We start from the raw sequence: 72,089 nt of genomic DNA on the forward strand, positions 1-72,089 counted from the left end.
GTAAAATAGAATGAGTCCACATAATAAAGAATAATTTTATCCAACATACATTTTTCTTCTTTTATATTCAATATATCTCATCACTATAATGAAATATAACTTCTTATGAGATATATCATAAAATAAACATAGAAATCATATATATAACAAAATTATTTACTTGTGAAATACTTCATCAATGTATGAAAACTTGTCTCATATATAGTTGATTCTTAAATTTAACATTCAATCTAACATACTCACTATAATAGCATTAACTATCCCACTATCAACATGTATAGTGTAAACAAAATTACGTCTAACTATAATTATATGTTTTTGGAATATTCAAGAACAAAGCACATTCATCCATGGGCTCTTCGATAGATGGTGATTGTGTTCCTTGTTAAAGGCACTCCTTGATGTGAAGTCACCAATTCAATTCCCCGACTTGATTGGGGTGATATATTGGAGATGATGAAATAACAAAGCACATTCCCACCAATCTTACAAAAAAAATAACAAAGAACATTCCACCCAACCATGATTTGTCTCCAACTGTTCCCCTCGAGCTCAGACCTTCTTCCCTTTAGGAATCAACATCATTCTTGGGTTCCTCAGTGGTTTTCTTATATATTCTTCCCAATAACTTTTTCCTTAGTAGCACCTTGCTTTAAGGGTCTACATCCCTTAGTTACCTATGCCTTTTGTTTTAAATTTAAGAAAAAAATATTTTATTTTTCTTTAAAGCACACCTTTCTCTTATGATGTGCTTTATTATGCTTTTCACCCAACTTAGTGTTTCTCTCTAGCTAAGTAATTAACATAATATTTATCTCCCATTATGTTAACATATTTAACATATTTCTCCTAGGGATTTTTAGGAGACTTTTTGGGAAGGTCCACCATGTGGACTTTAACCACTAACAACTTTTTATAAATTGGCAAGAAGTATCTAATACTCAAGTTCTCTTTCCTAAATATTTCCAAACAACTCATTTATTAATTTAATAAAATAAAAATTTATTATGTCATCAAGTAGTTTCAACCCTACCTTCCATATCCATTAATTCCAAAAATAATTTAAAAGATTAAAAATAGCCATGTATGAGAAATCAAAACATAGGGGTGTCACATCTGCCCCCTCTTTAATTAAACATTGTCCTTGGTGTTTCCTTTCAGTTCCCTTTCTCTTGTAACAATGTTGGAAATGCCTCATGATTTTTTTCCTCCATCTCCTAGGTAGCCTCCTCCTCTAGGGTAAAATTCTTCCATTGCACCTTAACTCGGGTGATGGCTTAATTATAGAGCATGGTTTCTCTCTGATCTAATATTTGTAGTGGTACTACGAGGAAATGTCCTTCCAATTCCACCTATACCGCATTTCAATCAATCACGTGAGAATTGTCATCACTAGTAGAAAATGATGAAATTAGTGACTAGGTGACTAAAAAAGTTAGTCACTACAACTATTTCAAGTGAATTACTAATAAATTTGAGAAATTTTAAGTGATCGAGCTAAAAATCACTGACTTAAATGACTAATTTAGTTTAGGGATAAATATAAGACTAGATAATAAGTGACCAAACTAAAAGCGGCTAATTAAAATGACTAATTTAGTCTAGGGCTAAAATATATGACTAGATAATAAGTGACAAAATTAATAATGATTAATGTAAATGATTACCATAGTCCAAGAATAAAAACATGACCAAATAATAAGTACAACAAGTATATGAATTAGTCATTTATGTTAGTAATTTTTAATTATGTCACTCCGGAAATGGAAAATTACAATTTTGATACTAAAGTGTTTCATTTCACTACAGAGGTCTATGAATCCATCCGCACTGTTAAAATTGTAAATACCCTTTTGTCTTTAAATTATAGGATTGCAAATGGATTCAAATATTCTCAACATCAATTTGACCTAATTCCTTCACCGTCAGGGCCAGCCTCTCCTTCACCAGTTCATCCAAGGAGGGCAAGGCCAATGGCACTTGAGATGATGGACAAGCAAAAAAAAATGGAGAAAGTCGTAACTTCTGAAACTTCTAAAAACCATAAGAAAGCCATAGTACATTGCATGTCTTTCTCTGATATCTAGGATGAAAGGGAAACCAAACTCAATGCTAGAAAACTCTAAGAAACGTTTTGCATCCCCTCACAAATGGCCTCAAGCCCTGGGCTGGTTGAAACTAGAGGACCTAAACAATGCACAATTGGAGTAGGGGTTAGGGCCTCTGAATCGCTAGATGAATGACCTATCAAATTATTAATTTTTCTTTCTAAAGACCTAACAGGCCTGAAATCCGAGGCATGGTGACCTTTCAATCTAACTACCAAATGTGAATGGCTAAAATCCTTGCATTAGGCCAAATTTGGTGAAAACCCCCTCCTCCAATGCATAATCCACCAACTCCTCCTCCTTCATCTAGGTCAGATAATGACAAACCAACATCTCATGAGTAGTTGTGTGTCTTCAAAGGGTTTATCACAACAATGATCTTTGTACTTAAAAAATATATATCATGTAAATAAAAATCTCATGGTTATCATCTAACCTTATTTTTCATTTTGACAAGGATATCAGAGCCTGACATTGTCCAAAGCCCATACACTCTTCATCAAAACTATGCCTCGCTCTAGTGAGAAACCACTCACCCCTTTCTTCACCTGCAATTTTTCCATCGGTCTATATGGTTTCTCCATAATTATTGAATTCCTCTCCCATGGTAGAGATGTTGTGATGTCCTCTTTAACATTTTGACTCTGTAAAAAATAAAATAAAAAATTATAATATAACTATAATTAATAATTAAACTGATCTAGACCCATCTTAACTTTGAATCTACCAAACACTAAGACAAAGGAATCAAACATTTCATAAGGTGAAAACATGAAAAAATAAAAATATAAAAAAAAAAACTTGTAAATTCAACTATTTCTTTTAGAAAATTATTAAAATGAAAATTTTGGATTTTAGAGATCTGTGGTTTGTCTTTAGAATTAGTGATCGGAGTATCCACAGTTTGAACATCTTTATACCAACGTTTCAAATCCCAAGTAGGATCCATCATCAGGGCTGAAGAATGATGATACAAGAAGAGCAACAAACATAAATAAATACTAATGAGGAGGAAGAATAAGGAAGAGCAAAGAGTCGGCTTGAATTTTATTTTATTTTATTTTATTTTATTTTTATTTTTATTTTTTTTCAGAAAGTCAACACACACAGAAAGTTACCTCCATGCGGATTCCCACCATCACCCGGCCCAAAAGTTTGGTGTTCTAAACACCCTTGCCATCAGAGCCCTTCGAATTTCCGACTCAGAACACCTGAATGAAGAAAAGAATCATTTGGTTTCAGCTTTTAAGAGGATAGGCTACAAAGAGCATGAGATTAAAAAAGCCTTTGAGAGAGCTGAAAGAAAGTTGTCATCCCATGAGCATAAGACGCAAGACCAACCTCAGGGTAAGATTTTTCTACCTTATATCCATGGTGTTACTGACAAGATCGCTAAAATCCTAAGAAAGAAAAACATTATCACTCATTTCTCAGCCCCCGGTACCATCAGACATAGTTTGAAGTCTGTTAAAGATGATATTGACAATCTTCAGCTTAAAGGAGTCTATAAAATAGACTGTTCTTGTGGAAAAAGCTACATAGGTGAAACTGGTCGCTCCCTCTAGACAAGGCTCAAAGAACATGGCACTGATATCAAAAATGGAAGATCTCGTACCTCAGCATTGGCGGAACACTCCTTGAAGACTAAACACCATATTTTCCTAGAAAGCGCATCCATTATCGCAAGAGAGGAGCATCATCAAAGACGAAAGATCAGAGAAGCTCTTGAGATTATTAAGCACCCTCAGAATCTGAACAGAGACAATGGTATGGAAATTAGCGGAAGCTGGCTCCCCGTGATAAAAGAAATTAGAAGTCGCCAACCCATCCCCAGGTAATGCAGGTATGTTGTCCCCCTCTCTCTCCCCCCCTTTTTTTCCTTTTTTCATCATTAGTCTTCTTTAATAATTTAATTAATATATTTTTATTATATTAACTATAAATATTAACTATTTATAATACAATTTAAATATATTAATTAAAAATTTAATTTATTTAATAAATTTAATTTATTTAATAATTATTATATTAATTAATATATTAACTATTATATTAATTAATTATTATAATATTTATTTAATTATCATTTTATACTTATTATTAATTAATTATTAATAATTATTATATAACAATTGATTAGTCTTATATTAATATTACATTAATTTATTAGCTATTATATTAATTAATATTTGAATATTAGTTAGCTATAAATATTAATTATTAAATATTAAATATTAAATATTAAATATTAATTTGTATTAATATATTAATTAATTAATATAAAAAAAATATTATTTAGTTAATTATCATTATAGATACTAATCTCCTATAAATTAATTTATTTAATAATTATAATTATAATTAATACATTAATTAATATATTAATTAATTAATTAATTAATTAATTATTATAATATTTTAATCATCATTATATAAGAATAATTAATTAATAACAATTGATCATTTTTTTTTTCCAAGGAAAAAAGCGAACTTTTTTATAAGAAGTAAAAAAGTTACAAGCAGATGAGTTAACATTCTGAAATGGTCTGCCTAACAAAAGGCCAGCCTCCTCTAATGAGGATCATCAGCACCCCTATACCGTGCTGCTAAAAAAAGAGCACATGCTCTCGGCCTAGACAGCCGTACCCAGAAGGAAAAACATGATCAGAAGTCCGAAATCCAGCTGGGCCTCCTTTCAAGAGGAAAACGACCCAGCTGATCCCATACCGATATTAATATCCACAGTCCGCTCTAAAAAACCAGAGCATCAAAGTATATGAAAAGTGAACAGTAAAACCATAGTAAAAACATATGCCACCAGATATCCTATGAAAGACAGATCATCTAGTGCATATAGCAAAAGAAAGTAAAACACTATGCATATGGAGGGTGATCCGACACACGGATCTGATCCTGGATCTGCTCTGTTATTCTCCACGAGCCCATAGTTTGTTGAAGACCTGCTTTAGAAAGCCCATCTGCAACCTCGTTGAATTCCCTGTATATATGTTCAATGGAAAAAACATTAAACTGCTGCTTTAAGGATTGAATTTCTTCTAAAAGAGGCATCAACATATAGTTCTGGCATCTGAATTTCCCAATAACCCAGTTTACAACATTCATAGAGTCTCCATAAATCTGAATAGTGAGGATATTTTTTTGGATGAGCCAACAGAGCAGTAGTTTTAAAGCAGAGAGCTCAGCGAAGTTATTTGTGCCCATTCCAATTCCTACTGAAGCCTTGAGAGAGTGTGAGTTACTAATGTGAATGCATATCCCAGCACCCGTGTTATTGTTTTGTGCGGCACCGTCAAAGAAAGCCCATGGAATCCCATCCCGAATATTGGGTTCTTTCCTCTGGTTATGATTGACATGTTCCTCATCCAAAGGAATGCTGTCGAGAATGGCGGTACTTTGAATGGCCACTGCTGCCACCGGAGTCAACTTTTCTCTGAAAATACTGCGATTTCTTGCAAGCCAAACACCCCAGCAGATGATGGGGGGCAAATTTCTCAAATTCCTCCCCTGAAAATGGTTCCACCAGAATTCCCAAGCTGCATTCATACTGACCCCTTCCCATCTTAATTTTACATTTAGGAGCCTTTCTGCTTCTAGCCAAACCTGTTTTGTGAACGGACATAAAAGAAAAAGATGAGCAATGGTTTCTTCATCCGCAAAACACAAAGGGCATCTTCCAGGGCCCTGTTTAAAACGAGCTTGTAGAACTTCCCAGGTAGGAATCTTATGGTTTAAGGCACACCAGAAAAAAATTCTAGATTTTTTAGGGCATTTTAATTTAAACAATGGTTTTGACCACCAAACAGGAGGATTCCATCCTTTATTCTTCATCAAGAAGTTATATCCGGCCTTTGGAGAATAATGCCCTGTTTCAGCATGTGCCCAAACTAGAGAATCTGGCCTATCCTTTATTCTGACATTTGATCTTCTCAACTCCTGAATAAAACGCTGCCAATCATTTCTCCAGATGAAATTTAATCCTATCTCATCTTCAGTCTTCCAAACCTGACCCCAAATAGATGACTGCTCCGTACTTGCAATCTGACTTAAACTCCTTATACCTATGTCCTCCAGATGAGTGAGCAGTCCTGGGGAGAGGGCAAAATCCTCGCTGCATCCAACCCACGGGTCTCTGCCAATCCTCAAGCTTTCTCCATTTCCAACCCGCCATGCCAGCCCTTGTTCAATTACCTTAAAAGCCTCCGAAGTGGCTTTCCATATGACTGAACAGTTCCTCCCTTTCTTATTTGGCCTTCTAATCCAGTCCTCAAGCGGAATGGGGTCAATGTATTTCCTTTTTACCACCTTAGTCCAAAGATTCTCCATAGTAATGATTCGCCATCCTGATTTAGCTGCTAGAGCCTGACTAAAATCGACAAGATTTTTCAGCCCCCATCCTCCCCAGTCTTTTGGCCTTGCGATCTTATCCCACGCCACCCAAGGGAGTACAGACTCCTCCTTGGACCCTGACCATAGAAATCTGCTGCATAGCTGTTTTATTTTGTGGAGGATTCCTTTGGGTATCCATGTCAAGGCTGCCCAGAAAACTGGAATAGCCTGCAGCACTGAATTCACCAAAGTTAGCCTTCCTGCCCTAGACAGCCACTTGAAGCTCCAATGGGAAATCTTTTGTTCAATCTTTGCTACTAACCAGTTCCAGTCCTGCTTCCTGTAAGAGGATGGCTTGAGCCAAAACCCCAGATATTTAAAGGGCTGCTCCATATTACATGTTCCAAAGGGCAGATGGGCAACAATTGAAATCTCCTCTTGCCTACTAAAGCCCTCAAAAATTAGTTGAGACTTTCTGTCATTTATTTTAAGCCCTGTAGCTTTCAAGAACTGATCAAGAATAGCCTTTATTTCTAATATTTCAGATATATTCCCATTTGAAAACAACAGAATGTCATCAACAAAAAGCAGATGGGTAATGAACAGGTTAACAGCAACTTCCAAACCTTTGATCAAACCTGAACTTTTTGCCTTTGAGATAAGTCTGCTTAAACCTTCTGCAGCAAGAAGGAAGAGCAGGGGGGAGAGCGGACACCCTTGGCGAAGTCCTCTTTGACTCTTGAAAAATTGAGAAGCAGCTCCATTTATCAGGACAGCAAAATTTACATTTGTGATGCAACCCATAATCCATCTTATGAAGCCCACTTGGAAACCAAGGTGAGTCAAGAGCATCTTGAGATATGTCCAGCTGACCCTATCATAAGCTTTTGATAGGTCTATTTTGAGCACTGCCCCTTTCTTGTTTGCCTGCCTGAGACTGTGTATGGTTTCTTGAGCTACCCCGATGGCTTCATGAATCTGCCGCCCATTCAGGAACCCAAATTGTTCCTTTGAAATATAGCAGGATAAAGTGGGCTTCAAGCGAACCGCAATGATCTTTGCTATAATCTTGTAAATGGTATTGCACAGAGAAATAGGCCTGAAGTCTTCGAAGGAGTCAGGATCTTCTTTTTTTGGAATAAGGGCAATGAAAGTTGCATTAAACGGTCCAAAAATTTCACCTTTAATTCTAGACTCCTCCACCACTTCAGTAAGTTCTGACCCAATGGACTCAAAAAAGTGAGTGTAGAGTTCTACGGTCCATCCATTAGGTCCAGGGCTTTTGTCTTTTGCCATGGACTTTATAACACTCTCAACCTCCTCTTTTGTCACTTCTCTAAAGAGATCTTCAGCCTCCTCCTCCTCCACAAACCGAGGAAAAGCCTGTGCAGTTCTGATGATTTCAGGTAAATTAATACCCCCAGGATCAGAAAAAAGGGCCTGAAAGTGATCTTTCCCCATAATAGACAGATCTTCAAACTTGGAGGCCTCCCTACCTTCCGAATCCCTCAACTTCCAAATAGTATTTGCATTCCTCCTCCCTTTTGCATAATTATGAAAAAAATTTGTATTTTCATCCCCTGCCTTCAACCAGATAGCTCTGCTTTTCAATCTCCACTCTTCTTCTTTATCCAATAAAATCTTCGCCCTTTTCTTTTCCAACTCCAGGATTTTCTCTTTTGAATCCAACGATGCATAGGCATCAGATTCAGGGTCTTCAAGAACCTTCAGAGAGTCATCAATGCTTACTAAGTCTTCAGTTTGTTTTTTCCTTCTATCTGAGGCCCATTCAATGGTTGCTTTCTTGAGTCTTTTTAAGTTTTCCATGAAACGCCCAGCTTTGCTCCCCACATACCCAGGCCCCGGATGTCTCCAGGTTTCATTGAAAAGTTTTATGAAAGAGTCTTCCTGAAGCCAATGAGCATTGAATTTGAAAGGCGCTGCCGGCTTAGGGGGAGGCTTTGAGAAGTCAAGGAGAATGGGAAAATGATCTGAATTCCCACCTTCCCCAACCCACTGCCGGAACAACGGAACCAGTGACGCCAATCTTTCGCTGATGAGAAACCTATCCAACCTTTTAGCAATTCTATGCTCCCCAGTCCTTCTGTTCCTCCAGGTTGGTTTGGCTTTTATAATGTTTACATCAATCAGCTGATGAGACAAAAGGGCATTTGAGAAGAAATCAGTCAGGGGATCCTCCCTTGCAAGCGGTCCCCAGGCTTCAGATGTCCCCATAGAAAAATTAAGATCTCCTCCTATGATGAGATTCTTGTCATTTACCAAACTTTTTGAGAGGAACTCATTCCAGAAAATAGCCCTTCCCTGACACGGCCCGTAGACATTTACAATTGTCAAAGGGATATCAAAATCAGGTGACACAACCTCCATTCCCAACACATTCGGAAGTCCCCATGAGGTTAACACTTTCAGCTTTCCTTTTTTAAAACCTGTAGCAATACCTCCCGAGTGTCCTGAGGCATCCACAGCCATGAAATCCCATCCCGGGAAAAGGGAACAGAGAGATGCTTCAATTTCCATACTTTTGCCTAAAGTCTCCTGAAGGAAAACTATGTCTGGGTTACAACGAGAAATGAGTTCTTTAATAACAATTGATCATTATTATGTTAATATTATCTAATTTATTTATTATCTATTACATCATTTAATATTTGAATTATTATATTAGTTAGCTATAAAATTAATTATTAATTATTAAATAATAATTTTTAATTATTAATTTGATTATTATATTAATTAGTTAATATGACTTAAACATATTAATTAGTTAATTATTATTTTAGTCACCCTTAATCCTAATAATTCAAATCATAATTATATAATAATTATATTAATATATTAATTAATTAATTAATTATTATTATTATATTTAATTATTAATATTCAATAATAATTAATTATTTATTATACAATATTAATTAATTATTTGTATAATAATTGATTTCTATTGTTTTAGTTTCATATTAATTTATTTTTATTAATTAATATATTAATTATAAATATCATTTAATAATTAGTAATTAATATGAATAACAAGAAAATATGATTATTATTAATTATTTATTATAATAATTAATTTATTGTAAATATTAATTATTTATAATAATTAATATGTATTACAATTATATTATTAATACTAATTAATTAATTATTTATAATAATTATCTTATTATAAAAATTAATTATTTATAATAATTAATATGAATAAAATAAAAATAAAAACAAAATATATAAAATAAAAAAAATAAAAATAAAAATAAAAAAAATTAAGAATTCAAGCCGACTCTTTGCTCTTCCTTATTCTTCCTCCTCATTAGTATTTATTTAGGTTTTTTGCTCTTCTTGTATCATCATTCTTCAGCCCTGATGATGGATCCCACTTGGGATTTGAAACGTTGGTATAAAGATGTTCAAACTGTGGATACTCCGATCACTAATTCTAAAATGAAAATTATTAAAATATTTATAGCATTGGATAACCTTTTAAAAAATTAAAATAATTATTATATTTAGATAATATTTTTTTATATTATGGTAAGATTTTGGGGCCTTTCTATTGGAATATCATTTTCCCACTCATCAAATTTAAGATCTAAGAGTGTATGGCTAAGCAGCATTGGTCGGGAAATTTAAGAACCTATGGCCAAGGAGGATTGGCAGGATATTGCCAAGGAAGATTGACTGGAAAGCAGGCGAAAAACATTATGTTACCAATGAAATAGAGGGTAATAGAGGGTATGTCAAGGAGGATTGGCAGGCAAACATGCAAACAACATTCTATTAACAACATAATAAAGAGCACATCTACAAGAGAAGCCTTAACACAACCAAAGCACGAACCATTTTATACCCACAAGTCTGAAAGTTTGAAGCTTTTGATCATTCGATCCTTTTTGAGACAGGTGAGCCTTGGCTTGATTTTTCATGTTGGCAGTACCTACGATTTTGGAAGCACGACCAAGAAGACACAAAGTAGGAAGAGCCGGGAGAAGACTATTTGGAGAGGGTTCCACTTATAGATGGTTAATCGATTGATACCAAAAGATAAAAATTGTATATTTTGGTAATGGACTACCCTTTTATCTACCGTGAATAGTCTAGGTACTCTACAAAATGTTTCCTTTTATATTTATGGAATGTTAGAGGCCAGTTGAAGAAAATTGTTTTATAACACATAAGAAAATTCTCTTATTCAGTCCTATTTATAAGTGTCTCATGGATTTTCTTGTGTGCATCCCTAGATAGAGAGTGAAACACCAACCTGCTACAATACGCCCAACCTAGAAACTTAATTATTCAACCTCTTATATGCTTTTGTAGGATAAAACAATCTTCAATTGCTTCCAGTTCTTCCACACAACCTTCAGTTCCTACAAACGTTACCATATAATGTTCAATTCCTCTTAAACCTTATAATAATCCTTGAAATTTAAAAATGAGATTACCTAATTCATTTTTTTCATTGTTGGGCATGGATGCAGCTCTTATTCTTGACGTATGCATTAGAATTATCTATAGAAATCATAATGCATTACATGGGATTCAAATCTAGACAACTTGTTGCTCTGAGTGTTTATTTCATGCTACAATATATCTTCCATCCCTCCCTTGCCTCTTTCTCTATGCATACAGTTTAGTGGACAAGAAGAAAAAGCATCATGGTTCCCATTATTCATTTGTATTATCATACATGTTGACATTACAGTCTCCTTGGCAGGGCTCGACCATAAGCCCCCCCACCCAATAAGTAAATTGAAACTTTAGTTGCTCGACCTTAAGGACCTTTAAGTGCTCGACCATAGGACCTTTAGGTGCTCGACTGTTAAGGAGAGGGAGAGGATGCGTAAGCAGGCTCAACTGTTAAGAAGAGGACCTTTAGGGTGCGTTAGCACACTAGACTATCAAGCAGGCTCGACTATTAAGGATGTGTAAGCAGGCTTGACCAACCCCCCCCCCCCCCCCCCCCCCCCCAACCCAATAAGTAAATTGAACCTTTAGGGACGGAGTCACTCACTATTCATATGGTGAGGGTTTTAATGCAAATGCACCCTTATTGGACCATCTTTATTCTTATCATGCTGCGAGGTTTATTTTTTCAATTATTCTGCTAACCCATTATTTATTAATCATATATATGAAGACTGTTTGACAAAATCTATCAATGGATTACACACACCCAACTGCTAAATTCTCTTATATTTCCATGTCTGGTAAAAACCCTCTTTGGATCATCACTACCTACCAAAATCTTTATAGTTTTTAAATTTTCAAGTAATTTTAATTTTTTTCCTCCATCGAATAACTTAACTTCCTTTTTGGTGACTATTTTCATTCTTCACATATTTTGTGATTTATTTAACTTTTTTAGCTACCTTAAAAAATATTTCTTTGCATTCAATAATTAGTTTGAAAGAAATTTGAAGGTGGACAGTTTGAATGAGTTGTTTGAGGAAGCAGGGCTTTACAAAACTGTGAAATTATCGATCAAGATTAATGGCAAGATGGATTTTAATAATAGAGAGAAACTTGAAAACAAGATTTTTTTTTTTGTCTGGAGCTCTAGGTCCCTTAGACTACTTGGTCTCGTGAACTTCATTAAAATTCCTTCAATTCAATTGATACTCTCTAGATAGTGAATTGGATAGTTGATAAAACTGAATATGAGATCAAAGAAAGGCATATTGATAGTGTTTACACAAATAAATTTCCTTTGAAGATTGCCAAAGTAGTGGGTTTCCACTGATACATCGACTTTGAAACACGAATATGAAGAGCTTAAAAGGGATATGGAAGATATCATATTGAGAAAAAATGAAGCAGAGGCTTTGCAAATGGAACAAATCATTGTATTTCTTCGTTTTTTAGATGTAGCATATTCTGCCAAACAAAGGGATAAGATATATTATGAGAAAATTCTCTTTTTGGGAAGCCATTCATTTCCTGCCTTACAATCCTTTTACTATCCAATTTTTCAAGAGGTAATGGAAGATCTTGTTGAGATTTCTTCTTGTCAAACATTTGATAGAAGTTATATTGAAATATGTTTTGTAGAGGGGCACACAACTTGTCCCATGACTAATCAGGTGCTAATCAACAAAGAGCTCAAACCGAATATTTTTCTCCGAAGGTCTATATAAAAGTGGAAGCATAGAAATGCAATGGTCACAATAGCTTCATTGAAACTCAATCTGGATTCTGATGAGGAGCATATTGTGTTGTATGCTCTTAATGAATTACTAAGGTTAAGCGAAGAGAAAGAAAAGCACATACAATGGATAGGAGTAGAAGGTTACATTTGTATTTTAGCTGGCCTTTTATGATGGAATTAGGAACAAAATGCTAGCTTTACTTTGTAGCCTAAAAAAGGACATTAATCATAATAAGGTGAAAATAGCTGATCTGGATCATGTTATTGATTTTATTGTTTGTTCACTTGCACATGACATTGGAAAGGGTATGAAAGCCATGGAATTGCTTTTAGAGCTTTCAAAGGATATGGTTGTGTGTGAACATATTTGAAAGTCACAAGGTTGTATCCTCCTCCTCATTACAATGTCAAATAGATAGTTCGAATTAGGAAAAGATGATGAAACAATGAGATTTGGTTGGGTTAAATGAACAAGAGAGGTGATGTGAGAATCTCAAGAAGACCTGAGCCAGTCCTTCTAAGAGTGTTGTCAAGGCACGATCTATATGCATCCTCAAACATAAAATGGCAATGGAGTTGCCAAGAAGGGAACATACAATGCCCAGGGTGAAGAAGGAAGAACATTGTTACCATTCCAATTAAAATGCCTCTAGTAATACCAATAAATGTCTATGATGTGCGGATATTACTCCTCATTACAACAGTCATGTTCATCATCATCCAGGTTTTTATAGTTACCCATTACTTAAATATCTATCCTACAAATGTTTGACACATTTCGAATTTACAGATCACAAAAACATTAGATCTAATGATCTCATAAAATGTTTATTTTAGATTGAATTTTGGCCATATTGTTTTTAAATATCAGACTTAAAGCAATTTTCTGATTCACAAACTATGGTTTCTTTTTTTCATGACTTCACAAAATAAGGTTGAAGCCTATTTCTCAATATTTAAGTAATTCCTCCATGTCATTTGTATACCTCTGTATATATGTAGACCTGATATCAGTTATACGAGCATCAGTTAATCTACTAAAATAACTCAATGCCTTTCAAAGTCCAATTCTGGTAGCATCTAGGTTGAGCTAAGTTTTGAAAATTTGGACTCACATGAAGTACATTTTCCAAGGGTTTTATGTTTGTTATTGAAACAGTGGATCAATTTTTGTCCAGATTGTGATGAAAGGCACCGAATTTGGAGTTGGAGGAAAGAGTATTCCCATTCCTAACAACATCAACCTTGCTAATGAAGGATACACATACCCCAAGCCTTCTGTTACAAAGGGCTTTATGGAGGTTTTCTACAAAAAGGATCCTAAGTTTGTAACTATTGTCAATGAAACAAAATTTATGCCTTGATAGGAAGGAGATCTCACCATTAGTTATGATGTCACACATGCCTTTGAAAGCAACTATTGGGCACAAGTAACAATTTACAATGAGAATCTTATTGGTCGTTTAGACTACTAGAAATTATATTGGAAATGGAAGATGGGAGAATTTATTCAAGCCATGAAGGGTGCAGAGCCACTAGAACAAAGTCAGAGTGACTACATCAATGGAGTTGCAGGCACTTTCTACCAAGACATGGATTTCTCAACTATGATGAGTTTTGAGAAGGTCCCAACAATTGTGGACCTTCTTCAATACATGGATAATAATACAACTATCGGAAAGATAAAATATTATTGTAGAAATGGAAATATTCTTCCACCCATCATAGATCCAAGCAAGTCCAAATCTTCTTTCCAACTTCATGTTTACAAACTCACTCCAGATTTGAATCGAACCACCTTATTTTTGTTGAAGAATCTAGGGCATCAGGGTTATAGTGAGATTCTTCTCACAATGATAAGTATTTGTGAGGTACTTTTACTTTTTCTTTTAGCACAATATTCACTTATTATTATTAGTGTGTGTTCTCTTACCTCATCAAATAGTTACCAAGTCAATAAAGAAAAGAACACAAGATGTTGGCTCTCAGCCAGGGAAAATCCTCTCTGTCCTAGAGAGGAAAACCCTTATGCAAATTCCTCTTATTGAAGCTTCAATTGGAAAATGCCAAACCCTAGACCCTTGACTAGTAGATCCTCCAAGCACAAGACACAGTCTCTCTTTTGTATCTTCCCTTATGATTTTCAATCAAAGTCTTCTTCTTTACTACACCTTGATTTCTTTCTTCTCACTTCTTCCGAAAAATGACGGAACTTTCCTTCGCTCCTTTTCTAGCAATTGCAGAAATCCTAGGTCTCTTTAGAGACCTCTTCTTTGGTGTCTTCCTTGTATTCTCTACTTCACTTGGAAATCTTTCTTTTCCTTTATACTTAGGCTAGAGAATGAGACCTTCCTTTGAGGAATATCTTCAATGTATAGGTTGATCCTCTTGACCCTATTACATCTCAAATTCCTTTGCTTGTGTGGTTGATCTAGGGCTTGAAATAAGCCCTTTCACTTGTTCCTTTCCTTCACTATAGATGGGGCCTACTTTGCTTGGTATGGATGCCTATTGGGAGCCTCTTTTTAGCCCAATCGAACCTTCTTGGAGAGATACAATTTATGACTCATTGCAGCGGCAGAATGTCCTCTCTTACCTTCAAACATGTGACAGAAAGAGCCCAAAAATAGTCCCAAAACTTTGGATTTCTTCATTCTCTCTTTTTCTGCCCTAGAAGCACCTTAATGCTCCTTTTTGTACCTCTTCTTCGTCCTCTTTTCTTCACTAAAATTCAGAGGAGTGATTATTCTTTAGTGAGGTTGAGTTTCCCCATATATAGGAGTTTGTTGCTCCTTTTATGCCGACTTGACATTTTTGCACCAAAAATTCATTTTTGAGTCGTCTTGAATAGGAGGCTTGTTTTTGATTTGGAGGATCATCCTTGAAATATTTATTTGGCTCTATTACATATATTTACATGGTGTAACATGTGTAGAAAATTTGTCAGAGGTTAACCAAATAATGCAATATAAATCAAATATAAATACTATAACCTACTTCTACCATCAATTTACAGATGCTTAAAGATAGAGCTGAACAATATAACCAGAAGAAGAAGAATCAATCGCACAATACACATGAAAATACTTTGGGGAAATCCTCAGCTAAAAGCCCCTCTATCTGTATTATCATACAAGGTGGAAATACATAGGAATTATACAAAGCCTTAGCTCTCACAGCTAGCCAGCTCTCAGTACTATCCCCACAGATGCTCATAGGAAATATTGGCTTCTCTCAAGCCTTCCTCTCTTCCCTCCAAGCTCCTATTTCCTTGTGATGTTCCTCTGGGATGATTCATCTTCAACCAAGTGGAACACTATCTCACACACTGTCAGAACTGCGCAATCCTCAAGGAATTATTCCTTCTACATGCATGAGTTTTCTTTATAAGAAAACACATGCAACTGATAGTACATTGTCCTTGTCTTTAATCTCAACTGGGTCTTTCTCAGAATAGACATGCATGAGTTTCTGATGAGGGAATCTTCAGTTAACTAGAGTACACTAGTTGAGTGCATGCATGCATCAACTGACTGTTAACTCTCTATTAGTTCCTCAAACAGTTTGGAACTAATTTAACTGGACTTAACTCAGTAAACTAAGTTAACTAATTACAAATCAAATATAACTCAATCTTATCTCCTTAATTTAAGGGATAACTCTTTCATGACTTCAGAAAGACTTCTAACTTGAATTTCTCCAACTAATTAAGTCAAAATAACTTAATTAATTATTTCCAAGTAGCTGTTAAGACTAAATTCGATTTTAATTCACAATTTAATTCAAGGACAAATTAAATTGGAATATTCTTGTTGCCACATTTCAACAACATGCCCATAGGGTTCTTCAACAATTACATTGACTCTTTGACTTTCCTATAGCACTTTAACATGTGCTAGACCTATGCAATGAGCAAGAGACTCATTGTTACAATTGAAAAAATAATTATTCTTTTTTTTTACAAGTACAAAGATCAAAATTACATTTATGAAGACCGAACCTTGTTACACTTTCTTCAACACTCCCTCTTAACTAGGGAGGTATTCATAAACCACTTACAAGTTGTTTAGACACTTTCGATCTGAATAATTCACATAAGAGAAATCAAATTGGCAATGCATTTGTTATAGAATCATAGTAACCAATATTATTTCCAAAGCAGGGCCTTGAATGACAGCTCTATCTCTCATTAGATCAAAGCACAATGTTGGTGAGACCAATGCCTATAGACAACTTCATCAGTGTCTCTCAAGGTACATACCCACCCAAGTGTTCATTTAGTATGACCTTCTAGTACTATTCTTATCTTGGGTTCCCAGCCCTCAAAGAATAGCAGTCCTCTTGCCTACTCTTATCTTGGATGCCCTACACATCCTCAAAGAGCATCGAATGCCAGATGATTACCCAATCCTTCCATTTTTTCTTCCAAAGTGAAGACAAGAATGTAGTGCCTATCTCTCCCTCTCAATTAGGAAAGATAATACCATTCATGTTAAGGAATGTACCTAATCTCCCTCTGACTAGGAACTTGCCCAAGCTCCCTCATAATCAGGGACTCATCAGAGCTCACTCTCAACTATGGAATTTCCTTTTCATCAATAACTTCTTCTTGTGGGTCTTTCAATTGTTTGATCCTTTCTTTCCTTGATGTCATGGAATTCATTCGAGCTTCTTTCTTGTAGGGCGTCAACCATCGATCACTTTCCTTCTTAGTTCGTCATGTCATTCCTTTCTTCATGGAAATTGGCCTTCTTGATACATATCCAGAACCTTCGTTACATGGCTATTTCTTTCTCATCATGCTTCTTACAGGAATTTTCATCCACCACATGAGTTCTAGTTGTACTTGTACTTACAACCCTTGTTCCAGTAGCCCTGCATGAACTCATCTAGATATTATTGTTGAAATCAAAAATATAACACAATCAAATAGTACCTTATGAGATGGCTTCTCATCATAACATCTTGATGGCTTGAGTCATCAACATCCTCTATGTTCATATCTCCAAGGCCTTTCCACGTGTCAAGGGTCCTTTGATCTTTTTATTCCTTAGTCAATTTCTTGTGTCTTCTTTCGGGGGATGTCTTCAACATATCGTTAGATGTTGATTCCTAGTGTCCATGGTGTCCTTTTATTCCTGGTCTCTTTTACCATATGCTTCTTTATAGTTTCTCTTGTCAACCACCTCATACTTCATATGAGGATATTTCTCATGTTGACCTTTCTAAATGTGTGAACCATGCTTTCATGTATATCTTAATGAAAGAGAACTTATCTTTTTATTGACCATGCTTCCAGAGAAATTCCCCATGCTCATTAATAAAAACGATGACATGACTTAACTGAAAAACATAGATGCATACGTACATCATCTTAGTTCTTTACTTGATCATTTCAGCTTCCTTTGATAGCTTGATTGAAATTACCTTCAATCTTCTTTTCTTTGCTACATATTTCTTTGCCTACTTATCATCTTTTCTTGAATCCCCATAAGTGGAATTCCTATCGAGACATTGGCTTTTCCTAAAATTCATGAACCCTCTATTGAATATTTCACCAGAGGATCCTTGTAGTCCTCATCTTGCAAGTTCTTCTTCCTATGGATGATAGTGGCTTTCTAATATGATTCTTCTCGGTCATGATCATTCCTTATTGATGAGGCCATTCAATGGCTACATCTTTCCTACATGAATATCTTTATATGAGCCATCTCTACATAATTCTCCTATATTCCTGAAGATGCCATTCTCATGCATTCTATTTCTACTTATACATTTTCCTATGATACCCAGAACTTTAAATAAGACTTATGTGAAGAGATTGATCTTAGTCATAGTAGAGATCCAGAGGAGCTTCCTTCTTCAACTTCTTATCCTCTTCTTTCACTTCTTGGGTAATGTGGTCTTCCCGTTTCCTCTTATTGTTGTTATTCTTGAATTTAGGACAATCCCTCTTATAGTGTCCATACTCTTGATAGCCAAAGCGTTGGACTTTGCATATATCTCTTTTCCCCTTCTTTATGGACCAAACTTGCCAAATTTTCCTTTTCTCTTGGCCATAGCAGAAAATGCATGCTCCTTTTCTTTTATCTTGGTCATAGCAACAAATGCTTTCAATTTTTCGTTTCTATTTGCCATAGCAGCAAATTCTTGCAGTCAGTGATTTCCTTCACAAAGAAGCTTACACCTAGTATACACATTGTAGCTGGTGATGGCTATCCTACCAAACTATTTTATAATGGCGAGGAATGCTCTCTTCCTGACTTTTCCCTTCTGGAATAGTGCATGTAGTTTCTAGAAACTTTCCTGTGCTTTTGCTAGCATCAACAATGATACAATTGTGTTACAGGTGCACCTCCAAATTCCCATGGGTCCAATGCTTATAAAGATTCCAATAAGTTGAACAAAGGCACCATATGGAAAAATTCACTACTAACTAACAACATATAGGATAGAGTCCCAAGAAAACTAGAGGCACTCTACAGATCGTGGTGCAAAAATCGGTATGGGAAAGTGGGGAGACCTATGCACTAGAAAAATTTGAGGCTAATGTCAAGTTTTTTGCAAAGTCTAGACTAAAATCCTCTAGGGACATTGCTCCTATGGTGGTGGGAACGTTGTTCTAGAGGGAAGCTACTGATAAACCTATTACTATAGAGTATGTCAATGATATCCCTGGAACTACCTTTGGGGAACCCAATGAGAAATTTTTATCACTGTCATCTATGCCATAGGAGAGAAAAATATAGTACTGAAGGAAACACAAGGAAAAGAGGGCTCTCAGAATTTCACTTTCTTTTTTGGAGTCGCACAACTCAATTTGTTTTTTGTTTGTATACTCATTTGACATTTCAAGAATATCTGAAGCTTGTACAAAATCCCCCATTCTAATTGTAACAAAATATTCATCTCTAAAGTCTACACTCTTTTTCTTGTTGAGGTGGTCCTGAAAATGCTTCTATTACTCCATTAATCATGTCCTTATAAAAAAAAACACACCCATAATTTTCAGACAATTCAGGGTCTTCAGGGAAGCTATACCTCTAATCCTGAATTTCCAACCTTTGCATGTGTTTTAACAACCATTTTGATTCTTTAGTTACCCTTTCCAATCCAACTTCAACAATTAGTTCCTCATCACTTTAACTAGCCAATGAGATCTGTTACAAAGGTAAAGCAACATCTTTTCTTGAATATTTCTATAAATCTTCACCTTGATGTCCAATTGGTCTACCTTTAGTTTCAGTAAAAGAATTATCTAATGTCTTGGATTTCAAACTGCATCTCTCCCCAATAACATCAGCAAATGAATGAACACTATCATCAACAGAATATTCACTAAGAACTTGAGCTTTATGCATGTTTCTATCTTCTCCAAGAGTCAAGGCCAAAAAAAATCTAAGTTCACTTTACTGGTTGATGTCTCTATATCCACTCTTTTAATGTTTGTTTGGATTAAGAACTAGCTTATGAATTGGAAGAGTTTGCATTATTAATCACTCAACATGGAGTATTTTCATCATGTCTTATGTCATTCTTCAAACCATTCCAAGATCCTTCAAGACAATAATCATTACCAGGTAAATAATTGGATTTGAAAGCCTCTGTTTGCAAGTCTTGCCAACTATCATTTTTTTTTCTACTAGACAACTTGAATGAATCAAGGGACCTGGAAGACAATTCAGACTTACAATCAAGAAAATATTTGCTTTAGATATCACATACATTCTTAGTGCCCATAGTATGAGAGGAAGTAGCTTCTTCATCACCAGTAGGATGGTTACCTTGAGAGTCATTGTTGAATTTTAATGTACCTTATTTTTGGTGAAGATCTCCATAGATAGCTCTTTTTGAAAAGGTGTCACTAGTTGAAGTGTGATCATAGTCCATCGAAGACAATTTCTATCTTTGAGGATAAAAAATAGTAATATGCCTTCTAAGGCATCATATAACTGGTAACCATGCTCAAGATGCCTAATGTGACCATGTTGAAAATTGTCAGACTCGTTGCTGCTTATATTACTAGCAAAACTTTCCACATGAAATACCTAGTAACCATGCTCAGGATGCCTAATGTGACCATGTTGAAAATTGTCAGACTCACTGCTGCTTATATTACTAGCCAAACTTTCTACATTCCTATTCATTGACAGCTTAACATTTGTCCAGTCATTTTCATCTTTCATATTATTTTCACCAAGAAAGTTGTTATAATTATCATAACTAGCAAGTTGTTATAATTATCATACTAGTGTCACTCTCATTTAGCTTGCCATAACTGGTTGCAAATTCAATATGAAAATTTCATCTACAACTAGGATAACAACAAACAAACGAATATTGATTTTTCACTCTAGTCTAGGTTTTTTACATGATTCTTATATTCTGAATTCTTGTTTTATTTAACATTTCCTCTTTGTGGCAGTTGCATTTGGAATGTTGGCTGAAGACAACAATTATGTCACTAGATGTATTGATGGGTTGGAGGTGTTCCTTGTTGCAGGTGAAAAATTCTCCTTGTCATCACTTACTCTTTATGGTTTTATTAATTTGTGTCATTGCATTATGAGTAGTGTTGGATTGCATGTTCTCAAGTTAGAGTTAAATTTTAATGCCACAGGCAGATTAAGCATAGCCTAGATGATATGATTTCCACCTTGTCTATTTGTCCAATTGTACCACCTTATTTCAGCATGGTTTTTCTTTCTAGACACTATGTAAGACATGCTAAGCATACATTTTCAATCATTTCAAGTTTGTTGTTTGTCCAAGTGGAGAGGCATTTGTATTTTTGACCTAGTGTGCCACCTTGTGGAAGCATGATTCTTCTTTTCCCCACTCTCAGTCAAACACACTAGGCATCCATTTGCAATCATTCTAATTTTTTTGTCCGTGTGAGTGGAGATTCACTTCACTCCTTCCCACACAGTCCCTTTCCCACTCAAACATGTTTAAGTTCCCCTCCAAATATCCTCTCAGCATTAGGAAAATATTGGGCCATACAATGCTAAAGGTGTTTTATACCAATGGGATCATTTGGGGCATGCTCTTAAAAAAACCTTGCAACATGCCAGCTGGTATGATGGTTACAATATCAAGACATGGGATCTTGCTCCTTATCTAGAATATAAGGAACTAGTCTAGAGCCAACTATGAAAATAGCAATGCCGACACTCCCACACACACACACAACCTTCCTCACAAGTAGCAACAACATATTCACCATTCTGATCGTATATCAGCAAGGGAAACTTGAAGCCAAGACCTTTTACCTCTTGAAGGAAGAGCACATCTGTATGCATGTAGCATATTGGCCATGAGGGTTCTAACTTCTAACATTGGTCTGTCTATCATCACTAGTGGTTCCCCTAACATTCTATGCTAAAATATTAATCTGTATGGTAACTTTCATCAAGACCCTTCTTGATGACTACAAATGTGCTTATAACTGTAACATATATAGCTAGGATTGTCTAATGGAGCATGCAAAACTGTTTATTGAGTAGGAGGGGGGATATCAGGGGCATGTCCGTTGACGCCTATTGAATTCTTATCACAGTCTATTGGCATTCCCTGTGATTGGTTCTTCCTTCTACAACCTTGTTGCAACATGGTTATTCTTTCTACACACTATCTTAGACACACCAAGCATACATTTGGAATCATTCCAAGTTTGTTGTTTGTCCAAGTGGAGAGTAATTTGTATTTTTTACCTATTGTGCCACCTTGCAGAAGCACGATTCTTCTTTTCCCCACACTCAGTCCGACAAACTGAGCATCCATTTGCAATCATTCCAATTTTGTTGTTCGTCTGAGTGGAGAGTAGTTTCACTCCTTCCCACATAGTCCCCTTACTACTCAAACATGTTGAAGGTCCCCTTCAAATATCCTCTCAGCATTAGGCAAATATTGGCCCATCCATTGCTAAAGGTGTTTTATACCAATGGCATCATTTGGGGAATGTTTTTAAAAAATCCTAGCACCGTGCCATCTAGTATGATGGTTGAAATACCAAGACATGAGATCTTGCTCCTTATCTATAATATAAGGAACTAGTCTAGATCCAACTCTACAAATAGAAGTGCACATCCTTCCCCCCCCCCTCCCCACTACACAGATAGAATTCCTCACAAGTAGCAACAACATATTCACCATTCCAATCGTATATGAGCAAGGGCAACTTGAAGCCAAGACCTTTTACCTCTTAAAGGAAGATCACATCTTTATGCAGGTAGCAGACTGGCCATGAGGGTTATAACTTCTAACCTTTTTCTATCTATCATCATCAGTGGTTCCCTTAACATTCTATGTTGAAATATTAATCTGCATGGGAAACTTTCATGAAGATCCTCCTTTATGACTGCAAATGTGCTTCTAACTGTAACATCTATAGTTAGGGTTGTCGAATGGATCATGAAAAATTGTTTATTGAGTAGGAGGGGGGCTATCAGGGGCATGTCTTCTTCTACCTACTAAATTCTTATGGAAGTCCATTGGAACTACCTATGATTGGTCCTATGATTTCCAACTTGTCTATTTGACCAAGTGTACCACCTTCCTGCAACACGGTTCTTCTTTCTACACACTATGTCAGACATACCAAGAATACATTTGCAATCATTCCAATTTTGTTGTTTGTCCAAGTCGAGAGGAATTTTTATTTTTGACCTAGTATGCCACCTTGTGGAAGCATGATTCTTCTTTTCCCCACACTCAATCAGATAGACTAAGCATCCATTTGCAATCATTCCAATTGTTTTGTTCATCCGAATGGAGAGTCGTTTCATTCCTTCCCACACAGTCCCCTTCCACTTCAAACATGTTGAAGGTCCCCTCCAAATATCCTCTCAGCATTAGGCATAGATTGGGCCATCCATTCCTAAAGGTGTTTTATACCAATGGGATCATTTAGGGCATGCTATTAAAAAAACCTTGCACCATGCCAGCTATTATGATAGTTGCAAAACCAAGACATGGGATCTTGCTCCTTATCTAGAATATAAGGAACTAGTCTAGAGCCAACTGTGCAAATAGCAGTGTCCATCCTCCCACCCACACACACACATATGGACTTCCTCATAAGCAGCAGTAGGGTATTCACCATTCCAATCATATATCAACAAGGGAAACTTGAAGTCAAGACCTTTTACCACTTGAAGGAAGATTACATCTGTATGTAGGCAACAGATTGGCCATGAGGGTTATAACTTCTAACATTGGTCTATCTATCATGACCAGTGGTTCCCATAACATTCTATGTTGAGATATTAATCTGCATGGGAAAATTTCATCAAGATCCTTCTTGATGACTAAAAATGTGATTCTAACTATAACATCTATAGCTAAGGCTATCTAATGGAGCATGAAAAACTATTTATTGAGTAGCAGGGGGGCTATCAGGGGCATGTATGTTGTTTCCTACTAAATTCTTATGGTAGTCTGTTGGCACTCCTGGTGATTGGTCCTATGATTTCCACCTTGTCTATTTGACCAAGTGTACCACCTTGTTGCAGCATAGTTCTTATTTCTACACACTATGTCAGACACACCAAGCATACATTTGAAATCATTCCAAGTTTTTTGTTTGTCCAAGTGGAGAGTAATTTGTCTTTTTTACCCTGTGTTCCACCCTGCGGAAGCATGATTCTTCTTTTCCCCACACTCAGTCAGACACATTGAGCATCCATTTGCAATCATTCCAATTTTTTTGTTCATCTGAGTGGAGAGTAGTTTCATTCCTTCCCACACAGTCCCCTTCCTACTCAAACATGTTAAATATTCCCTTCAAAGATCCTCTCAGCATTAGACAGAGATTGGGCCATCCATTTCTAAAGTTTTTTTATACCAATGGGATCATTTGGGGCATGCTCTTAAAAAATCCTTGCACCATGCCAGATAGTATGATCGTTGTAGTACAAAGACATGGGATCTTGCTCTTTATCTAGAATATAAGGAACCAGTCTAGAGCCAACTATGCAAATAGAAATGCCCACCCCCACCCACACACACACACATGACCTTCCTCACAAGTAGTAGTAGCATATTCACCATTCCAATCGTATATCAGCAAGGGAAACTTGAAGCCAAGACCTTTTACCTCTTGAAGGAAGAGAACATATGTATGCAGGCAACAAATTATCCTTGAGGATTCTAACTTCTAACATCAGTCAATCTATCATCACCAATGGTTCCCTTAACATTCTATGCTGAAATATTAATCTGCATGGGCAAATTTCATCGATATCCTTCTTGATGACTGCAAATGTGTTTCTAACTCTAACATCTATAGCTAGGGTTGTCTAAGGGAGCATGCAAAACTGTTTAAGTAGGAGGGAGTTATCAGGGACATGTATTCTGCTGCTTACTGAATTCTTATGGCAATCCATTGTCACTCCCTATGATTGGTCATCTGTTTTACTCCATCACAAATATCATTCCCAACTGTAAAGCAATTAGTGATTCCAGTAGAATATATCCTAGAAATGATGAAACCTTTTTAAACAATTGCTTTCCTTGTTTGAAAGTGTTAATGAGTCTCATGACCAAATAGGTGCTTCTTTGAATAGAATTTACTCTTATTTGAAAAGGTACAGTTCTGTAGGTTTTAACCCCATACAGAAATTACTTGCATACAAATTCGAAAACACAGAAAATAAACAATGCGAGAGCATAACACATAAAACACATATACACAGAGTTTTTCCCCTGGCTTACAAAACTGGGACTACCAGCTTGATTTTGCATTATATTCCTTTCAATGTTACAATACATATTTATACATGCTGAAGCATCCAATACCATGGACCGAAAACCATCACGTCCAAAACTGGGGACCGAAAACCATCGCATCCAAACCATGTGCAAAAACCATGCACAAAACCATAGGTAGGTCCGCTATTCATGGAAATAATACTATGTGGGCTAGTCATGGAAAGTATATAACACAACCCAACATTCTCCCACTTGTTGTTTTCTTTCCACAGGGGGCCATAGGAGAGCTTAGTCATTTATCCAGCCCTGAAATGTCCATTGTTTCTCCACACCAAGAGAACTTCTCAAAGCTCACATATTTTATCAATGCATCTACAGTATTCTTCAAAGTGTCCACCTTTACCAACAACACCTTTTTGTCTTCTATCATATCCCTCACAAAGTGATATTGAACATCAATGTGCTTTGTCTTTGAATGATAATTTGGGTTCTTTGCCAAGAAAATTTCACTTTGGATGTCACAGTCTATCCTTATAACTCCCTATACTAACCCCATACTTGAACACAATCTCTGCAACCAAACTGATTCCTTGCTTACATGAGTGGGTGCCATGTATTCTACCTCTATAGTTGATAGTGCCACTACAGATTGTTTCTTACTCATCCAACTGACTGCACCTCCAAATAGGTTAAACACATACCCACTTGTAGATATTCTCTAATCTAGATCTCCAACCCAGTCTACATCAACAAAGCCACGAATATCCAACTCTCTGTCTAATCCTGGTATTCCTTGGTAGCACAAACCATAATCACTAGTGCCACACAAACACCTGAAAACCCGCTTCACTGTTGTCCAATGCTCCTTCCCTGGTTTTGACATAAACCTACTCAATACTCCCACTTCATGTGCAATGTCTGGTATAGTACAGACCATTGCATACATAAGAATACCGACTGCACTTGCATATGGAACACGGGACATGTCCTCTTCCTATTCTTGTGCCTTGGGACATTGTTCAACAGATAAATTTACACCTACAGGAATAGGAACCTTCACTGGTTTACTATCCTACATATTAAACCTTTGCAGTATTGTCTTGACATACTTCCTCTGGTTTAACTAAAGCTTCCTCTTTGCCTGATCTCTTTTAATTTCCATGCCCAAAATATAGTTTGCAGCACCAAGATCTTTCATGTCGAATTTGTAGGACAATTAGGTCTTCAAATCCTGGATAATTTCTTTGCCATTTCCAACCAGCAACATATCATCTGCATATAAGACCAGATAAATAACACGGTCACCAATTAATGTAAAATACACACAGTGATCTGCTTTGCTTCTGGTGAAGCCAAGTCCCCGTATAAATGTATCAAATTTCTAATACCACATCCTTAGTGACTATTTTAACCCATACAGAGACTTCTTTAACTTGCATACCAGTTCTTTCTTACCCTTCACCACAAAACCTTCAGGTTGCTTCATGTAGATATCCTCTTCTAGATCCCCGTGAAGAAATGTTGTCTTCACATCCATCTGTTCTACCTCAAAATAAAAAGTAGTAGCAACAGATAAAAGTAATCTAATAGAAGCTATCTTGGCAACAGGAGAAATAATATCACCAAAATCAATTCCCGAAACCTGGGAATAACCTTTTGCTACCAGCCAAGCTTTGTATTTCTGCACCTTTCCTTCTGAATTTGCCTTCTTCTTGAACACTCATTTTCTGCCAATGGGTTTCCTTCTAGATGGCAACTCCACCAGATCCCAAGCCTCATTTTTGTGCAAAGATTCCATTTCATCAACCATGGCCTCTTTCCAGAATTTTCCATCCTCTGAATCTACTGCTTCCTTCACAGTTCTAGGATCATCATCAATAATAGATAAAGCAAAATTTGAACAGAAAGTAGATGGACTATACCTTTCTAGCTGCCTTCTTTCACAAACTGATCTTCTCACACCCGAAGTTTGTGGTTCTTCATCTTCTGATTCCTCCTCTATTGTAGAGTCTGATTCTTCCTCCTTTAGCTCAAACTCTATCTTCTCAAGTTCCTTTGCTAGGACTTCATGTTTAATAACATCTTTCACCTCTTTGAACATGACATCTTGGTTGTACACGACCTTCCTTGTTACTGGGTTCCAAATATTATAACTCTTTAAACCATCCTTACACCCAGTAAAGATTACTTTTTATATTTACTATCCAACTTGGTTCTTTTCTGCTTTGGAACATGTACATATGCATCACATCCAAATACCCTTAGATGTGAAAGAGAAGGTTTCTTACCAGTCCATACCTCTTGTGGAGTCTTATCCTCCAACACTGATGAAGGTGATCTGTTGACCAGGTAACATGTTATCTCCATCACCTCTGCCTAGAATTCCTATCCTAACCTGGCACCACTGAGCATGATTCTTGCCCTTTCCATCAACGTCTTGTTCATTATTTTTGCAACTCCATTTTTCTCAGGTGTATATGGAGTAGTCTTCTGTCATGCTATACCACACTTCTTACAGAATGCTTCAAATTCCTTACTGCAAAACTCTCCACTGTTATCTGTCCTCAGCACCTTTATCTTCTTTTCTATCTGGTTTTCCACCAGAACCTTAAATTCTTTAAACTTGTCAAAGAATTTAGGTTTCTTCTTGAGGAAATGTATCCATGTATTCCTTGAGAAGTCATCTATAAATTATACATAGTACACAGACTTACCCAGTGATGGAACCTTCACAAGTCCAAACACATCACTGTGCATAAGCTCTAGTATCTGTTTCGCCCTTTTACCACCAGAGGGGAAACTCACCTGATTCTACTTCCCATACACACAATTTTCATAGAAATCAAAATCTAGAGAGCTATTAGTCATATCTTCTACAATACCTTTACCATGAAGTATTCGAAGGCCCTTCTCTTCAAAATGTCCAAGCCTTTGATGCCATAGCATGGTCTTTTCTCTAGAAAACGGTAGATTTTCTACTCCACTTTCAGGAACCATAGAACTGTTGCACCCATCAATAACAATGCTACCTTGCAACTTGTACAGAGTTCCAATCCAAAGTCCCTGCATCAATACCAATTCTCCTCGAACCATCTTGCAGGTATCTTTCTCGAACATTGTTTTTACACCTGCATCATCCAACTTGCTTATATAAATCAGATTTCTTGCGAATACAGGAATATGAAAAACACCCGAAAGTGTTCAAACCCTTCCACCTTGCAACTTCAACTTTACTTTTCTACGACCAAAGATTCTAGACTTCCTATCATCCCCTAAGAAGACATCACCACCATCATATTTCTCATACTCGCAGAACCACTCTCTATGGGGACTGAAGTGAAATGATGCACCTGAGTCAATCAACCATGCCTCATGATCTTCATGTGTACTTGAAGAAGCCAAGAACACATCCCCACCTTCGTCTGAGGTGTTTTCGCCTCTACAGAAGGAGCATCATCCGATCCCTTTCCTTTGTCAGGAGCTTTAGATTTACATTCCCTTTTGCAATGCCCTTCCTTTCTGCATTTCCAGCAAACCACCTTTATAGGTTTTCTTGGAGATTTAGATATCCCACTCGATGACTTATTTTTGTTTCTGTTCTAGGACCATCCTCATACAGACATGGCATCACCATTCTAGCTCTCCATATTTTTCCATCTCATCTCCTTCGTTAGCAAGGATGAGATTATTTCATCAAACTGCAAGGCAGTTGCATTGCTACCTATTCCAATAACCAGACTATCCCACGAATCTGGCAGAGAACACAACAAACTAATGCACTTATCTTCATCTTAAATTTTAATATCAACAGATAATAACTGACTTACCATAGTATTAAATGCATGCATATGCTCTGTCACCGAGTCTCCATCTTTCATCCTCAAGTTATACATCTTTTTCCATAGGAACAGTTTATTCACCAGAGACTTAGATTGGTACAAAGTCCCTAACTTGTCCCACAAAGCCTTCGTCGTAGCTTACCCTGATACATTCAGCAATATTGAATCTAAGACACACAATCGTATTGTGATCTTTTCCTTTCGATCCAACTTCTTCCATTCTTCATCGAACACTTTTGGTTGGTTTAGTAACTGGATCTACCGCGACCCACTGATATTTATCCACCAACAGATCCTCCATATTTAGTTTCCATAACTCAAAACTCTGACCATTAAATTTCTCGATCTCTATCTTTCCACTACTCACCATCTTCTTTCACCACCAGAATTGATCCCACAGACCTCCCACTGAACAGGGTCTACCACAGGCCTGAGCGAAACCCCTCAGGGACAAAGGCGTCCCCTTGAAGCCAAAATATCTCTGATACAAAATGTAGGTTTTAACCCCGTTCAGGAATTATATGCATACGAATTCTAAAATATAGAAAATAAATAATGTGAGAACATAACACATATACACAGAGATTTTCCTTTGGATCCCAAAACCGAGACTACCAGCTTGATTTTTCATTATATTCCTTTCAATGTTACAATACATATTATACATGTTGAAGCAACCAATACCATGGACTGGAAACCATTGCGTCCAAAACCATGGACCAAAAACCATCTTGTCTAAACCATGTGCGACAACCATGCACAAAACCATTGGTACGTCCACCCAACCTAATAAAGGGTCCAAAAAAAATTCCTGGGGGAACTGCCCCAGAACCTATAGAGGGGGGCTACCTGCCCCCCTCAAACACCCTGAACAGGGGGGGTTGTCGCCCCGCTGCGCAATCAGTGCAACGAAGGGGGGGCTCTGCCCCCCCTCTAACCCCTTAGTTAACTACGTTAGCTAGTCGTGGAAAGAATATAACACAACCCAACAGATCTGCATGGGCACTTCCATCAATATCCTTCTTGATGACTGCAAATCTATTTCTAACTATAACATCTATATCTAGGGTTGTCTAATGGAGCATGCAAAACTGTTTATTGAGTGGGAGGGGGCTATTAAGGACATGTCTACTACTACTAACTGAATTCTTATGGAAATCCATTGTCACTCCCTGTGATTGATCATCTGTTTTACTCCATCACAAATATCATTCCCAATTGTAAATCAATTAGTGATTCGAATAGAATATATCCCAGAAATGATGAAACCTTTTTAAACAATTGCTTTCCTTTTTTGAGATAGTTAATGAGTCTCATGACCAAATAGGTGCTTCTTTGAATAGAATTTACTCTTCTTTGAAAAGGTACAATTCCCAAAGTAAATTTCTTTCATGATAATTATAAATGGAAACTGGATATGCTTCTTAAGCAATCATTTCCTTATTTTTGAATTGTTGACTTTGATTCGGCATTTTGATTTATTTTTATTAAAGTTAGGGGGTTAAATGAAGTAACTTTTGGATCTTTTGGAAACATGTAGGAGCTTACTTTTTTTTATTGAGAGATATATGTTCTTAACTTAGAAAATAGTGAATGTTGGATTTGGATGCCTTTTATGGATCTTTCTGACTATGTTTAGTTCACAGGGAACTGACAAATGACTTTGTTGTGGCTGGTACTGCTGCAGAGTCACTTTATGGTGCATGAAAGTCTATGTACAAGCCAGACATGGTTTGTGTTTTTCATGAATACTTATTCTCCTGATCTGTCCAACTCATTTTTGGTTTTGATTCCAAGGCTACAAATTGTTATAATTTTTGTTGTCATTACAAAAACAGCATGACTGAAAAGAAAATAATTGGAAGTTACAATCGTCTAACAACATTTTAAGCAGTGAAAGGTAAACACAAATAGAGGCATACCTTGAAAAACATGAGTCTATTGGGAATTTTCACATTTTGGAAGAAGATGTAAATTATTTGTATCATTACTCTTCCACCCTTTTGATGTTGCACAAAGCTCTGTATCTGTTCCCAAACTGTTTGGACTAACACTAAATGATACATACTCAATTTTGGAATTAATTTCACTTTCTTATTTGGAGTCACACAACTCACTTTCATTTCTTCTTGTATACTCATTTGACATTTCAAGAATATATGAAGCTTGTACAGATTCCCCCATTCTAATTGCAATAAAATATTCATCACTGAGTCTGCACTCGTTTTCTTGTTTAGGTGGTCCTGACAATGCTTTTATTACTGCATTAACCATGTCCTCAGAAAAAATCACACCCATAATTCTCAGATAATTCAGGGTCTTTGTGGTAGCTATACCTTTAATCCTGAATTTACAACCTTGGCATGTGTTTTAACATCTAGTTTGATACTTGAGTTACACTTTCCAATTCAACATCAACAATGAGTTCCTCATCCCTTTGACCACCCAATGAGATCTCTTGCAGAGGTAAACCAACATCTTTCCCTAAATATGTCTCTAAATATCCACCTTGATGTCCAATTGTTCTACCTATAGTTTCAGTAAAAGAATTATCTAATGTCTTGGATTTCAGACTGCATCTCTCCCCAAGAACATCAACAAATGAATGAACACTATCATCAACAGTATATTCGCTAAGAAATTGAGCTTGATGCATGTTTCTATCTTCTCTAGGAGTCAAGGCAGAAAACATTTCCGAGTTCACTTTACTGGTTGACGTCTCTGTATCCACTCTTTAAATGTTTGTTTGGCTTAAAAACTAGCTTCTGAAGAATGATATAAGATAATTTTCACTTATAGAAATTTGACTAAGGCTATCATTCACCCATGATTTGATTTGACTCCTGAACTTGAAAGGGTTTTTTTGAATCCATTCTTCTTTGCACCCTAATTTGTCTCTTTTAGTTGTAGTTTGGAATAGAGTTGATTGTAAGGGGGCAGACTCAAGAATGCATTCAATTACCTAGTCAGATACTTCATTACTAGAACTCAAAAACAAACACTCAGTGATGTTTGCGATTGATGGGAGATTCTTCTCACAATATCTCTATATGGTAAAGAGAATTAAAACATATTTCTTCATCAAGGGTCTGGGTTGACCAGGTATGTTAATGCAGAAAGTCTTAGTGCAAGGGAATCAACAGAACTAATGGAAACACCAGAAATAATTTCCAATAGTTCACTATCCTCCTTTGGATTTGGAGTGTCAGAATAAGAATCATATGTAAAAGAAGATAAAATGAATACCCCATCCCTCACAGGTAGTTTCTTTTTAATGTTCATGAACAAAAATATGGAAACTACCAATAAGATTATAGAAACTACCAACAAAATTACTGAAACTACCAACTAGATTGGAAGGGATGAGTCAGAATCGTCAGAAAATTACAATGATTGTGAAGATAATTCATAGGAAGAGCAGTCAAATAGGTTTTTTCAAGAAGGCTTTGATAGCACAAATTCAGGCGAATAGGAAATTCCTAGCCCTCTACCAGGAGGAATTCTTTTAGACCAAACCTATGATACTAGTCCTTGAAATATAAATGCCATTCTCTTTGGGCCGAACAATGATTTCAAGTGTGAGCTAGCGCAACTTGAGGGGAAACCTGACCTTGTTGAAGGACCTTGGAGAAAAGCAACAAGAGAACCCATGAAAAGAGTGGTCACATACACCAAAGTTGCAACTAAAATGGTGAAGGTCGTCAAAGCTACAGAAGGACAAACTTATCTCATAGAATATGGGAAGGTTTTTGCATTATTAGGAAGTATAAGTACACCAGATTTTCCATATGGAAGTTTATTTAGGTGTGAATCTCTTTTTTGCATCAAACAAGGGCCAGAAGTAACAACAAAAGAGGAATCCTCCCATCTTTTTGTTTCATGGAGAATGAATTTTATTCAATGTACAATGATGAAAATCATGATTGAAGGTGGGGCGAGACAATGATTAAAGGACAACTACCAACATTTTTCCAAGTTTCATTCTTAGTATGTTACACCACTAGATGTTTCATCCTTGGCCTCTGAGAAAGAACAACCAAGGTTATATTTGCAGATGGATCCCCAATCAAAATGGAAGCTTATTGTTAGTTACGTTGGGGTTTTTACCTCGGTATCTACATTACTTTCTTTGGAATATCTTCTTTTCCACATCTTCTTGGCCAATCCTAGTGTGATGCAGGTCTTGGAATTTGGTGGGCTAGCTTTACCTGATTCTTTGGGAGAAGTTATTGGTGAGCCCCAATTTTGGTACAATTTGGGCTCATTTTGGCCTATTCTACTTGCTCAAACCATTCATTTTTTATTGCTTATGCATGCATTTCTTAGTTTATTCATGTTGTTTGTAGGAAGAAGGGTAGGCACTTTATCTATGTGACTAATGCATTATGATTCCAGGTTTTGGCATTAAAAGGGAGCAAGAGACAACGAAAAAGGAGATAAGGAGACAATGAGGTGGCACTGCTGGTTTTTAGGAGAGGATGTCCACGGTCTTGGGACATTCCTCGTGATTCCCACCAAGAACTCCGAGCTCCAATCCATCTCCCCTCCGAGCTTAAGAAGCAGCCAGCTGTCCTACAGGAACAACAGTTATAACTGTTCTACAGGAACAGTAGTTATGACTGCCCTACAGGATCCGCAGTTAAACTCTAGTTGGACAGCCGAGCTCCTAAAATCAAGGGCACTTGTTGGATCATCGTTTTTGTATAAGTATGGAGGCCTTAGCCTTAGATAGGTTGTTGAAACTCTCGTATTGCTATTGTAATTTTGGAGCACAGCTCAGTTTTCGTTCCTTTTTGTAAGCCAATTTGGCATGACATCAGATTATGAATAAAGAAGGCAGTTTGTGATCTAGTTCTGAGTTTCTTAAGGAGACTATAGCTCTCAGGTTAGGGCCCAACCTGAGAGCCATAGATCCCCTCTGCTGTAGTGTTGTTTCCATTTCATTTTCAGCACTTTGAGTTTTCGTTTGCACATGCAATTCGAATTACAGTTTGTTAATTTGGTTTTCTTATGAGTAGGATAGGATTTGCTTATGGTGAAGTTGTTTCCACTTGCTTAGTGTAGCAGAGGATAGATACAATCAATTGGAGCTCCAGCAAAAAGGTTGTTAAGGCTCACTGCCATCTCTCTTGAAGATTGGGGTGCAGTCCATAACTAGCCACCAAAAACACGCATTTCTTTACTTGATGATTGCTGCAATACAGTCACGGTTATGATTAGATGCTTCCTTGTCATTCACACCTGCACCACATACTTTCATCACAACCTCATACATATTTCTCTTCGCGTTTTGGATTGTTGTTCATTGAATTCATAGCATAGGTAGTTTAGGTTGATGCATTTTCGGTCTGGTGACAGTCATAAGCATTTGTTTCATTTACACTTCTCTTTCTCGTTCCATTACCTTCTCCTCCATCTTGATCACGCATGCAAACACATCTCCTCGACCTTTACTTCGCTCTGTTATCTCCCAAAGTCTTCCACTCCTCACGTAACTTCATTTCCTAGCCTTTCGTTGACATAACCCTTTACCTTCCAACCTACTCCCTACACCCATTTCCCATCTCATTCCTCCACTTCTGAGCCATCACCAGCCTTATCCCTACCTCACATATCTCCTCCTACCATTCCATCACTCCTCCATCACTTCAAACCTCCACGGTAGGTCATCCTGTAGCAGTTTATAGACATCCTGTAGAAACCTCTGAGTATCCTGTAGGATCCCCTGCAGACATCCTGTAGGAGGCCATTCACTCGGTTGCTGAGCTTCTGAATGTGGAAAACCTCTGTGGATGGATGCTAAGGATCCCTAGGGACCTCACCTAGCCTCCCCAACCTGTCCCACGCTTTCCTTCCTTCTCCATCCCATCTGCACAACCAAACCCTAATTAGCACACAATCACAACCATCCCATACACTTAAAGGAAAAATACAAAAACATATCTTTTATGATGCAAGCAGTTTAGATCCATGCATTTTCACTTATTAGAGGTAACAGCAGCATTGGTAGAAGTTTCCTTCACGTTATTTGCATTATAGAGGTTAGACTAGTTAAATTAGGGTTTCCTAGGTTTACATGCTTTGATTTGCTTTCAGTTCATTTTTGTCAAGTAGATTAGTCTTCTTTGAGCTAGCTTTCATCCATCATTGATAAAGCTTCTTCTGTGAGCCTATAGAAGTTGGCTTGAGCCCTAGCGAACTTGTGCCAGCTGACCAAGTGACAGCTGCGACAAGAGCTAGTACTTGTGCATACAGCACCTTCGCTTCCAAGTTTGTACGAACTACCGGGTTGATAAAATGAGAGACAGGAAGCCCCAGGAGTTGTAGCATTATTGCTACAATACTGGAGTTCACCATCTTTTTGGCGCCGTTGCCGGGGAAGCGTCAGAGTATTAGTGATTGTTGCTTTTCTTCTAATTTCTTACTCTTACTTTCTGCTAAGTAGTTTGCTTCATTTCCATTCTGTGAAAGTAGCATAGGCATTTCCTGCTTTCATAGATTAGAATTTCCTGCTTTCATAGATTAGCATTTCCTGCTTTCATAGATTAATATTTCCTGCTTTCATAGACTAGTATTTCCTGCTTTCATAGATTAGACTTTCAATTCTGCAAGTGTAGATTAGAATTTCGATTTTGCAATCAATCTGTTTCATTTTTGCAGGTGCACAGAAAAAAACACAAAAGCAATCAAAAAGAAGTCTTTCTGTTTCATGCCTCGTAGGAACCGAGATAGATCAGGCAAATTCCTACCCAACACCCCCACCACATCACTTAGTCACCCTTCACTCTTCGGTGGTGACAGTGATCCAGAGGAAACTATAGGTGAACATCCCGAGACATACCAAAACCCTATAGAAGAAGAAGAGTTAGAGACCACTCCACCTGAAACTATGGCTGATAATAGAGGAGAAGATGAGAGGATAGAGGGTGCCTTCCCCATCCGAGAGACCAATGGTGAGATGAAAATGAAGAACATTAGCCCCTCTGCTTTACCTCACTTCCATGGGTTGACTACCGAAGATCCTGATACCTTCCTGTTCGAATTTGCTGTCCTCTGTAGAACCTATGACTATACTGAGGATGAACAAAAGCTAAAACTTTTCCCTTCCACTCTCAAGGATGCAGCATTACGTTGGTTCATGGGTTTACCTGGGAATAGTATCACCACATGGGCTCAGATGCAGCAAGCCTTCAACACCAAGTACCGGGATTATTGTAGGTCCAAGGAAACAAAAGGGGAAATCTTTCGGATGGCCATGGGAAGTGATGAGTCCCTAGAGGACTATGAGGAAAGGTTCCAACTTAGTTATAAGAGGGCCAGGTGCACACTTGACCCCGAATCCCTTAAGTTGGTTCTGCTCCGAGGAGTACCTGAAGATCTCTTAGATACCCTTCACATGTTAGCTGGGGGGGATATCTACCAACTGCCTTATGAGGACATCAAAACTGTGTTTAGAAACCACTCCAGGGCAGCTAGGAAACGAGGTAGGGGAAACCTCACCTCAGTTGGTATCCCTTTCTCCAAACATGAGTTAGCAAACCAATTAGAAGATCTTAAGAGCGAGGTGAGACAGACCATTGCCATGCAGCTGGATACATTCAGGATTCAGCAAAAGAAAGAAGAGGCTGAGAGAGCCTTGGCTGTCTTCTGCCCTAGGTGCACAAGAAGACATCCTAAGAACGAATGCCCATTGCATTCGGTTGAAGTGTGTTTTGTTTGTGAGGAGGACCATCCTACCAATCAGTGTCCCACCTTACCTGGGTTTAAAGCCATGTACCAAGGGACAGAAGCCCCCACTGAGCCTCTCTATTACCTAACCAAAGGAGGCCACAAGGATCTAGACCTTATCAGCAGGGGATGCAAGGGGCACCACAAGCCTATTACAACCCCAACCATTCGATCCCTATGCCTTCCTGGGGTCCCCCTGCTCATCCTTCCTAGTCCATGCCTCCTCCATTGTCTTATCCACCTCAGTATCCTACTCAACCCACTCCTCACTCATATCACTCACCTGCCCAGTCACAGCCTCAGTGGAGTGCACCTCAATCGGGGTGGAGGCCCCAGTATAATACTCCTCCCGCCATTCTGCCTCCACCCCCTTTTCAACCACAACCGTTACCTCATGTTCCTCCAAGGCAACCTCAAATGCCTGCTCAACCAAACCCGAACCCCAACAATAGACAGGCTCAGCAGGTATATACTGAGGAGACCTCATGCCCTACCTATGCTGTGGAGATCCAGGAGATCAATCTGAGATCTGGAAAGACCCTTCCAGATCGCCAACCTCCTCCCCCAGAGGATGAGGAAGACCATTAGGAAAGTGGACCAAAGCCTATTCCACCCTTTCCTGAGAGACTTACAGCCACCACACAACCCAACCCAGAAGAAGATGAGCTTCTGGGAGAGCTCAAGCAGTTGTGTGTGAAGATACCCCTTCTCCAGGCCATCAAGGATGTGCCAATCTATAACAAGCTGGTTAAGGAGAAGTGTTTCAAACATCCAGGTAGACGGAAGAAAGATGCTTCAACTATCAATGTCATAGGACAACTGTCTGACCTTATGCTAGGACAAGTCATCTGCCCAAAATACTTAGATCCTGGAAGTCCTGTAGTAGATGTCCACATCAATGGCACCATCATACCCCACACCCTGATTGATCTGGGGGCTGCCATTAATGTAATGACCAGGGATACCATGCTCAAGCTCAATCTTCAAGGTTCCTTGAGGAAGACCTCGACAGTACTGCAATTAGCAGATCGCTCCACTGTGACTCCCGAAAGGATTGTGGAGGATGTCTTGGTCTCTATTGACTCTTGGGAGTATCCTGCAGACTTCCTGGTTCTGCAACCAAAGGCAAAGCTTATTGGATATCCCCTCATTTTGGGAAGGCCTTGGTTAGCCACTGCAGATGCCTACATCAGTTGTCGTGCCGGAAATATGACCATCAAAAATGGTCCTATGTCCAAGCAACTTGTCCTATACCCTCCTGCCCAACCCTCTTTAGAGCATGACTTACCACTCTGGTTGGAAGAAGGAGAAGAAGACGAGGTGTATTCAGCACCTCTATGTACCATAGAAACCAATAGAAGAAATCCCCCAACCGAGGATGACTTGATCGAGAACTTGATCCAAAACCCACCTACCAGTGCACTACCCTTAGAAAAATTGCTGGAGGATGCCCAAGCTAGCACTTTAGTGGATCTTTGTACAACCAACCTTGTCACTCCCAGAGTTAAGAATGTGGAGTTCGGCCCTGAGAGAGCATTGAAAATCAGCTCCTCCCTATCTCCTTCCCAGGAAAAGGAGCTGTGCAACCTGTTGGCCAGCCACCTAGATGCTTTTGCTTGGAGCTATAAGGAGATGAAAGGAGTTCATCCTTCGGTCTGCACTCATCATATATACATCAAAGAGGACTGTAAACCGGTTAGGCAACCTCAGAGGAGAATGAATCCAGCCCTTAAAGACATTGTCAAGGACGAATTGCAAAAACTGTTGGATGCCGGATTCATCTACCCCATCTCAGATAGTGAATGGGTGTCCCCTCTAGTGTTGGTTCCCAAGAAGAATGGGAAGTGGAGGATCTGTGTAGATTACCGGGAGCTGAACAAAGCTACCAAGAAAGACCATTTCCCTCTACCTTGCATAGATCAAGTGTTGGATGGACTGGCAGGGAAGAAGTTCTTCTCTTTCCTGGATGGGTTTAGCGGGTACAATCAAATCCAAATCAGCCCGGAAGACCAAGATAAGACCACCTTCACTTGCCCTTGGGGTACCTTTGCCTATCGAGTCCTTCCCTTTGGGCTATGCAATGCTCCTGCTACTTTCCAGAGAGCTGTCCTAAGCATCTTCTCGGAGCTGGTCCATGATGCAGTGGAAATCTATATGGATGACTTCACTCCTTATGGGGCCAACTTCCAGGAAGCATTGTCCAATCTGGGGAAAGTCCTAACCAAATGCATTGAAATGAACCTGTCCCTCAGTCCTAAAAAGTGTGAATTCCTGATGACTGAAGGGACCGTGCTAGGCCATACCATCTCTAGCCAAGGATTACAGGTGGATCCTAACAAAATTGCTTTAATCAAGAAGGTTCCATCTCCACAAAAGGTAAGGGATGTTAGGAGTTTTTTGGGATTAGCGGGATACTACAGAAGATTCATTAAGGACTTCAGCAAGCTCGCCTCGCCATTGTTTGGCCTGTTGGCAAAAGATGTGGAGTTTAAGTGGACTGACGATTGTCAGAAGAGTTTGAATGAGTTAAAGGACAAGTTGGTGTCTGCACCAATCTTGAGAGGTCCAAACTGGGCCCTACCTTTCCACATCCACACTGATGCCTCGAACAAAGCCATAGGGGCAGCTTTAGGACAAATTGAGGAAAAACTTCCATATGCCATCTACTTTGTTAGCAAGAACTTGTCCAAAGCTGAACTGAATTACACTGTAACCGAGAAAGAGTTCTTAGCTGTAGTCCATGCACTAAACAAGTTCCGTCATTACATTACCGGATACCAAACATTTGTACATACTGACCATGCTGCTATTAGATATTTGATGAATAAACCAGATGTAAATGCTCGTATTATTAGATGGTTACTTTTATTGCAGCAGTTTGATTTAACCATTGTTGATAAACCAGGAAGAGAAAATGTTGTTGCTGATTTTTTATCTAGATTGGATTTGTCTGCAGATGAAGATGGGACGGTGGATGACCAGATGCCTGATGAGCATCTGTTTGCTATTTCAGTACTCTCTCCATGGTTTGCTGATATAGCAAACTATCTTGTTTCAGCTCAGTTCCCTCCGCACCTCTCTTCAAAAGAGAAGAGCAAAATCATCAGAAAAAGTGCCTCATTCACTTGGATTGGGGGAAATCTGTTCAAGCTTGGCCCCGATCAGATCTTAAGGCGTTGTGTAAGGGAAGAGGAAGTATTTGACATCCTCCTCACCTGTCATGATGGGCCTTGTGGAGGACATTTTGCAGCAAAGAGAACTGCCTTCAAGATCCTGCAGGCAGGCTACTATTGGCCCACACTTCATCAAGATGTCAGAAGATATGTCAGCCAGTGTGACCAATGCCAAAGAATGGGGAAACCAACCCAAAGGGATGAGATGCCTCTCCAACCTCAAGTGACTCTTGAGCCATTTGAGAAGTGGGGCATGGACTTTGTGGGTCCAATCAATCCCTCTTCGAGGCAGAGATCCTACATCATTGTGTGTACTGACTACTTGACCAAGTGGGCAGAGACTAAAGCAATCAAAGCAGCAACAGAAGAGAAGGTGGTCGAGTTCTTAAGAGAGAACATCTTCTACAAGTTTGGCTACCCAAGAGAGCTGGTGACCGATCAAGGGAGCCAGTTCACATCCAACTTGATTGAAGATCTACTAGCTCATCACAAGATCAAGCACAGGACTTCCACCCCCTATCATCCTCAAGCAAATGAGCAGGTGGAAGTCACCAATAGAGCACTAGAAGGGATCTTGACCAAAGTGGTGAGCAGCAGCAGAAAAGACTGGGCAGATTGCCTGGTTGAAGCCACATGGGCTTACAACACCACTTGGAAGACCACCACCGGCTTCACACCTTATGATCTGGTCTATGGGAAGAAAGCTTTGCTGTCCATTGAGTTTGAGTATAACACTTTGAGGATGGCAACTCAGCTGGACCTAGATCTCAGCCATGCACAGCAAGAAAGGTTATTGCAGCTGAATGGACTGGATGAGCACCGCATGCAGGCCCTCCTTCACTCAGAAGTGGTTCAACTTCAGAGGAAAGTGTGGCATGACCAACATCTCCATGACAAGCAATTTCAGCCGGGAGATTGGGCTTTGTTGTATGACTCCAGATTCAAAGATTTCAAGGGGAAGTTGAGAACCAGATGGCTAGGACCATATGTAGTGGAACAGTGCCATGACAATGGATCTGTCCTCATTCGAACCATTGATGAGGAAGCCATTCCCATGCTTGTCAATGGGCACCGATTGAAGATCTACAGAAGACCTCTCTCAAGACAAGAGTTTATCAACACTATGGACAAATCTGTATTGGTCATAGAGAAGGGTTCTGCCTCTACTTTGGGCATACCCTGAAGAATCTAAAAAAAAAAAAAAAAAAAAAGGAAAAAAATAAAGATCCTTGGGTGAAAACCTCTCTGAGGCGCCCAAGGCAGGCAGTAGGGGTGAAAACCTCATTGAGGCGCTCCTATTGTCTTTCAAAAAAAAAAAAAAAAAAGTTTGAAAAAAGATCCTTGAGTGAAAACCTCTCTGAGGCGTTCAGGGCAGGTAGAAAGGGTGAAAACCTCTTTGGGGCGCCCCTGCTATCTTTCCAAAAAAAGAGAAAAAGAAAAAAGAAAAAAACAATAAGCACAATAAAAGTTTTGCATGCAGATGTTCTATGGAGGAGAAGAAGCCTCTCCACTCCAAGCCAGGGGCCTTCATCATGCTATCAAAGGATGTCATCAACACCTCCTCCAAGAATAAAAATGTTTTTCAAGGTATGTGCAATTTTATCATGATTTGGATCTTCTACAGGAAGATACAGTTTTCTACAGGAACAGACAGTCTTCCTACAGGAAGACGCGGATCTTCTACAGGAAAGTGCAAAATTTCTACAGGAAGCTCTGTGTTCTACAGGAAACTTCCTGTAGAAGGTTGCGACGGCCAAAAATTTGTTTCAAATGGAAATCTAGCAGCTGAGGAATGGATTGAATGCATGCATGCCACTGATGGCACCCCTGAACATTGCTATTATCTTGCTCCACCATCCTCGTCGCCATGCAACCAAGATCCCTGCAGCAGCACAACAAAGCAATGAGTTCTCGTGAAAAAACATCTATCAAAGAAAAACCAAGCACCGAGAGCCATACCACATCCACGTTATGCATCAGAAGCGCTGGGATCGTGATCGAGAAGCCAGAACCGCCAGCGTGCAGCATGCACCCAAGGAGAAAGGACTGTGACAAGACCCCTCGCGGGGATCCTGTAACAGTTCAACCTGCTCGAGTGAAGACCGTCCACAGCACCGCCATCTGAGATAAAACACGGGCGCATGAACGCAAAACCATTCACTCCATCGCCAGCATCCTGTAACCACGAGCCTACGGGACTGTGCAGCCACATGCAGCAAGTAGATCCATCGCTCAAAAACTGGACATCGTGTGCAGCCGCGCGCAGGTAAGTGTTCTAATCCTTCCTTCCATCAAATCGCATGAATATTGCTTTGATTTGTTTTGCATGGCGTTGAAAAGAATGGTTGAGTGGCCGTAAGGCCAGTTGACTGGCCACGTCGGCTAGTGAAGGGATAGTCAGATGATGGGGTGGCAGCCACGACAAAGGAAACACGCAGCACGCACGTGAAGATTAGTCCCGTCAACTGAGAAACGAAGTTTAACCGAAAAGGGCGGCGACAGATCTGTGGGAATGAATGCGGCAGCAAGCGAATGTGCAGGCGGATGATGGGTGACATCACCCAACGGTCCGGCGGGGACAGCTCACCCCCCGCGCCACGAGCTGCGCCGATTCAAAATCTAATCGGCTAGATTAAGCGTGTATATCCATCAACCTCACTTCAAAACTCGAGTAGCTCCTCTGATTACCTCTGCATGTTGATACGTCGAGCTCTCGGCTACCTGAACGCTGCTAAAGCACCTCTCGACCGCTGGCCAACTATAGTTCTCCCCGAAGTCTGCGCACTGCTCCTACAGGAATAGTTTCTACAGGAACGCAGTCCTACACGAAGCAGTCTCTACAGGAAAGCAGTCTCTACAGGAAGGTGAAGTCTTCACGTAAAAAAGGTGGCAGAAGAGAGGTAACCCTGAAACTCCTTCCGTAATTGGCTTTCAAAGGTGGCAAGGTCATTTCTCACCGTCTGGTCATAAAAAATATTGGATTGTTGTGCCTATACTATCGCTTCTATAGGATAGCGGTATAATTAGACTGTGGTTTTGTGAATTCATTGCATGCTCTGTCTATAAGACCGAATTCCCTTTGTATTTACCACCTGTGGTCAAAACCACCGTGTTCATCATGCCTGGTGGGTTTATCAGACGAGAGCCCACTGATTCAACCACATTGAGGAGAAATCAGGCAGTGGTAGAGCTCTTTACACGAGCACAGTGGATGTCTTTTTGTGATAAGTTGCAGGGGTATGATGAGGAAGTGGCCGAGGAATTCTTGCAAGCCCTGAGGCCAAAATCGAAGGTGCTGGCCACAGTCAATTTCAGAGGCCTAAGCCTCAAGATAACCCCGCAGTCTATCAGTAGAATCACTGAGCTTCCTATGGGTCTTCCGTGGGATAAAGAAGAACGAAAACAGAGCCAGAAAGAAAAGAAGGAATTCTTTCCACCCGAGGAAGAATTCTACGAAGATAAGAATGGAGTGCGAAGGAATAGTTTGACACCACCTTGGAACGAGGTCAGCTTCCAGATAATGAAATATATAACATGTGAGGGGCGCTATAGCATCATCTACGGGTACCATTTCCGATTGCTGAACGAATTAAGGCACCGAAGTGAGCTTCCTGTAGAAAAGAAATTAAGCATTCCTTATTTCCTGTTGCAATCTTTGATGGAGTGTGCTACGAAGCTGAAGGATGGCGTCCCAGATCAGGTGGCACACCATGGGCTGATCAAATTGCTTGTTGAGGATGCACTGCACTCCTATAAAGTTCCCCTCTCCTGGGAGTCATTTAGAAATCTAACACGAGATGGGGACATCAAAATGCTGGTCGAAGATAGTGGCTCCTCCGGCAGTGAGGACAAAGAGGCAGTGGCCAAAGAAAAGAAGAAACCAGGTCAAAAGACCCCTGCCACGGTGCAGAGGAAGGAACAAAGGAGGAAACAAGAAGAAAAGGAGGACGAAGAGAAGGGTGACACACCTGTTTTGTCAGCAAGAGAAAAGAGGATGAAGAGCAGAATGGACAAAGCTGAGGTGGTCCCTGTCAGCCCAAGCACCTTGACAACTCCTGCAGTCAAAGCCAAAAGCAAAATCCATGCAGCCAAGCAAGAAAAGGTGGTGACAGTTGCATCTACAGGAACGCAAAAACAGGCCAGAACTAGAAGACCCGGTGGCACTCATCTCAACCCATCAACAATTGGCTATGGATCCCACAGCTTATTTGAGATTGATGGACCAACAGGCCTAAGCTATAGCCCACTTTGAAGACATGGAAAGGCTGTTGGGGGAAAGTGCTGCCCATGCTTGTGCACGTAGATGGAATACCCTGGGCCACAGCTTGCAAATCCGAGAATACCATACACCCATCCGATTGAGGGAAGCTTTGGCAAGAGTTGACCTTTACAAGAAATCCATTCAAAGCCTCCAAGCCAACTGGATTGGCCTTAAACTCAGCCCACCACTACTCCTGGGTTTGACTGAAGGCAATAGAAAGGAAGATGACAGTCAACAATGGGGAGAAGTGGACAGAACAGCAGGGTTTCACATCTACAGAGAGGATACTACCACTGAGCCTTGGGATGCAAGGGAAGCAGTGAAAGCAATGAAAGATGAGGACTTGGACTGAGTTGCTCAAGGATGAGCAAATGGTTCAGCTGGGGGGTGATGATGAGCCCCAATTTTGGTACAATTTGGGCTCATTTTGGCCTATTCTACTTGCTCAAACCATTCATTTTTTATTGCTTATGCATGCATTTCTTAGTTTATTCATGTTGTTTGTAGGAAGAAGGGTAGGCACTTTATCTACGTGACTAATGCATTATGATTCCAGGTTTTGGCATTAAAAGGGAGCAAGAGACATTGAAAAAGGAGATAAGGAGACAATGAGGTGGCACTGCTGGTTTTTAGGAGAGGATGTCCACGGTCTTGGGACATTCCTCGTGATTCCCACCAAGAACTCCGAGCTCCAATCCATCTCCCCTCCGAGCTTAAGAAGCAGCTAGCTGTCCTACAGGAACAACAGTTATAACTGTTCTACAGGAACAGTAGTTATGACTGCCCTACAGGATCCGCAGTTAAACTCTAGTTGGACAGCCGAGCTCCTAAAATCAAGGACACTTGTTGGATCATCGTTTTTGTATAAGTATGGAGGCCTTAGCCTTAGATAGGTTGTTGAAACTCTCGTATTGCTATTGTAATTTTGGAGCACAGCTCATTTTTCGTTCCTTTTTGTAAGCCAATTTGGCATGACATCAGATTATGAATAAAGAAGGCAGTTTGTGATCTAGTTCTGAGTTTTCTTAAGGAGACTATATCTCTCAGGTTAGGGCCCAACCTGAGAGCCATAGATCCCCTCTGCTGTAGTGTTGTTTCCATTTCGTTTTCAGCACTTTGAGTTTTCATTTGCACATGCAATTCGAATTACAGGTTGTTAATTTGGTCTTTTTCATGAGTAAGATAGGATTTGCTTATGGTGAAGTTGTTTCCACTTGCTTAGTGTAGCAGAGGATAGATATAATCGATTGGAGCTCCAGCAAAAAGGTTGTTAAGGCTCACTGCCATCTCTCTTGAAGATTGGGGTGCAGTCCATAACTAGCCACCAAAAACACGCATTTCTTTACTTGATGATTGCTGCAATACAGTCACGGTTATGATTAGATGCTTCCTTGTCATTCACACCTGCACACATACTTTCATCACAGCCTCATACATATTTCTCTTCGCGTTTTGGATTGCTGTTCATTGAATTCATAGCATAAGTAATTTAGGTTGATGCATTTTCGGTTTGGTGACAGTCATAAGCATTTGTTTCATTTACACTCCTCTTTCTCGTTCCATTACCTTCTCCTCCATCTTGATCACGCATGCAAACACATCTCCTCGACCTTTACTTCGCTCTGTTATCTCCCAAAGTCTTCCACTCCTCACGTAACTTCATTCCCTAGCCTTTCGTTGACATAGCCTTTACTTTCCAACCTACTCCCTACACTCATTTCCCATCTCATTCCTCCACTTCTGAGCCATCACCAGCCTCATCCCTACCTCACATATCTCCTCCTACCATTCCATCACTCCTCCATCACTTCAAACCTCCATGGTAGGTCATCCTGTAGCAGTTTATAGACATCCTGTAGAAACCTCTGAGTATCATGTAGGATCCCCTGCAGACATCCTGTAGGAGGCCACTCACTCGGTTGCTGAGCTTCTGAATGTGGAAAACCTCTGTGGATGGATGCTAAGGATCCCTAGGGACCTCTCCTAGCCTCCCCAACCTGTCCCACGCTTTCCTTCCTTCTCCATCCCATCTGCACAACCAAACCCTAATTAGCACACAATCACAATCAACCCATACACTTAAAGGAAAAATACAAAAACATGTCTTTTATGATGCAAGCAGTTTAGATCCATGCATTTTCACTTATTAGAGGTAACAGCAGCATTGGTAGAAGTTTCCTTCACGTTCTTTGCAATATAGAGGTTAGACTAGTTAAATTAGGGTTTCCTAGGTTTACATGCTTTGATTTGCTTTCAGTTCATTTTTGTCAAGTAGATTAGTCTTCTTTGAGCTAGCTTTCGTCCATCATTGATAAAGCTTCTTCTGTGAGCCTATAGAAGTTGGCTTGAGCCCTAGCGGACTTGTGACAGCTGCGACAAGAGCTAGTACTTGTGCATACAGCATCGTCGCTTCCAAGTTTGTACGAACTACCGGGTTGATAAAATGAGAGACAGGAAGCCCCAGGAGTTGTAGCATTATTGCTACAATACTGGAGCTCACCAGTTATTACATGTGGGTTACTTGTTCTCCAAGTGGAGCATATTTTCAAGATGATTTCACATTTTATGAATGGACGGTTGCAAAAGGGTAAGACAATATGTCATTCATGCTCTGAGTCATTTCAATTCCTAGAGCTCTTGTTTAGGTAAAAGTAATATTGGCAATTGTTAAAAAACATTTTGGTTTCTCAAACTTATTCATGTCTTGATTACAGCTAGTGATCATGGAATTAAAGCACAGGTAGATGGATGGCTACTGACATTCGCCCTAATTGAATGAAATTCTTTCTCTGTTGTAGATGCTACTAGTTATTCAGGTCCATATGTGTCATTTACTTGTAATGAGAAACCACGAACAAGTTCAATAAAACTGCAAACACTGGATCCTCAATGGCATGGTAAAATGTCATAAAACTATCCAAATATTTTGTGCTTGAGATTCTATGCTTCTCCATGCTTCTATTCATGATTTCCATTCTAACTTTCATTCTCCAAATAATTCTGCAGAAATATTCAAATATGATGCGACATAACATCCTCCTTCTATGATGGATGTATAAGTCTTTGAATTTGAAGGGCCTTTTGTTGAGGCTACGTCTCTAGGGTATGCTGAGATCAATTTTCTGAAATTTAATTCACAAGATCTGGTTGATTTATGGATCCTGCTTCAAGGAAGACTGGCATAAGCTTGCCAATCGAAGTTGAACCTTAGGATATTTTTGACAAATACAAAGGGTCCGGATGTTGTTACTCAGTACATAACAAAGATGGAAAAGGAAGTTGGAAAAATGTATTCATCTTTCAATATTAATTCTCAAGTAGATACTTGTCTTTTCCTTGACATACATATAGTTCAATGGATTTCCCTATTTTTCTGGACATCATGAGAATGAAAAATAATTCTATGGAGATTACCTGGTGCTCACCTCAGGCAAATTCAACATTCCAAAAGCTATTTTCACTTCCAGGTGAGGAGTTTCTGATTAATAATTTTTCTTTCTACTTGAAATGTAAAATGCCTCTTTGGGTATTTATGCCTTAGATACATTTTCATGGGTTGTTGCAAATAACAGACCAAAACATGGGTCTCAAGTGAATCTATGTTTTGCAGGGTCGCTTATTATTATTTACAGGGATGCTAGGTTTCTATGCAAATCTCTTTGGACATAAAACTAATTTTTCCTTCATGTGGGAAGATATAGAGGAAATAGTGGAGTTTCCTCCTTCCTTAGCATTAATGGGTAGTCCATCTCTGGTCATCTTCCTTTGTAGAGGTAGAGGTCTTGATGCTAGCCATGGTGCAAAGTACACAGATGACAAAGGAAGACTCAAGTTCCATTTTCAATCCTTTGTTTCCTACAATGTTGCATGTAGGTACACATTGAGTTCTTTTCTAATTGTAGCAACCATATATTGTCCTATGTCACTTTTAAAAATGGTAGAAGTAATACTGGATCAATGAAAGAGGATTGATTTTCATGAATTCCAATAAACCAAATTTAAAATAAACAGTGGATGTGCATGAATTTGAGACAAGCTAGTTTGGAATTTTGAACAAAGCTTGAAATGTATTTCTTGTCTGATTCCTAAGAAACTACAATTTATATGTCAAACAAGTTAGTCATGGCACTAGGGAGGAATAGGACATTGAGTCTTGAGCAGAAGATGAAAATAGTAGAGGATGAAGAACCGACAGATCCAGGGGATCTCTAAAATGAATATTTTGGATATTTTTGGGTGACAAGGAAGCAAGCATGACCAAGGTCCATTCACAAACATTACCATTCAGTGTAAGTATCTCAATTCATGAGGCATTACCCTAGTCTGCATTCCTGTGAAGTTATCGTTCTGATATTTAGGTTGTTTTAGACAAAGTTAAAACTATTGTGTTGATGGTTTGTTTTGGTAAGATCATACTACATAATTGATATAATAAACAATGAAACTCAACAACCTACAGAAAGTGGCCCTCACTAATTTAGTATTACTTATTGATTAGAAAGACATCCCTACTAATATTGTTTTTGCAATTCCTAATGACGAGTTGAGTCACTCATAGAGTTATATGACAGGGGTTGTTTAGACAAAGAGATAATGGAGAAATTTGGTTGTCTGAACTACAGAACCGCATCTTGGGAAATTTACAATCAAAAAGTATACTAAAGGAAGATCTAGTACAAGTTCAATAGAAATGTTTCCGGATTTGGTGTAGAGATCACAAGTATCTAGCAAAATTCAAAGATTTTGGCTGGAAATGGATGGATTATTGATGAAGTTCTTACCCTTCATGATATGCCTTTTGGAGAGCATTTTCAAGTGCTTCCTCAACTCTTTGGTTGTACCCGTTCCAAGGTCATTCAAGACAATAATCATTACCAGGTAAACAATTGGATTTGAAAACCTTTACTTGCAAGTCTTTCCAATTATCATTTTCTTTTCTACTAGAGAACTTGAATGAATCAAGGGACCTGGAAGACAGTTCAACCTTACAATTGGGAAAAATTTTGCCTGAGATATCACATACATTCTTAGTGCCCATAGTATGAGAGGATGTAGCCTCTTCATCACCAGTAGGATGGCTACCTTGAGAGTCATTGTTGAATTTCAATGTACCTTCCTTTTGGTGAAGATCTCCAGAGATATCTCTCTTTGCAAAGGTGTCACTAGTTGAAGTGTGATCACAGTAAGTTAGGGCCATTTTCTGTATTTAAGGATCCAAAATAGTAATCCTTCTTTCTAAGGCATTAGATACCTGGTAACCATGGTCAGTATGTATCAGTTGGGCCAATACAAAAGTCCTTTATTTCAAATTTTTAAAAGAAATAAGAAGTCATCGGGCTTTAAGTAAAGCATGCTTAAGCTTGTTAGGATCCTACACAAAGTCCTCAAGTATTTTCTAAGCAAAAAGGCTCAAGATGCTAGAGCCTATATCATGAGTTTGCAGTTTTGGTTAGGTCGATCCCTAGAGAATATTGAAAAATTGTTTAAGATTATTGTTGGGTTGTATGTGTCTGCTTTCAATGAAACACAATTGAAGTTTGTTGATCTGGTTGTCTATTTGGACACAGGAATATGGTACCCTCTCGCTCCTTACATGTATGATGATGTTAAAGAGTATTTTAATTGGTATTTCACTAGAAAGTATGCAAATGAGGAACTCAAAAACCTAAATTCACTATTCATTGGTATCACCTTGCAATGAATACACATTATTATTGGTGACGATAGTCACTATGTTGTTGTTGTGATGGAATTAGAAGATAGAGGTGCAAAGGTTGTGCCAATATTTTTAGGTGGATTAGATTTTTCCACCCCTTGCGGAGCATTTCTTGTATGATCCAATAACAAAGAAATCTCTTGTATATTTTTTGGTTTCCTTGACTGTGTTTACACTTGTGGGTGGATTTTCTAGACAGGATCATCCTTGTGTTATACAAGCTTTGTCCAAGCTTGATGTTCTCTACATTGTGGCATTGCCATTACTGTTCCAGACTATAGAGGAAAGGCTTGCCAACACTTTGGGATTGCATCCAATTCAGGTTGCATCTTGAGCTTGATGGTGGTTTGGAGCCGATTTTTTTCTCAGGCTGCGGTGCAAGAATAAGCAGGTTTCATTGTTTTTATGAACATTGTTTCAGCAAGTTCATCAATTAGGTAATTTGTTAACAATATAATTTGTCTAAAATTGTTAAACTTGTTGTGAAAATCAAATTATCATTACATCGATGTCAGAATACCAAAATAGGGTTCATGGTACCATACACATATGTAGGATCAAAGTTTCTCTTGAGCCGTTGCAGGGTCCTTTTGAAGTGGCTGTAAAAATGTGTTTCTAACTTCTTTATATTGATGTGTATGCAAGTCCCATCCACTTCATAAGTGTTTTGAACAATTTTGTACAAGGATATCAAGTGGGCTCAGCTAAAGCAAATAGAAAAGGTGATCATGTCAAAATGTCATTTCAATTTGTTTTGCATGTTACAACATAATTGAGATAATTGAAGTTAGGTGTAATGACAATTTTCACTGATGCAATATATTATTACTTGCATGTTTGCAGGAGGACAAGAAAATAGTTGTATATGTATTTAACTTCCCACCTAACAAATCCAATGTTGGCACTACAACCTACCTCAATGTATTCTCTTCAATTTTCAGTGTATTACATGAACTAAAGACAGATGGATATAATGTAGAAGGTTTGCTAGATACTTTTGAAGCACTGATTGAAGACACAATTCATGGAAAAGAAGTTAAGTTCAACAACCCAAATCTTAATATTTCTTACAAAATGAATGTGAGAGAGTACCAACAACTCACACCTTATGCTAAGGCTTTGGAAGAAAATTGGGGCAAACCTCCAGGGAACCTTAATTATGATGGGGAGAACCTACTTGTATATGGAAAACAATTTGGCAATGTTTTCATTGGAGTGAAACCAACTTTCATATATGAAGGCGATCTAATGAGGCTTATTTTTGCAAAATCAACAAGTCCACACCATGGATTTGCTGCTTATTACTCATTTTTGGATAAAATATTTAAGGCTGATCATGTCTTGCATTTTGAAACTCATGGATCCCTGGAATTTATGTCTGGAAAGCAAGTGGGTATGAGTGATGTATGTTACCTAGAATTTTTTGTTACTTATATGGATCTGAAGAGAGTTTTTTTCCATTTTTCGTGTGCACTATATTTAGAAGATAAAAGGACTTTGGTGGTGGGGTCTTTTCACTTTCAGCTATAGTCATGAGTGATCTTATTAACAAAGATCCAACTTTCCATTTTGTTCTAGATGTTGCTAGTCTACCTAATGTTTTTTGGGATGCCATCATGGTTGGTGTCCTCCCTTCTATAGATGCAATAGCTTGCATACCACAATGTTTGGTTACTTTGTGCCTTAATAAACTTGGTCTTCAAGCTATTAATGATTGATTCTATAAGATGTTTTGTGAATTTTTTAGATCAAAAACCTACTTAGTAAAATTGTCAAGTGAGACTCTTGGGTCCTTATCATCTGCCTTGGATGAGCTTATGAGAAATTATGCTTCTTCGAGGGGTATTGGAGTGATGTATTGATTGAAACCTTAAGTACTATTACAAAACTTGGATACGGTGATGAAGTGTCTTCCCTGCTGCAAGAATGTGCGAGCTCTTCTGTGCTTGTTCCCATGGAAATAGATTTATAACATTAAATAGTTAGTTCAGTGGATGGAGATGAATCATCGAGGGAAACATCTGAGCTGGGGGGTTGATACTTTTGCTGAAAATTCGTCTTCAAACATTGAATCCTTTTTCTAGATTGTATAAGCAATGCTACACATCTCTTAGAGAATAATTTGCATAAGACAAATACATATGGGGGGTTTTGCTAAGAAAAAAGTTATAGAGGTCATGCTGCAACTATTTGGTTTACCCCTCTTACCATTATCATTTGTAAGTGGCCAACATATTGTTGTTGCATTTAAGAATTTTTCATCATAGCACTCATCTCCTCTCACAAGGGTTGTTTGTACTACTCTGAGAGAACACATGAAACCTGGAATTGAATTCATGGATTTGTTGGTTGGAACAAAGTTGACATGATATTGAGGTAGCACAACACATGAGAATTTTGAGATTCCTTTCAAGTCTAGATGGTGTTTATCCTTTTCAACACATCTACTAAAAAGCACAACAACAATGATGCCTAAAATTGGTTCTAGGGATGAAAATATTGAAGGATGTAGGGAGGGTGTACAAAGAAATAGTTTTTATATATCTCTTGTTAGTGATTCAAAAGTAGATGTAAAGAAAGAGGTTGAACAAGCACCTACAACTAGAAATTTCACACCAAATGTAGTAGGTACAGAAGTTGACAGTGACACTAACATAGTTTCATTTGTTCGATAAATGAACGTAGTGTCTATGAGGAATGGAATTTCTTCTCATTATTCCATTGAACCTAAATATCTTTCTATTATACAAAAGAGACTCCATTTCCATAGAAGAAGTGACCATGTTATCAAAGGGATTTCAAGAATGTCTTCGTCAGTTTGGGAGATATGCAGATTTAGGGTTGACATCTCAAGCCCAAAAAGTTAAAATAAAGTCTCCTGATCTCCTAGACTTAGAGAATATGAATAAGGTTGAGTCTGAAAAGCAATAGTTCTATGTGAATCTTGTGAAGGTTTTGGTAGTACACAATTGATGTTGTGATGATAGTTCTTAGTGCAATAGCCAAGAGTGGTGGTTTTTCTTGCCAAAAATTTCCATGACAACCTTGATGTCGTTGAGAACTGTAGCTCGTCTAAATTCGAGTCATCACTTTCTTCAAAGTGTCTCTACTTGAGGAAGGTTATGGATGACATGACATCAATTATATATGACAACTAAAAGGAAATGTGCAATATATCAATGGTGAATTGTTTCTATGCTCATGGTACAATTAAAAGTCTTTTGAATACTTTTGAAGAAATAGGTCATTTACCGTAGACTGTACCATTATGTCACAACAAGGAGTGGAAACAAGAAATGACTAAGGTATTGAAAATGACAAGCTAGACCATGCACCTTTGTTTTTAGAGACATTATGAAGCTATTTCAGGATTTTGGAGTACCTTGTGAATTCTTCTTAGCTATTAATTGTGCCCTCTGCATCACAGTTGTTAGTGAAACTAGTTTTTGGAGTCTCTATCAATGTTCCAAGGGATCCATAGATTTTTGTTCACACCCTACAAGCTCAAGTTCTCAATGATGTTCTATCTATCTAGAGAAATCCAATGTTTTGTCACTATAGTCCATGTTTGATTACCTATGTTGTTTCCATTATTACCCATAAATACATTGCCATAGGTGATGTTAAAGGAATAAAAATTGGTATTCATAGAAGCACATGTCAACATTTTAGAGGTCATCCCCCTAATGAGGTTGCCATTTCTATGATGGTTGACATGGGATTTCCAAGGTCTAGGGCAGAGGATAATTAGTTACTAAAAAGTGACTAAAATTTGCATATAAATGTCTTGTCTTGCATTCCTAAAACATTTTCTTACTCAAAATAACCATGAGGTGAAAAACTCATTGTAGTTTGTACCTTAGCCATATAGTTAATAAAACATTCAACAAAATGTGATTTAAAATGGCATTGGGATCAGGTTTCAGAATCTCCTCCCAACCACCGACATGCTTTTCAAATATACAATTGTCACCCCCTAGAAAAAGAATCCCATCCCAATTACTAGATCACCAAATACTCGAGGGATTCTAAAGATATTTTCCCAACTCCACTCTTCTGGCCTAGGATATTTAACTACGTGCTTGCCCAGGAATTCCATTAAAAGTTGTAAGGGTATTTCTTATGGTTAAAATATTGTCACTTCTATCCCTTTACGTGGATAGCATGGTTCAACATAAAATTACACGTAATATTAAATGAAGAATTCTAATATTAATGACAAACATGCTAGGGAAGTGGAAAGTAAGCAAAATAAATTTCCATAGATTAATTTCTCTTTAAAGTGAATGGAAACATTGAAATGATTTGCAAATAACAGATTATGAGTGCTTATATTAGGTTGATTTGTGTACAGGAAATATATACATTATACAACAATGAGGTCATAAAGAAGCTACCTTATTGCATTATAATTACAAGAATTATTTGTAGTATTTTTGCATTTGGCATCCCACACATGTCGGCTTTGAAGTTTTGGCTTGGTGTTTCAACACTCTGTAGTCTCACTTAATTATGAAGACATTTCTCTCTCCACTACCTTGCAATGACGCTATTTTTCTGAATTATACTTGAATTTCATTGATAATAACCTGGATTTATATATTGCTTTTAACACCAAATTGACATCACGGTAAACATACAAATATCCCATTAAATATGACCTAAATATGATTCAAATAATCTCACCTTTAGCCTAAGCACATGGCAGAGTAATTTATGAGGTGTGAAATTTTATTAGAGGCACTGTTTGTTTGTTTGTTTTGGTTAGAAAATGGTTTTCTCTTGGTTTTATGTGACTTTCAATTTATCATATGTAGCATGTTGAGAAATGGGAAAGAATAATGTGTGACATTTATCTTGCAGAAACTGATGCTAAATGAAAGGATATAGAGTTTAACCAAGCTACAGTCTTCTTTGGTAAAGGAAAATGAACATTTTAAAAAGATTCCTAAGAATACACCATATACAGAGTTTGAACATAAGTAATATATGGATTTTTCTTTTGTAGATATGTTTTTTTTCTACCAAAATATCACAAAATAAAAATATTGATATTGTAGAAATTGTTTGAGGACCTCATTGAGGTTGAATTTTTTTATGTCCTACTTGATTGATACCTTCTCATGACAGGGAAGATTTAAATATGAATTAATATGTTCTTGAAACAAATAATATTCAAATTTTATAGATATAAAAGATAAAAACAAATGTCAATGCCTTTGTTTGTTTGTTACTTGACTCTGGTGTGGGTAGGTTACAGGAAATGTGATTGGAAAAAGGATTGGGAGACAATGCAAAGCATGTCATGGATATGATTCTTTCACCTCATGGTTATTTTGAGCAAGAAAATGTCTTAGGAATGCCAGACAAGACATCGATGGACAGGTAAATAATTTTTTTATAATTGCAATGTCATTCCATGATATCTTCTCTTTATTGTTTGATTGTATTTTGAACATTTTGTTTATTTTTTATTTATTTTGTTGTCTTTTAACTATGAAACTGAAAATACTTAGTATCATGTCCAGTTAAACAACAACCAAAGCTTGAAAATGAAATTGGTATTACACGATATTGATTGAAATCTTTTTAACTATTTTGTGTTAAAAAAAAAATCATGACTATTAGAAAAATTTACGTTCATGTTATTTGAGCACATGTTGTTTATATACTTGACCAAGTTCATGCGTTATAGAATTAAATGTTGTTGTGAATAAAACGATAAGGATTAGACATCAAACCTCAGATTATTTTTTTTCACAACTTATCTACAACTTTAGCTTTTTAACATGTAACTTAGTTGGCATGATTGTGTGTAAGCTTTCCTTAAAAGTTGAATATTAAGTTATTATGACGTTATTTTCTATGGTGGCGTTTTATTTTATTTGTTTATATAGGTTATCTAGCCACATAGTGGACACTGTCGCCCAACTGAAGAAAACTTGTTTGAGTTTCTTGCTTTTATGGGGAAAAATGGCTTTGACATTGCTAATGTTGAGGTATATGTCATATAAATTCTTTATAGTCTACTTTAGTTTACTTTCTAGTATTCATCGTATTTATTGTCTTACACTCTGCATTATATCTTCTTTTGTTTTTAGAAAAGAAACTCAGTATTGATGGTCAAATGGAGGAATTGAAGAAAAAGGAGAACAATAACATTGGAGCGACAAATGGAAAAAGAGAGAGATAAAATAACTGGTCTAGTGATACCCTTAGATCCAATATCCCACATAAGACACACATAGAGATTGATGGTCAAGTCTTCAGAGTTGGTGAATTCACCCGCAATGCCTTGGCAACACAATGATAATGTTTTGAAGTGATGAAACAACATTTCATGTGTAAATTGTAGTCCAACTAATATTAAGTTGGAAACTCATATTGTAATACTTGAAATTTCATATAATATAATTTATGTGGTTGAAATTATTTATAGTTGCACTTGATATTGTTTAGTATTGTAATTAACATATGTAACTTTTCGTTTTCATATTAGATGAACATGCACATTGTATGACATTTTTTTTAATTTAATTGCAAAATCATACTAATTAATTTATGTTGATTAATAATAGATGCATAAAATCAATGTAAAAGTACTAAATTATTAGTTTATATTGATTAATGATGAACATAAATAAAATGAATATACGACTAAATTAGTCATTTATAATGATTATTAATGAAAGTTATTGAAATGAATATAAACTACTAAAGTAGTCATTTATATAATGAATATGAAACTACCAAAAAAAAGATAAATGACTACTGCAAATGATAAATTTTTTATTACAAATTTAGACTATATTTTGCATATATATACGACTATTAGTAGCTAATTTACAGTATCCTATAACATGACCAAAATTTAGTCATACTTCTTTGGTCATTAATTGGTTTCAAACAATGACTAAAATTTGCATATATATGACTATTAGTAGATAATTTACAGTATCTTATAACACGACCAACATTTTGGTCATATAGCTTTGGTCATTAATTGATTTTCATGGGTGATCATATAGTAATATATTTTGTGGTATATTTGGTCATTAATTGTGGCAATTAATCACTAAATCAATGACTAAAATAATTACCAAACTTATGACTAAATATACTACTAGATGATAAAATTGAGACAACCAATTAATGACTAAGTTAAAAATGACTAAAAGTTGGTCGTGTTATAAGATACTGTAAATTAGCTACTATTGGTCACCGACTGAAAAATTGTCATTTATATGCAAATTTTAGTCTTTTTTTAATAACTAATTAACCATTTTGTACTAGTGCATGAACATGCTTTTTCAATAAAGAGGAATGAAACAAGTATGCACTTTTATATGGCTTGGCAATGCTAGCTATTAAGCCATCGACCCAACTCTAGCTAGTATCTCGAATGGTCCACAAAACCTTGGTGCTAATTTAGAACAAGTTCCTAGTCCCAATGTGCTCTTCTTTGGTTTTACTTTGATGTATTTGAATTCTTTGTGCATCCTATTTTGATCTTCATAGCATTTTTGCCTATCTTGGGCAACCTTTAAATGTTTTATTTTTATTGCTACTTGTTCCATTTCTTGAAGGACATATAGGCCTAACACCAACCTTCCTTCTTGTTGACTCCAACTTAAAGGAGTGTGACACTTCCTCCCATACATAACTTAAAATGGGCTAGTTTTTATAGACACCTAATAACTATTATTGTATGCAAATTTTTCAAAGTGAAAATAATATTCCCACTTAGTGGGTTGATCCATAACATACATTCATAACATATCTTCCAAAATCTGGTTTTTCCTTTCTCTTTGATCATCTATTTGAGGATGGTAGGTTATGGTAAATTTCAGTTGCATACTCATTCCTCCAAACACTATCTTCCATAAGTTAGAATTAAACTTAGCATCCCTGTCTAATATCATTATTTCCGGTATTCCATGTAACTAGAAGATTTCCTTCATAAATATATCTGCAATTTGGGTTGTTTCAAAGGTAGAGTGGATAGGTATAAAATGGGTTCCTTTACTTAATTTATCCACAATGACCAAAACAGGGTCATGTTATCTTATATTTCTTGGAATACCAGTGATAAATTCTAAAGAAATAACCTCTCACTTCCTCTCTGGAATGGGTAAAGGGTTTAGTAGCCTAGCTAGGTGTATGTACCCTACCTTCACTCATTAACACTCAAAACATTTAGCCAAATACTCAGCCAATTCTCATTTCATTCTTGACCAATAAAATTAATTTCTTAATGTTGTGATCATTTCTGATATGCAGGATATCCTCAGAAAGGTTTCTGGTGATTTTCATTTAGAACAAGTTGTTTCAATGCAACTTCATTTGGAACATAAATTTGGTTTCTACAATTTAACAATTTATCTTGATTTTCTTCATAACTAGGCAATTACGTATGCTATAATTTTAATTGCAACTTTACATAAACCTCATCTTTCTGAGCTAAAAATTGTATATGTTATGCAAAATATGCCTTGGCACTACTAACAGAAATTTTAGTTAATTGATTTTCACTTTTTCTTAGGGTGTATGCAACCTTATTCTCTTTACTTTTTATGTGATTGATGCCAAATTCAAATTCACTCAAGAATTCCATCCACCTAGGCTATTGGGCATTCAACTCATATTGACTGAAAAAAATATTTTAGACTTATGTGGTCAGTAATAAGTGTAAGCTTTTTCCAAGTAAGTAATGTCCCCACATCTTCAATGCATTTATAACAACAACTAATTCCAAGCCATAAACATCATAGTTCTTTTCATGAGGTTTCAATTTTCTTGATTCATAATAAACTACATAGTTTTCCTACATTAACACACAACTCATCCCTTCAAGGCATGCATTAGTACACACCACAATGTCTTTTTTTGAATCCACAATATTTAATATTCGGGCTACAATTAATAGGTGTTTTAACTTTTCAAAACTCTTTTGACACTTTGTTGTCCAATTAAATTTCACTCTCCTTTGAAGAGAAGTGATGAGATAGGCTACTTCAGAAAATCCTTCAATAAACCTTTTATAACTAGTAATGCCCATGAAGGACTTGATATCTTCTATGTCTTTAGGTACTAGCCAGTTTAAAATGTCATTAAAATTTTCAAGATCAACATATATGCCTTCATTACATATAACATGGCCCAAGCACTAAATTTTATCTTTATAAAATTCACACTTACTAAACTATGCACACAATTGGCATTCTCTCAAAGTCTACATTACTATTCTTAAATTATCTTCACGTTTTTCTTGGTTTTTTGAGTATATCAGAATATCGTCAACGAAAACCAATACAAATTTGTCTAGGTACTTACTAAACATGTTGTTCATTAAGCACATAAAGGTAGCAGGTGCATTAGTAAGACCAAATGTAGTACTACAAATTCGTAGTGTCCATACCTTGTTCTAAATGTTTTTTTGTGTATATCCTCATCTTTTATCCTTAACTGATGGTAATATGATCTAAGGTCTATCTTTGAAAATATTGTTTCCCTTCTTAATTGATCAAATATATCATCTCTGTAGGGAAAAGGATATTTGTAATTAATGGTCAATTTTATTAGCTCTCGATAACAGACACCATCGTGGCTCCCTAATGAGAAACACTTGGTTTGATAACACTTTTATATAATAATTCTTGTAGTTGCATTTTCAATTTTGTAAGTTCATGAATATTCATTCTATATGGGGATTTTGACACAATGGTCACTCCTGGTACCAAGTCAATTGTAAAGTCTATGTTTCTTCTTGGTGTAATCTTGGAATTCCTTATGGGAAAAAATCTTTGAATTCTCTAATTATAGTCAAATCATGTATAGTTTTATCATCTGCTTTCTGAATGTTTTCTTCAATCTAGACAACAAATAGTTTACAACCTTTTTGGGAACTTCTTTTTAGTTGTAAGGCAGAAATTTGTCTAGTGGATATAGGCCTGGGTATGCCTTTAATTATATGTATGGTTCCTTCATCATTTACACAGGTAACAATCTTTTCTAAACAATTTATTATAGATTTATTTTTCTCCAACCAATCCATTCCTATCAATAGGTCATAGGAACCTAAAGGAAGTATGTTTAAATTTAATTTAGTTTTACATCCATTTAGTTGTACATGACATTGTTTTACCCAACTTGTTATTTTTCTCTTTATTCTTGTAGCTAGTTGGACTAACCATGAATTTTTTAAATTTTCAACATTCAATTTTCATTTTTTCCATGACTTGTGGACACAACTAAGACTAGCTCCTCTCTCTCTCTCTCTCTCTCTCTCTCTCTCTCTCTCTATATATATATATATATATATATATATAGATATATATATATAGATATATATATATATATATATATATATGTATGTATGTATGTATGTATAGATATATGTATATGTATATATATCTATATATCTATATCTATATATATATATATATATATAGATATATATACATATACATATATCTATACATACATACATACATATATATATATATATATATATATATATATATATATATATATATATATATATATATCTGTTGTTCTAGTATAGTACCTTCAATTTTGATCATGGTTGATTGATGTTCTGCTTGCCTATCCTCTAGTGTAGCATTGATTATTGATATATTTATGGAAATGTCATTTATTGAAGTTTCCTCTTCTATAACTTGAAATTATTGAACTGATCTAGTATTGTGTGGATGGTTCCTCAATATATAGGGTTTTCCACAACCCCAATATTTTAGATTTTTTCTTTCTCTTCGACCAGTCATCCCCTTACTATTTAGATCAATTTGTTTGGAACCAGTTTGAAACTATGCAGGTTGTAGCTAGTTATTCTGGTTGAACCTTTTTTGTTGATGATCTTCCCAAAAATTCTTCATCATAGAGGTTTTAGCTTCTTCACTCCACTTCCAAATTTAATTTTCCTGTGTTAGAACATAATTTTAAACCTTCATTCTTTTGTTTAAATTTTTTATAACAGATCCTTGATTTTCTTACAGCTTCGTCCATGGTCTTTAGATTGTCAAATTCAATCCTTTCTTTGTAGATATGGGAAGGTAGTTCAGAAATCGCCACACCTTCAATTTTTCCTCCTTGATGGAGGGGACATATCTTAATAGGTTTGTAAAATTTTCTACAAACTCATCCATACTTAGCTATCCCAACACGATCATCATCATATCTTTCAGTTAGATATTTTTCATGGAACTGTTTATGAAATTCTTACCAAATGATTGTTTTTTCATCAAGAGTACGTATTGTTTCTGCTTCTGCCCACCACAATGCATCGTTTCCTTGTAACTGATGTACTATCAATTGGCCTTTAGGTCGCTCGAATATTCATATGCCTGAAAATATTTAGTAATGTTTAACAACCAGGCTTTTGCATCTTCTTCTTTCTCTCCATCAAAGGTAGGTGGTCTTATCTTTTTGAACTCCCCCTGGCATTCTTTTTTCTTTTTCTTTCTAGATTTAGTGGATTTTTGAGATGTTTTTTCATAATATTCATTAGTTTCCAATTTTTCATTTTCATGTTCAGACTTTATCAATTTCATAATCAATAGTTTTTTTCTTTAAAGTGTCTTTTATGCCCCTTTCCACATTTTTATCTATAGGTTTATGTATTGAATTTTCAGTCAATTCCTTTATGAACTTTTCTTGCTCTTCACTTGATTTTAATAAGCATTCACGACCATCTCTGATGCTAGACAACCCCTATCTTAAGTATCTTACAATGTCCATAAAATGGGTTGTTGGAAGTGTATTTTCCCCTCCAAACCCAACCCAAACCTCTCCTTCATCATGAGGTTGATTAGAGGGTTCTTCCATACTGCACCCACTTTTTGTTTAATATTGTACCTTATTGCACACAAAAAAATCACATTAGTTTTCTAAAACATAATATTTTCTTCAATTCACTTTTCACTATGGTTTGACCCTTAGACCTAATTTTTGAACCTACAACTTTGATACCATATGTAACATACCTGAATTTCATATCCAAAAAAAAATTAGTGCTATAATTTTCTAATAAAGTAGCAGCTTTTTAATATCTTCTAACCTTTTATTAATCTATCACTTTTTCCTTCTCACAAAATTAAGGTCTCTCTTTCTTTGTCTACTAAAAACTTACTTTTTCCTTCCCACAAAATTAAGGTTTCTCTTTCTTTGTCTACTAAAAACTACTTACTTTTTCCTTCTCACAAAATTAAGGTTTCTCTTTCTTTGTCTACTAAAAACGGTTTCTCTTTCTTTGTCTACTAAAAACTTGAAGCAGCGAAAATCATTTACCATATAGTATTCTTAACTCTTATCATTTCAATATTTACATGTTCTCAAGATTATAGATAGAGTCTTTATTTGGCCACCCCTCATATTAGCCATTCTAAATTGGTTAATTATCATTATTGAATCATTTGTATTTTCTTTTCCCCTTATATTAGCCATTCTAAATTGGTTAATTATCATTATTGAATCATTTGTATTTTCTTTTCGTCCTTAGTCATAGCATATGATAATAATTCAAGTCGTACTAAAGTTCTATGCGCTCAATATTATTCCTTATATTTATAAGGTGCTCAATATGATTCCTTATGCGCTCAATACTCAATATGATTCCTTATATTTATAAGGTTTTCACCTTATACAATATCATACGTTGCAAGGACCGATCTCTCCTACAATTCAATGGTGTTTCCATATGACAACTCATGAATTTAATAACAAGTCATATTCATATTCATACATATATATATATATACCATCAATCCTTTTTAAACCTATGATGTTGATTCTTTGATTACCCATGTGGGATATATGCATGTAGTCTTTTGATTTCGCTTATTAGCAATAACCACGCAACAATGGCCCATGTGAACTCACATGGCTTCTTCTTTTGGCGCATATTCAATGGTTGAGATTTGGGTTGTTTTATCGAAAGGTGGAGAATGGATAGGGTTAAATAAAACAACTTACACTACTGTTCACAACCTCATTCTTCTCATTTTCTTTGTTTCACACAACCAAAGCGTCGTTCTACTAACTCATAAGATGTCATAGTTTTTAATCGAATTCTTGTCCATACGGCCTAAATTATAACTGTGATACTTTGAATCGGATTCCTGTAACAACCAAGGATTCCTTAAAAGATTTGAAATGACATCGATATAGTTCTCATCTTGTATAAGTCACTTGAATATTTACATTTAGTTTGTCCCCTTTAATATACCACATACCAACTTTTATAATTTCTAGGTTCCCATGAGACATAATGATTTATCTTGAATGATAGAAACTCGGTTGTTTTTGGCAAACTATCTGGGGTTTCCCCTTTCTTCTAGAGGTAATGTCCAAATTTATTCTCCTCTACATTTTCAGTGGTAATCCTTTTGCATTTATCGAGGATTGTACTAATGGAGGCTTTACCCTATTTACAGGTCACAATCGGAGTGATTTTCTAGATTCTTCTATGTGTTAGCTTGGTTAGCTCCTGGTAAAGACTCATTCTATCCTTTTTTCATTAGTTTTTGTTCATAAGATTCACCATCTGAATTAAGTTGGGGTTTCTACAACTATAGTAATGGAGTATGGTTTTACCCTATTGTTATCAATTTAATTTTCTTAAATTGATTACATAAATTATCGGTCGGAGTTGTAAACTTATGACGTGCAACTGCACCATATATGCTAGAAGCCTATTTATTAATTTGGACTTATTAATTGATTGAGTTATCAGAAATGTGTTTTTGAGTTTTGTATTCGTATTTCAAAATATTTCTATCTAATGAAAATAAAATGAGTGTGAATTTAAATCTATACTTCTTACTTGAAAAATGAAACCATAAAGAACTCACACTTGCAAAATTATTACTATATTAAATCACACTTGCAGAATGAAAAATAAATTAACTCACACTTGTTGAATGAAAACTAAAGTAACTCTTACTTGCTGAATGGAAACTATATTAAATCACTCTTGCTTCAAAATTTAAAGTTAAAGAAAGTAACTTGCAAACAAACCACTCTTCTTTTGAATTTAAACCACACAATTTTTTTGAATACAAATGCTCTGAACATAAAGCTAAAGGAAATCTATATACCCAAATCTATAAAGAGAAAAATCATATGCTATGAAGTTGAAATGTTTTTAATGAAACTCCAAATACATCACAAGGAATTCGTTGGTATTTTCATGATTTAAATCAGCTTTAGATACTATAAAACAGAACTGTAAAAGTACCATAAGAAGATCAAAGTTATAAATGGCTACGATTAATATTTCTATTTGATGATCCAAAAACAACTAATAGAGAACTTCGCCTACTTTTATAGTCAAAATAAATATCAATGCTGCTGTCTAATCTAAAATCAGACTAAGAATTATGAAATGAGCATATGCGAAAATACTGCAGCAAATAATATCAGAAAGGGAAATCTATAAGTTAAAAACCCTCACTGTTTGTAGGGACCCTCCACAAACAGACAGTCTCAAGCTCTAACGAACAATTAACTGTGCATCAAGTATTCAAAGGCACTTCCATTAAATAAAAACACAAAGTTTTAAAATGATTACAGTCACCAAATATTCATTCATGTCGTCCCCTATTTTGTCCTACCTTACAGTATTTATAAAATCCATTTAATAAATGTTTGAGGCTTTCATGCCTACTTTCGGCTAGCATATTTATAATTCAACTATCAAACTGAGAAATAGATAACTATTCTCTCATGATTTTCTATTCGGAAAAGAAAATCTTGAGTTGTTTTCATCTCAGGCTCTCGCTCGCTTGCTCCAACTACATGTTGACTTTTGCCTTTGTCCACATGATTCAGGATTTCTTCTAATGATTTGGGGTAGACGAATAGGAGGAGATCATTAATGGGATCAACCTCTTTCTTCCCATATCTCTCTTTCCTTGAATGGTGCCTTGGACCCTGTCCAACAAATGGAGTTGGCTGCAGAAACAAATGTTAGCTACAGAATTGCATGAATCAGGTAGCCAATGCAAAATTTAACATAATAATAAAGAAGATTTAGGAAATATGAAAACTAGGATAATTAATACCTTACCTATGTCAAAAACTTGCAATTTGATGCCTATCAAGTTAAAATAAATGGTCAAGTAGAAGGAAAATGAGTGAAGAATAGTTTCAAGATGAAGCATTCATGAGGCTCTACACTCATCTCTAAATTTTGTGACAATTTGTATTTTTTATCTTTAATAAAAAGAGAGCAAGTTGATGTGGGTAATTCCATTTATAAAAGTAGGGATTTACCTTGCTCTATATTTTATTATCTTTTTATCGAGTGATCTAGGGCCTTACTAAGCCAAAACCATAAATGGATAAGGCCCACTGATATCTTTAGAATGCTTTTGTTGTTGTTGTTGTTTTAACTTCTCCCTTAGGGTTTGATGTCAGAAATCTTGCAATAGTTACAACTTTCTTGAATCTTTGTGTCAGTGGGATTTGTTATCACTCAAGTTGTTCCCCAAAAGCAGTGAGAAAAGGGAATACGGCCGAGGTAACCACTAACCAATCTTTTAGATGCAGATTCTAGCCAATCTGCAGCCAGAGAGGGCTCTCTCTTTATGATTTAGCTTTGTTTTGCTGTATGTTAGGCTAGTTATGAAGTACAAGTATTTGTTTGAGTTTTGGATGGTGACATTCAATAGAACAGGGCTGCAAAGTATGAGAAGTTCAGACCATTGGGTTAATGGAGTCAAATGAAAATAAACTTCTGGGTATGGTTTCTTTGACAAAAGGAGGAACTACAGTGCAAGATAATTAAACATGGAACAATTTTCAAGCTGAAATTAGGTAAAATGGAGTCAGGGGCTGATAAGCAATTAAGAATCTTTCATCATGCTAACAGAGGGAAAGTGTGTGAATATTAACAAGGAGTAGTTAAGAATTCCTTAATTGTATTCAGAGTGTAAGAACCAGGGAGACAGGAGCAGTCAATAATTCCTGCCTATGCTAGTCCTGTAGAAAACATAAAAAATGACAGGAATTGAACACAGAGTACAGTTAAGTAAATTCTGAGCTATTCTTTTTTCTTGCAATTTAGAACATGATATTTAGATGATATATAAAACACAGAAACAGTAAAACAAGAGTTAAAAAGACTTATTGATCCATGAGATAATTCAAGAATTCTGCAACATGGGCTTCTGCCATCAATTCCATAACCAGAGAGTTCATCAGCAAAGCATTCCAGCAATCTTTATTCAGAAGAGTTCTCAAATTTACAGCGCAGTTCCAGAATGATATTCACCAACCCCTAATACTTAGATTGGGGAAGTATTTGTACAAAATTTTACAAAAATATCTCAAAGGAGATAATATCTTGCCTTAACTTCTTTCACCTACTCTACAGAAGCAGTGAATGCTCTTGGGAACAGAGAGAAATGAATGCAAAAATAATAAATGTTGTGCTGGTCGTTTTCTTGGTGAGATGCATTGATTGTTTTCCCATTAAGTCGGCCGTTGGATATTTAGTGAAATCCGCACTGCTTGTGCTGCTTTCCTGCGCTTCAATTAACTAATGCCCAACGCGATTTTATCTGCTCTTTCCTTTACTTTATAACATATGTAGCGTTCTGAGAATGTGAACAAAACTTTCATATCTGCCTACAAAATCTCCAACATACTCTGCCACAATTGGTCAGTTGGTAATTGGTGCCTGTACATTTTTATCAGAGTCTCGTCTGCATCCGTGTACCTGAAGAAAGTGGGCTGGACTATAAAAAGATGCCTCACTTCATGTTCAATAAAAAACAAATTTTCCAAATTGTCATATAGGCTCTGTCTAGATGGGAGTGTTTTTTCTCCTGCAGAACTTGATGATGCTATGGCTTGGCTATCCACATATATATTCAACCGGTGAATACAGTCTTCATTTTTCATCAGTCTGTAGTCATCAATTAATAGACTGGGCAGACCCTTCTCCTGCAAAACTCTAAATTTCTGTGTGAAAGCATTTATTTCCACTTGCATTTCCTGGCACTTCCTTTCTAGATTTTGTATGAAGTTCCTCATAGTTAGTACTCTTTTAATCGTTAGGATAGTGTCGGTCCTGTCCCTGATATCCAATTTTTCCAATTGTTCTTTGGTGTGGGTATTCAAAAACTGTATCAGCCTATTGGCCTGTTCGGGCATGTGTCCCAATGAATCACTGGCCCTTTGAATTTCTTCTTGTGCTACTGTCACCAAATAAATTTGCTCATGAATTACCTGTATTGATGTCCATATATCAGTGATGGATTGGCTAATGTTGGCCCACAGAATGCTCCTAATTTCTGCCAGAGGTTTGTCTAATAGGAGGTCCTTTTCCAATGCCTTTACTTTGTTTTCCAATGTTTTCACCTCCCTTTTTTTCTGCTACAGTCATCTTGGATTTATCATAACTTACTTCCAATTTTGCCAATTGCTCTTTGGCACCTTTTAACTCTGACACCTGGAGTCTTAGATCCTCCACGGCCTTTATCAGTTCTTCAATAGACATGGTAGTGCTGCTGCTTGTTGCTGTTGTTGTTGTAGTACCTGCTGTCGATGCTGGGGCAGTGGGAGGGACTGTTGTTGTTGTTGTAGGAGGAGCAGTTGTAGCTATTGGGGTTGTTTGAGATGGTTGAGAGGCCAACTCTCCCTGTTTTTCCTGTAATGCTTTCTCCAAAGCCTACTCGATTTCACTTAGCCTTTGATTCATTTTTATTAACAACTCCATCATGTCTTCTTCTTCTTTTTCTTTCACTATCATTGTGGTCTGCGGGTGCATAGTAATTGGCAGTTTTAACTGTTTCTTGAGGGTAGCTATGTCATCCTCCTTTTTATTTATTAGTGCTTTTATTGCCTTAGGATCCTTGGGATTATGTCCTAGATCAATGATGATTTCTTCCAAGGACGTTATCTTGTTGTCCTTGGCCAGAGAGGATGCCTTTACCAACTCTAATTGGGCAGACGTGTTGTTTAGTGAATTCTGCAATTGTTGAGCTTGTATGTCTTTGTCTGCCAAAGTGGAATAGACCATTTCATCGGTTTGCTTGTGCAATTCAATCTGGTCCAAAGGGTGAATGTCTTTAGCAAGAGCCTCCAGATTTGTTCTAATATAATCGGCAGTTGACTGTGGCTGCTGCACTCTAGGCCTGAAGTGACTCAAGATCATTTTCCCTTCCTTGATATCGTATGCAGACATCAATCTCTGCTATTTGGCAGGGGTCATTTTGAGGAACTGATCGTAAAACTGCATTCTTATTGGCTCATTCTACGCTTTGATGTCCATGAATGGCCTCTTAATATCAGAACTTTGTTTGCTTTGTGGTCGTGCTGATGAAATTTCCACACTAGGTTGTTTTCCCAACTGCTGCCCATGAGAACTGGTAGGTGATTCTATCACTAGGGAAGTTAGTGGGCTGGCTGCCCTTTCACTTCTTGGACTTTCAATGATCTCCTCTATAACTTCCTCTTCAGGTAGAGGATCCACTCTCTGCCTCTTTGCTTCTGGCTGCTCTGTTGGCCCACTTACGGGTGTGGCCTCTTCTCGATCCCTTTTTCTGCCCTTCTCCTCATTAAGAGGAGTCTGCAATGCTGGTATCTCTGGTGCATTGGTCTGGGCAGGAGGAATTTTCCCTTGGCCTTGCTGCTTTGATGATGTTGGCTGATCTGTCATTTCTTGTTGCTCTGAATGCAGCACTTCTTTGCCTTTGGATGTCCCTGCAGGTGGAGTATTTTCTTGGGTAGGTTGTTGTGAAGTTGTAGCAGATGATGTGCCCGCTCCAATGTGTTGAGGCAATTTGAAAGAGACCTGTCCAAAAGAGTCCAGGTCAAGAGTTTTTTCAAGGTTTTTCATTGCCTACTCCATTTTCTCTTCCTCAGTAATCTGTTCTACCAATGTGCCCTCTACCCATTCATCTTGATTAGCATACTGTTCTATATCAGGGATTCTACAATGATCATAGCTTGATAGCCTATTTTTTGTCTTTCTATCATGGATAAATCCATTTGGGTCATAGGGTACCCACCAAAAACTCCTTTTTAGTTTGAGTTGCTCACCTAATATCTTTTCAGCATCCTTCCACCCTTCCTTTTTGTTAATAATGAAGGGGCCTAATTGGTTTCTTAGCTTCAACTGAGCCTTTTTCTTGGCAGCATAAAAATGAGTTAAATCTGAGCTAATAAATTGCCTAAATTATTCAAGGGCAAACGGTCTCATAGGTACATACTTTGACAGCTTGTAGGGGCACAATTCACAACCATAAATCCTGATCTTTGTGTGATTTTGGTAAAAGTACCAGTCACCTATTTTATAGCTTTTGGACAACTGCAAAATTTTCTGCATGTCACCTGAGAGTCTAGGAGGGGGGCTTCTCATCAGCAGAGATGAGACCGGATATATAAATAGATCAATAAACTCACAATAAGTATAAGGAGAATTATGGACCAGATGGAAGACGAAGGTCTAAAATATGACAGATCTCCTTTCTCCTTTTGCATCCAATCTTCTGACAGGGAACTGAAAATTATCTGTTTCATAGTACAAGAACAGATGATATATATATGTTGTATACTTGAAAACTCCCTCTCTTTTTAGACTCATGAATTGTTCATGGATTTTGTTGCTAATGAAGGTAGCAAAGTCAAATTTGATAGTAGGAGGGTGTCCTGGAATAAATATGGACATCGGAACTAAAATGGTCTCATCCACATACTCACTTATTCTAAAACCCAGAATATAGGATATCATATCAATAACAGTTATCCCAACTTCATTGAAATAGACCTGGTGAAAAGGAGGTGAGTCTTTGGGCTGAGAGTTTGGGCTCATGAATAACTTGGAAATTCGGCCTATTTCTGCAGAGGATAGTTTGGAGCTTTGGTCCAGCAAATATTTCATAGACAGAGGAGCCAGAGGTTGACTAGGCTTGAAATGCAACATCTCATTAATTGAGTCAGGAGTGATATAGAACAGGACAGTGCCATTTGGAGACATGACTGATCTTTGAGTAGGCTCATAGTTAGCACAGCACAAGCGGATTATATCTGGAAATACATTAACTGATGGAAGATAATATATGGGCATATTGGACTCCCATATCCCATCGAGATCAGTTTTGTTCAAGTAACTGTTTCTAATTTCACAAAACGTTTGTAGATGGTCTTTGATACCCATTAAGTCTTGTATTTGGAAGTCCCTATCTGCTAAGGGCAACCATTCCAGCTCCTTGTGAGGTGCATTAAGGGGAGCCACATTCAGGGCCACTAGAGCCTCCATTTTTCAATCTTTTGTGATTTTTTTTTTTTTTAATTTGAAATTTGGGCTTTCACAACAACAGTGGGTATAACAATACTTTTGGGTCTTTTTTGCGGGAATTGCAAGCCGAAATGAAGTTGAATTTTAGCTAAATGGGCAAAATTGCAGAGGGAGACAAATTCTGGGGAATTTCTCAGAAAAATGGGCAGAACAGTGGTTAAAATGTGCAGTTTTTCAAAGGCAGCACGGTTTTTAATTGAAACTCGGGCTCACCGGGCAATTTTTAAGAGAATTTAAAGAAAAACAGGGTTTGGAAATGAAATGTAGGTAAATACCTGCTTTATCCAGTGGATTGTGCGATTTGCAAGTGGCGGGCCGAGCTTGAAGACTGGTTTGCAGGCTGGAGTTAGCTGGGTGGCAGACTGTGCAGTGAAACAGGTATTTTGGTTGAAAATCGCATGAACGCGTCGCATAGAACAAACCAACACAAATGGACGAAAACGACCTTTTCACGCCATTTTGACAAAAAATTGGTTTTGGCGGGTTTTGGCGCGCTTTGGTTGGGTGACGTCAGCATGACGCAAGGATTTTGTCGTATAGCGGGGGTACGGAGGCCGACTTGGCAGTGACGTGGTGGACAAGGCAGATGATACAGAGGCGGGGTGGCGGATGACATGTCTGATGATGTGAGGGTGACGAGAGGGTAACGTCAGCGGGGCGGGGGCATAGGCGGTAAGTGGTTTGGCCCCCGCACCGCCTTTGGGCCATAGTGGTATTGGAGGGGGGGGCAGCGATCACACCGGGTGCCTGCCGCGTGTCTTCTGTACGGTGGAAATACCGCCCATCCCCCAGACGCTATCGTTCGGCACATAGGGTTGCGATATTCATGTGGACTGTCGGATTTGTGGACTATGATCCGATGGCTGGCGGCATATAAAATAGGCGGAGGGATAATTAATGGGACCCACGCGATATATTTATCGTTTTGTAATGTTTTTGCAGGGTTCGCAATATATTTAGACTCTAGATTTGGGCGGATATGGCTATTTATTCAACCAGGTGTTAAATAAAATACTTTGTTATATGTGCGCAGGGAGGAGGGTTGTCCACAAGGTTTCAGGTAAACCTTAGGCCCCCTATAACGTTAACATATGGCTTTAATTAAGTGCGGGGCGGGATACTATAAAGTTTGGGGTTGTTTTATGTATTTTACATATAATAGCGGCGGGGAAAACTTTAAATAGGAGCTATATAAACAGAGATAGGATGTTAATATGAGAAATGGTAGGTTTAAACAAGAAACCAAGTTAAAAAGGTAAACTTCGGCTTAGGGAACAAAATGGATCCAAGTGGTGAACTTTGGAAACTTAGTATAATGAAAGAAGAACATTTTTACACAAGAAGTGTGGCTTGATATTCTAAGTAGAAACAGAGTTTTACTTAGTTTTTCTCAAGAAATGAAGGGAACTAGGAACACTGAGCAGATCTCAATGTCCTTGAGGGGAAATTAGTGAATGTTCTTAGAGAAATGAAGGGGGAAATCAGTGAAGCTTCAACTTTTTTGCAGCCACCTTGTCATGGCACCTTTAAGATATCCATGAGACAAATCATTTTCAAAGTACAAAATTGCTCACAAACCTGCTTCTGCAACACCAAAACTGCCTACCCAGCTTATTAATCCTATCACTTTTTCTTCTTTTTCCAGGGTGCATTTGAACTAGCAAACCCTTTCTCTCTTGTATTTTTTTAACTGCCCTCCTATCTAAGTCTACCCTTA

General features: G+C 37.3%; 3 pseudogenes; all 3 read left to right on the plus strand.

Annotated features, from left to right (window-relative positions):
- The first annotated feature begins 12,631 nt into the window (after nt 1-12,631).
- Nucleotides 12,632-49,229, plus strand: LOC149266602 (C2 and GRAM domain-containing protein At1g03370-like; annotated as a pseudogene).
- A 364-nt stretch (nt 49,230-49,593) lies between these two features.
- On the plus strand, nt 49,594-50,486 carry LOC149266603 (magnesium-chelatase subunit ChlH, chloroplastic pseudogene; annotated as a pseudogene).
- Nucleotides 50,487-50,557: 71 nt separating this feature from the next.
- On the plus strand, nt 50,558-51,579 carry LOC149266604 (magnesium-chelatase subunit ChlH, chloroplastic pseudogene; annotated as a pseudogene).
- Nucleotides 51,580-72,089: the final 20,510 nt, after the last annotated feature.

The sequence above is a fragment of the Pinus tabuliformis genome, chromosome 6 (genome assembly GCF_031772625.1).
Source record: "Pinus tabuliformis cultivar Carrire ecotype Pingquan chromosome 6, CPIR1, whole genome shotgun sequence".
Taxonomy (NCBI): domain Eukaryota; kingdom Viridiplantae; phylum Streptophyta; class Pinopsida; order Pinales; family Pinaceae; genus Pinus; species Pinus tabuliformis.